Source organism: Anopheles moucheti, chromosome 2, assembly GCF_943734755.1.
Source record: "Anopheles moucheti chromosome 2, idAnoMoucSN_F20_07, whole genome shotgun sequence".
Taxonomy (NCBI): domain Eukaryota; kingdom Metazoa; phylum Arthropoda; class Insecta; order Diptera; family Culicidae; genus Anopheles; species Anopheles moucheti.
The window spans coordinates 44724032-44794879 of NC_069140.1; the positions used below are offsets into that span (position 1 = coordinate 44724032).

The window sequence follows — 70848 nt, forward strand, 5'->3', positions numbered from 1 at the left end:
TCCCGGGCGTCCTCTTTTACGCTTACCAATTGACCAATCGCCCGATACATATAACCGTCCGTCACAATCAAAACCCCAAACCAAAGCCCCGGTGGCCCCGGGAGCGTTAAAAGTTTTCCAATTCAATTTCAACCATTTGCTCACCATTGCCAATCAACCGGACCTAGCCCGCTCCCAAAGGAACACGTTTTCAGTACATTCCGAGAAGAATGTTTGTTTCGTCCATCCGTTCATCCGTTTTGCGAACCGGGCCGGTACCGTTCAGCACACGGCTTCACGTTCGCTTCTCGCACTGTAAAGCTTCCCTAGAAGACGCAACAAATAAAAAGGGAAGCAAACAAAAAAATAAAGACACGATATAAGCAAAAACATGACGTTCGAGCAAAAGGCGATACAAATGGTGCTAAAGTTTGTTCGAAAGCGAAGAAGGCGGCAAGAAAACAACCAGGATCACCACAACTGCTTTTCACAAAATCTTCATCCTATTTGGGAAGTAGGAAGGGAAGTCCAGCGGGAAGACGAAGAACACGACAAGAAAAAAAATCGGGCACGACAAACAATGGTGTCAGCACAAGCACACAAGCAAAATCAAATCAAGCGCGAAAAGCATCATTTATACACCTTCCACCGAAAAACCAGCTTGGTCGAGATTATTGTCCGGACCTGCACGAACGAACGTGTACCACGGATCCATCCGACCCATCTGGACCCATGTGTCTCTTCGGTGCGATTGTGGGCGGTGGCGGTGGTAGGCGAAATTATCATGCAAGCAAGATTCCCCGATACCATGGCAACCTGACGCAACCGATGACTTATCGGTTGCTTCACGGGCTGGAAAGACACGTTCGGTGCCAAATTCTTGGGACGTTTCGTGAAGCCAATGAAGTCCAAAGCTGGTAACGCCGGGTACCGTGTTTGTCAAAACCAGCGCGTCGCTGTGGGCAGACCAACATTGAGGGCAGACCATTCAGGCAAACCTAATTTCGCTTGGCTATGATACCTTATCATAGCACACCGATAATGGAACGGAGGCGAACAAACATCTGGCAACATCCGGCCAAAACGTTTCTGGAATATTCTGGAACGGGTAAATGGCCTGGCGGAAGACGAATGACTTCCCGCCGGAACCGTACCGGGACTCAGCTCATTGCTTTGGTTCTTCGGGTTGGTTTTTGAAATTCGACAGCATGATGAAAGCAATTGCCGCCGATGATGATGCCGAGGCTGTCGCCAACTACCTACAGCCCTTCCACCTGTCCATTGGCGTGCAGGGAGTACACGCAAGACAAAAACAATCCATCGCCTTTGTTAACAAAGGGAGAGGAGAGTATTTTTGGCTTTACAAAATACACAATGAAACTTTGCAGAAATTGTGAAATTCGTGGTATATTTTTAGTACAAAAAATTTGCTTCCAAACAGGCAAGAGTTTTAAATTTAAAATGAGATAAAACAGTGTGACAGATAAGTAAGGTCACTTTGCGTTATATACGCTGTTATATGTAATTTTTATTCATCTTTTTATTAAAATTAGTCAAATTTCTCACAACATAAACTAAAAATACAGTGTGCCACCTCGGTGTTACCTCACACACACACAAACAACTACCGCGTACTTCCCGAAAGGAACGCTTGCAAACCTGTCAACAACTATGAACGTGCCCTGCACCCGGGCACAGTCACTTCGTCATTCGTACGACGTCGGGCACCGCTGTCAATGAAACCGACGACGACGACGGTAAAGTACAAACGAAGTCGACGATGTCGTCCAATTAATTCCAGCCCAGGAAACTTTTTGTTCTCGGCCGTGTGGTGTTGTGCTGCTTCGTAAGACTTCTTCTCAAGTCCTTGGCCACCGCAGCCCCCCACCCAAACAGACACACATCGGGCATCGGCTTCGATGAAAAGCGTGTCGTTGGTGTTGTCCACACGTCGGAAACGTAAGAAACGTTCTCGCATTGCTCAGATGCAAACAGTGGGGTGTGACAAAATGTGACGCCAAAGACAGTGGCGGTGAACAAAAGGGCACAATTAGACGTTAGTTGGCTCATCGGCAGAGAAAACAGGCTGCATCCATCAGGGAAGAATATGCCCTAAGGGGAATATCTAGTCCGATGCTAAGAAGTACACACAGCGAAGCAAAAGTGTATCCCGATCCCGTGTAGGAGGGTCGATCGGTTGGACTTTGCATAAAACCATGGCTTCGCCAACCAACTGCGTGACCGACGAGGAGGTTCTTTTGCTGAGAATCTTGGTTCGTTCCTTTCTGCTGTGTCACAAAGCGAGCAACGTTGGCGAAAGAAGCAGCGGTGACGATGGATAGATAATTTATTTCACAAATCAACACACAAACAGGAAAAGCCGGCCGGACATAGCCAACGGCATTCGGCTACAGTACCGAATCCAATGACGGGCAGTGATTCATACACCAAGTAACGCTGGTAACGCTGTTCATGGCTGGATGAAATCGCTGTTCATTATAAATCCAAAATTTAAACCCCGCTTTCTTGATTTATACCCAACGAACCCATCGAACCATCAGCTACTAAGAAAGCACTATGTGAACTGTGTGAAAGCACTACAAACGTCATCGAGCATGGGCATCGTATTTTCAACTGTCGAAATATGAGCTTTCGGATGTTTTTAGCTTCAACGGTCAAGTTTATTTTTTTGAAAACATTTTAAAACATGTTATCCAATATATTATAATGTACTTTGGACCGTACTTTTCTTAATTCCGGGGGAAAGTAAATAAATGTTTTATCGCGATCTATCGAAAATAGCTTAATTGTACTTATTAATTTACTTATTTATTTATTTTTATTATAAAACACTGAAGAGTTAAAATTTGTTATTTAGAGAAACATGTGCTTTAAATGGTTTATAACCTTTACAAAGTACTCTTCACAAAATCATATTTAAACTATGGTTCAAACTGTAATAAAAAATGGTTACGCAACGGCACAAAAATAAATTAAAGCTCACAATAATTCTCTCATCATTAGCTACCTATCAGTGGTTTTGACTCGCCCATTTCTCGCTTCCCGAGTTCGCATGAAGGCTCGGCACATTTCTTCGGCTTTATCACTTCCTGAAGTGTAGGAATTGATGGACAACGAACCCATTGTCTACCTCACGCAGTGTTAGAGACCTCGAATTTAAAAAGTCCTGAATTTCATTCGTTTAAAAACATTTCGAAAATATTTTCCGGCAATTTTTGCATAGTATTTTGGACTGTGTTTCAAGTGAAAGTAACTTCAAGTTTTGTCAAGATTCTCTGGGAAATGCCTTCACAATTAATGCCCTCACAATCAATGCAAATACTGCTCTCCACAACTTAAAGGCTTCCAATTTATTACTAACAAACACACGTTTAAGCAAAATGTTTTATGAACATTGCAAAGTTTACTTGTCAATGTTATGACTAAACTTTGGCTCTAAGTCCCAGTGGAGGATCAATCCCCTTGGAGGCCCAGAGCGGAATTATTAAAGCGGGGCCTTTAATTTTGCTACGGCATTATCGGTGTTAGGGAGATGTACTTCAAACATGATTTAACAACACCAGCAAAGTCTCGGAAAGAAAGCTCCCTTGCGTACATCTCAGAGTTCTGTTGCGTAGCCCTGTAAACGGGCCTAGTAAGCTACTCTATATATATAAACGTTTGTATGCGCTAAGGAGAACCATAACGCCACTACTTGGATCACATTTTCTACGATTTACGTACATTTACGATTCCTGATTAGTCCAGCGCCTGCTACGATTTTTCGCCTAAGGTACAGTTTTCAATCGGTTTACTTTACGGAAACAATCAGAGAAATTTCTTAAAAACCTGTTTCGCTCATGTTGAAGATTTAGGCGATGAACAACACAATTGTTTTCAGATTTGCGAAATCAGGAAAGCATGCTTTTCAAGAGGTGACACCTGCAGTGTGGAATAAATTTGCCAATCACTATTGCTATTGCATACTACCAAACCCGTGAGAGCGATCGCTAGTGTACGGAAGATGGATGAAACGGAAAGCATCTTTCATCTCGCTCAAACTTTCCATTAGCTGGTATGAAATTCCATACAAAACCAGCTGTTTTCAGATTGCCGATACCAGGAGAGCATCCACGGAAGAGGTAGCACATAGTACAGCAATTTTGCTTGAAAACCGCCGAAAGGTATGCAATGTTTAAACACTAACTTTCCCGTTTTTCGTGAAAAATTTCTTCGAAAACTACCAGTTTCCGAATTTAAAGTACCAGGAGAGCATGCACGGAAGAGGTAGCTCCTGGTACTGCGCCGTAAGGTATGCAATGTTTATACACTAACTTTGCAACCAACTTGCAACGCAATGCGCCGTAAGGTATGCAATGTTTATACACTAACCTTGCAACCAACTTGCAATGCAAGTTTGGTGCATGCAAGAAACTTGCAGCAAGATGGCGCGCAAGATGGCGTCCAACTTCGTACTTGCATGCAACAAACTTGCATGCAAGCTTGCATGCAAACTTGCATGCAAGTTCTTGCAAGCAAATTCTTGCATGCGCCGCTGCTCCAAGTCCAATATAAAATAGCTAACGTCCAAAAATATGAACTTTTCAAATAATATATTTCATTAATTAACAGTTTACATTTTCCCTCGATTTGTTCATCTTGCTATTAAATCGTTTATACGAAACAAAAAACCACCATTTACTCACATTATTCCGATGAACACCAAATCGTTCGATCGGTGCTCAAGAACGGACGACGAAATGCTCTAATTTCCTTCCGAACCCACCATCAATCCCACATCCAAAACATTTCTTTGTAATGCTCATGGCCATGTTGCCTGTTGAACGACGTAAACCTTCACCGTTCGTTCAATGCAACGGTAAGCATCAACGCTGCGACGGTGGGCCATGTTTCTTCCGGAAGTTATTGCACATTTTCAACCATAAACTGAAGCTTCGGGTGGAGCGGTGAAACTGGTACGGGGACACACAAAATACGTACCGTTCGGCCCATGTTAGGTTATGGTGGATTTGTGGACAATTTTTGCTTTGCGTTTTACTCCTCGCTTGGTACGATGACGATATATTGCCTGTGGGCGCATTGGGGCAGGCTAAAGAGTTCTTTGGCTGACGCAGAAAGCTTCCTGCTGACCTATCCCAATACAATCCTCCAGCGGGCGGATGTCAGTTTAGATGCCCGCCTCCCCCCCCACATATATGCCTGTGTATTTGTGCGACCAGGTCGATATCGGTTTACTAAATGAAAACACGGTTCCAGCGTTGGGAACGGTTTCGGGTGATAACCATAAAGAACAAGTCCCATCACAACTGTCCCAATGTGCCCGAATCCAGTTCAGCAAAAGAGTTTCGCACTGGCAAACTTGAAGCTCGATCGTGCACAGGGCACCCGGATGGCTTTGTGGTAGGGAAAATATGGATCCAAAAATCGAACAACCTACCGAAAACCTGGCGGCACACGATATTCGTGTACCAATCTTTCACCCATCCTGCCACCAAGCAACACGCTGCAAAACCCTTCCAAAACGTGAAGTTGACAAACGGAACAGTACACGACTTCACCTCGATGGTAAACCACAGCCCACATAATCCCGAAACCCGAAGCGGAGTGGAAAGAGCATTTCCGTGGACAAGAAGAAATGATTCCCATATTTATCGACGCACCAATTCCGGCCCTTTTCCACCCGGTACCGCACATCCCGCAACGCCACTCTCGTGTTGATTGTGTCGGGCAACGGAAATAAATTGGTTATTGAATAAACATAAATAATGTGGCCTATCCTGCAAAACAAAGCGTAAGCATGGGACGGTGGTTTGTCCGACAGGCTTTTGAGGTTATCGATGTGGACCCGGCGGCTATGTGCAAGCAGCAGTTCCGGCGTGTCAGGTTTGATTCGTAGACAACCGTACAGTTCGAAGGAGAAACAGCAATTCAGCAATGTCTCGAATCTGTACTCCCTTTCTCTCTCTCTATTTCCGCACAAGTGGCAAGCGGGAAATATGCACATGCAGCTACCTACATTTCGTGCACAAGGATGGCCACAGTCGACCACAAACTTGGCTAGCAAACCACACGTACAGTTGCTTGCAGCAGAGCAGGCAGCAATTCAACAACGTGTCGCTTCCCGAGTTCGCATGAAGGCGTTCCTTCTGCTTGGTCACTTCTGGTAGGTGTAGGAAATTATGGACATCGAAACCCGTCGACTCCCGCACACACCGTTGGTGCTCTCGGGTTTCCGAAAAGCCCTTTATCAAACGCTCATCCATCCCGCAGCTAAGGGGAACTAATGCAAATAAACAGAGTGAGAGCTTTACGAGCGCCGTTCGGGCGGCGCAGGTATTTCCGACAGTGGATCAACAATAATTATTGATTCCCGTTTTCCACAGGCACTGCGAATTCCTTTCCCACCGGGTTTCGGATTTTGACCCAGTCGGAACATATTGTTTTCGTGCAAAGTCTCATCTTCAACTGCATTAACCTGACCAAACGCTGCCCAGGTGGACTGGATGCATTTTGGGGTAATTTACGGAAGCGACACATGCACGTGGTGCGCTCCAAAAAAGTGACTTCCAAAGGAACGATTGGTCCCTCTAACAACTGTCGGATTAAATTATAAGCAGCTCTATTCCCCTGAAGTCTTAGACTGCCAGTTCTGTGTTTCGATATCGTACCGTTTGTTTCTTGCAAAACCAAGATGCACTTAAATTAGATAACACAAAACCGTTTCGCTGCATCGAATCGTTCACAGGCACAATTTTGGGATGGAATAGTATCGTACTGCAACACTAATATCATTTGCTCCTACCTACACCCAACAGAACGCAAGGGCATGGGGACTCCCTGTTCCTAGACATCGATTCAGAGAAGCGGCTATTGAGCAGCAATAATTCCACAGAGACAAAACAACTCGAGAAGTTTGCTTCTTACGATCCTGTTTGCGAACGATCCCACTAGCAGGAGCATACATAAATGGATTTATTTTTAATTATCTTTCTGTCCACATCCCACCTGTCCCACATGCTCTGGTTGGCCTTTACCGGCGCAAGTGTGACGATTTGTCTCGGGTGTTGTTAGTGTATCAAAATCAATTAAAAATTGTATGATCAATGCAATTAAACTGCGACGATTCGATACCACAGCCTGAAGCACTGCTATAGGCAAGTGTTTTGCAGAAACGCAGAATGGTTTCAATTAGTTGCACAATTTATTAGTGCATCGTCTTGTATCATCGACAGCCACAGTGGGGGATAATACCAAATACGGTGTAGCTCAAGACTGTTAAGTATTTCTATATCATTTTCACGTCTAAAGTTATCATTATCGTTCTAAAGTTTTTACCTAACTTTTTCGAATTCGATGGTTTAATAATAAATTTTAAAAAAAACACGCTACTGCCATACAAATTTTTCAACTAATAGGAGTGTTTTGTTTTGCGGATTGCATACTTTCAGAGAAATGTGTAAATAACCAATCTTAAGGCTAGTAGGTAAAAACAAATTTTATGGAAAATTTATGGCAATTAGGACTAATTATGAATACTTTTTCTTAGATATTCTTTCACCCTTTCACTAAATGCTTAAAATTTCCCCAAACAACCTTTACTTGCGTTATGTTTATATAACTTTCTATATGTTGTTACAAATTATTTCAAATTTCTGGTTTTTGCTTCATAAATGTAGTACAATTTGAGAGCATTTCTTGGTAATTACGGAAACACCGTCTCGCTCGCCTTCAGCATACTAAATACGCTAGGCAAGTACATCATTCATTCGTACCATTCACCTTCCGCACCACTGTTTCACTAGATAAAAGCATCAGAATGTCCTTAGATGAGGAGCGCTACAGCATAAAACCCATCATCATCACTCTCCTTGGTCCAATCGGTCCAATCGACTTTTGCGCCGGTTAAAATATTTATTGAAATTCTCCCACCCACAGCTTGTCAGTGCGTTGTGCTGCCGTTACTGTCGCTGTCCTGTCAGGGAGGGAATGCTAATTTCTGTCCCGTCCCATACGGGCGCCCTCCCGTATACCCTTTTGCCCGCTGTTATGGTTATTTATTTCATCTTGGAAAATCGAACATCAGGCCAACAACGAAGCGTCAATTGCAGCACGAAATGGATTTCTGAACGTCATGCCATACCACCCAACGCTGGCAAAGCGCTCGTCCAGGAACGCTGGCTGCTGCCTTCCGTTACGAGCATTTCAAACGAGCACATTTGGATCGTGTTCCTTTTGCGCAACCGAATGCGAATAGGTTACGAGTGCAAAGGCGCTCCATCCGGACTCCTGAAGGAGTATTAATCTCCCGCTATGTCCGTGTCCTGGCAAGAAGTCACCGGCAGCGACGGCTACACGCCTTACCATTGGGTGAGTTTTCTTGGATAAATTAAATTACATTCCACCGGGGACAAGTTGAAACAGGGACGCACTCGCTACATGTTCCGGATGGTGATAGTCGCCGGAAGAAGTCACCTACCGGCAGCCGTACCAACGGAGCCAACCATTCTGCGTAATAAACTGTGCAGCCGGGACTTGGAGAACATGCCCTAGGAATGTTCGCAATAAGCCGACATCTTCGCCGATGTGGGTTTTTGCGGTTTTTGTCAACCGCCAACTCATCCCGGTCTCACCGAATTGGACCCGCCCTGATGCTGACAGGCGGATTGCGTGGATTACGTTAATTCGATTGCGAACTTTGTCAGCGCCGGCACTTTGACAGCGGTAAACTTGCCTGCCTGCCTGCCTGTGTCAAACGCACCCGAAACCACTGCAGTCGCTCGAAAACTAGAGATCTAAACACCACCGCGCCTAACGAGTTTCGTTGTACTCGGGGATGGGAATAAAAAAGTGACTTCCCCACACCGGGGAACCGGTACCGCGTGGTGCTTCGGAATGGTCGGGAAAGATTGTCAAAGTTACCAATTTACCATTCAATCAGGGCTTCAACGTGTGCTAAAATTTCGCTGCGGTATAATTGAATCCTCACCCTTGCATGGTACATGCTGCCGAACTTCTTGTCAATCATTAATTTGCAGTTACTGCAATCAAACCCTCCGGTACGCAGGGCGAGTATGTGCTGTGTCACATTTACACGAACCACAACCAGCGCTGTATAGATTTCGTGATGAATAATTTAACGAAATATCTCACGAACTTTCCAATCCTTCCAGCGACTGCTGTGTGCGGTAACAGGCAGAGCGATGAATTGATATCACGATGAGTGTAACATCTTCCGAGATACATCATTAGCAGGAGTACTGCGTGCATAACATTAGAGGAATTATACTAAATCGGTTGTACGGTGTGCATGTGAGTGGAATCGTAATGAACGTATCATTAAATAGTTCAGGCGAATCCTCCCAGCACTAACAGACGAATAGCAATAATGTTATGGCACTTCAATCACGAATAAATCATTGATAGTAACACTACGAACAATCACTAATTGCGATGCGAAGTCACACAAATTACTTTTGAATAAATAGAAGATTAAAGACTCGAGTTTTCTTTAAGATATTAATTTACACTCAATCGTCCCAATTGGAATCACGAGATTGCGGTCCTTTCTGCGTGAGTATCCTATTTCTACCAACCCCAGGAGTGACTCTGCCATCTGCTCAAGCAGAAACGAGGAGCCGACCTCGCCTGGCACAATCACAGTCGACAAAGGTCATGTCTGTTTGGCCTGCCATTTCAAACCCGGTTGGCCAGCTCTAGTAAGATCGAAATCTCGGAACATGTTACAGATTTTCGAATAAGGGACAGAGGTATTACTATAATTGTAGAGGCTCCTCAGGAACTCTACTGTACCATAGTTAATAAGTCATGTTGCCGCGAATGCTCGACAAAGCAGTCGCAGGTGGCCATCAGTCAAGAATCGTCACTTCTCAAACACGTTTTTGGACATTCAGAGAGACCCTTCAGGAACTGTACCGTACTGTACATCTTCAATTATCCATTTACCTTCATTACCACTATCAACGTTTTACACATTGGGCAGTTCGTAAGGAAATCGTTGCATTCAACCTCGTAACCGCCATTCTGCCGCGAAAGAGCTTTCACGTTAGCGCCATCTACTGGAAATTGAGCATAACTTGGTAAAGTTGTTTTCCCGGAGATTATCGAAATTTAATGTTCTACTAATATTTTTATTATTTATGTTAACTTTTCTACTCAGTTAAAACGTTGAATCATCAAACTGTCCCGGTATTGAGGGCAAAATTGATTTAGAACTAAATCTTCCATACGAAGCATGTAAAGACTAGTTGATTAGATAGACAAATAAATCGAGATACGGGAACCCTCAATCACCACATGAAGGAATTTATGAAATCATTATTCGCATTAGAAACGTTTGCGATGTCTAATAGTTAAACAGCAATTTTTACAGTTGATTAATCACTGATACCAAGAGTAAACAACCAAATATTGATAACATAGTATACAAAATCAAAGCATTCAGGAATATTTCTTTACCGCTACTTCTTTGTATTCATATTCGTCTCGCCTATAAATGAACATATTTGAACCCCTTGCAAGTTACTCCACACTTTATTCAGTTCCATCATAGGTTTTCTTCACGCTTAGAAACGTATACTGAGCTTCGTAACACTACACCGCCAAAGCCTAAGGGAACGATGCGATGCTTTGCGCCTGTTTAAAAGATTATATCGATACAATACTCAACCCATTGAAGCTGGTTGCGGCATGCCGAATTGCTAAACATTTTCAGTTTGCTAAAACCCAACACTGTTTTATAAAAAGCGTATCTAAACCGATTTCTTTTGTCCTTCAAAAATAAACGATAATTATTATAAAGGATCGTCTCGCTAAGAACAAAATGCAGCCATTAATAAAGCACTGCGTCCGAAGGCGATAGAAAAAGTTCTATGCTGTCTCCTGATAACATAAATACTAGTTTTTATTAGTGTATAGCTTCCGTTACGTGTTGTTCTGCTTTAAGTCGATCTTTACGATTTATTACAATGGAAAGAAAAATGGTACTGTGGCTGCGCAAGATTTGCAGATGTATATTTATTTTTGCTTTCTGCGCGCTGCACCCCACGTGTGCTTTCGGTCAGTGCTGCAATGCACGCAAGAACTGTTTTGCTAACCTTGTTTATTTGAAATGAATATTGTTGTCCCAGCGCTCGGCCCTTGTGTTGCTGACGACCAAGAAACTTTTTGTCACCGCACCGTCAACGATCGTGCGAGCGAGTTTCTGACGTACCATTAATCTGTTTTAAAGTGAGCGCATGTGCAAAATGGATATAATGGTTAACTGTAGAAATGTAAAATAGACAACTTAACTTCGTACGAAACTTAGCAATGCTAGAGTATTTCGATACCAGGAATACAAAAGATTCTTTTCCGGACATGACGCACCATAAAGAACAAATTTAATTATGGAAGAAGGAGTTTTGCCTTCTCGATGATCCTGTTTGCTCGTAACATCTGTAAGCTTCCTCTGCTCACTGACTGGTTTTGTTGTATCAATTCAATTTCGGCCTGTTTTCCTTAAATCGATAGAATTAACACATGCTGAAGACTTGGCCTTCCGATTCCCTGCTTGTGGATGATGTTTTTGTTTTATACTACCGAAAGGCGTGCGCTTAACGCTTCCAACCTCGTCAACAAAACTTCAATGCAAAATACATCCTTCTCTAAGATCCCGGACAAAAACGTTTCAAGGACGAAAAAAATAATTAGACGATAATTATTAGAGGAGTAGCTTTAAATAGGATGATTGGGGTTTTCTTAAAAACACGTGCAGTTTTTGATATCCCAAGAATTGACCCACCAGTTCGCTGATATCTCACTGCTGATTACATTCGGGCGGCTGTTCGCCCTTTTTCGTGCTGCCACCACCCCCACCACCACCCTGCCCGCGACCACCTTTCGCCTTTTTCGCCCGATTGCTACTGGCCGCCGGTGGCTTCGGTGCACTTTCTTCCTCCTCTTCATCCTCGTCCTCCTCCTCCTCAGCCTCTCCTTCATCGTCGATCTCCTCATCCTCCTCTTCTTCCTCTTCCTCATCATCATCATCGTCTTCGTCGTCCATCACTTCGCCAGTATAGTACAGGACGGCTTTCGGAATAATGCGTGCACGTAGGAAGTGCCCAACCTCGAAGTCACGCCCGATCAGGAACTGTGTTTCCGGATCCAGTGTGTCGTCCTCCTGGACGCGCGGTGGCGAGAAAAAGTTAAAGAACGATTCAGTCGGTTGCGTTTTCATGATCATCCGCGTTGCGTTGCGCTGTTTATGCTTCTGCTGCTTTTTTATCGTCTTGACCGTCACGTTCTTGCCCGGGTTCCAATTAATCGGGCAACCGGTACATTTGTAAATTTCCGGACCTTCGAAGCTGAACGGTTCGTCCTTGTCGATCTTGCAGCGCAAGAAGTACTTCTTTGTAAGAACAGTGTCTTTGAAATACGGATTGGTATCGAAATGGAATTCGATCACGTAAGACATAGGATCTTTTTCATAGACAATGTTCAGATTGCGCAAAAATTCCAAAACCGGTTCGTCATGCGGATGGACCAACTCGGCCAGCGCTTCGGTGTTCTTAAACACCATCAGCCAAAAGTTCGGGATGCCCTGTCCGTTCGTAGGTAGCTCCTTGTGATAATTTAGCGCCATCTTCTTCAACCTCTCGTTAATTTCCTCGTCTTCCTCCTCCGTTTCGCCCTCTTCATTCTCGTCCTTGCGCGGTGGATCCACCCAGCTCGATTCCTCCGGCGTGGGATCTACCTTGCCGGCCACGATCTCCTTTCGTCGGTCGACAATTGGTTGATACAGTTGCTGATATTTGCACTCTAGCTGGTACACCTCCTCGAAGAAACTGGCTTCAAGTTTGGTGTACTCAACTTGCAGATGCTTGAGCGCCTTGACGCGCTGTTGAGCCGGTTCCGGCAATGCCGCGACAAACTGCTTCATCATATAGCGGCGCGAAAATGGGTCCAGATAGCCGGGCGCATCGACAAAGTCGGGCACCTCGCACTCGGATTCCGTCTTAGCTCCGGTTGTCATTGTCACTGTTTCTGATTTTTTTATTCCTGCAGCGTGTTATTACTCCGCAACCTGTAAGCAAAAAAGAAAAAATGTAAATTACTGAACGATAAAACAAGTTCGACCTACAGAAATTTTACTCTCGTTCCCGAACTGGTGACGAAATCAATTCGTTAACGTTCATATGAAACACGATCTGAAAAATATGTGTTTCTACACATCACATCAACGACCGTACTGCAACAATAAACCCCATACAAGGAGAATTAATGCACATTCCCGATTATGACGCATTAGATTTTTTCGTCTACAGCCACACACACACGGTAGGCCTTGGAAAACATGAAGCAAGCGAACAAAAACGCTTCGGCCAATCGCATTCTGCACGAAAAGAGAGGTTAGGAACAGCGGAATCATGAGTTTTGCTACGTTTATCCATTGCTCATGTCGCATTCTTATAGAAAAAGGCTACGGAAACAGGGATCGTTGCCATCTTTTCCGAACAATATGCTGAACGCAGTTAATTTGCAACTATCGAAATGACGACTTGAACAAATCTCATCCCAGTGTACTGTCGCCATTTGACTTTATTGCAAAAACCAACACCTTTCTTCGCAAAAAACCATCTGAAGTAAGCACATGGAACGCTAGAGGTGGGTTCGTACGACGTTTCACACTCATCGCCACACTCCACATTCCTTCACTTACCCTACCGAAACCGCTAGAACTAACGCCACTCAACAGGAACCGGAATTAGCCGGGTCGTGTCACAGTCACACGCGGTATCGTGAAACGCACTAAACCTTTTCGAATCTTCGTTCGTTCCTTCGACGGTTGGGTGTTAGCAACGAGCCCACTTTGCTCAGGAAATGAAATTAATGGCTACCAACCAAAATCCTTGCACGCACCTTTTGCCGATTACTGTGGCTACTGGGAAACTGGATACTGCTGCTAGGACGGCGAAACGACACACGGGAAGAGAATTTCGCATGGAAGACAGCTTCCGACGGGAGACGATGGAATACACTGTTCGGTTATCCGTGGTCATGCGTCCAGCAAGGCCCGAATAACCGAGCACAGATTCGTAAATACGGGTGCGTTTAGAGGATGCACTGCAAGGATTGAGTATATATTTATCTATTTTTTCGCGCAAAATTCATCACCACATGGAGAATGTTGATAAGTTTAGCTTGTTTAGCATTTATTAATGATAAATAAACTGCAATAGAAAGCTAAAAGCAAAAATTTCGGATACAAAATTAAAATAACGACAGTATTTTTTCGCTTCCCGCCCAAACATGGCTGTGATTTTGTGGCATTTGACAGCCGGCCGGCATACGTTTGAAATTTTTGGTTTAAAATATAACGAATGTCGTGTTGTTAAGCAGTTTCATGAATAATTTATTGAATCAGGCAACAAACAACTGAACTTCTATTAACATATCCAACTAAAAACCAACTCCAACTACGGGTACGGCCAGTACGCCATCATGCAGATTTGAAAGCCAATACGTCAGTGTGACCACTGATCTCGCTAATGTTGCTGACGCCACTGGATACACTGGGACTAAACCTCCCACAAATAGACATTCCTACAGTGGTCGCGTTTATAAACCGACTTAAACCGACTACTTGCCCTGGCCCAGATGGTGTTCCGGCTATAGTCCTCGTCCGCTGCTGCAATGCTACAACACCTCTCTTCAAACAGGAATATTTCCCAGCTATTGGAAATCAGCTCTAATGGTACCATTAGAATGGCGGAATGGCGGTCAATGGAAGGCGGCTTTTGACTCAGTTTCCCACGCTATTCTAGTGGCTAAATTACAGAAGCTTGGTTTCTCACATGGTATTGGAAAATGGATAAATTCTTACCTCTCAAGAAGACCCTATCGTATTAAGCTAGAGAATAGCGTGTCACGGACCTTCACCACTAATTCCGGGGATCCGCAAGACAGCAATCTCGGACCATTACTGTTCCTTCTGTACATCAATGATGCTGCTTTACTACTAGCTGATTTCAACATTCTGTCATATGCCGATGATGTCAAGCTGTTTGTCGCGGTGAAAGACTGTTCTCGTCTTCAAGTGGCAATTGACACACTCAGTTCTTGGTGCCGTCGAAACTCACTGCTACTGTTCATCGAAAAATGTCAAGCAATGTCCTTCTCAAGATGCAGATCTCTCATTCGTTTTGACTACAACATTGAGAATAGTTTATTGCAACGTGCGGAAAGTGTTAGAGACTTAGGTGTCGTTCTTGACAAGCAACTCAGTTTTAGACCTCATATGACAAATTTAATTAACCGAGGTAATCAGACGCTAGGCCTACTGTTTCGAGTAACTAAAGATTTCCGTGACCCCATGTGCGTAAAAGTCCTATTTTGTTCGTTGGTCCGACCAATCTTGGAGTACGCAAGTATAGTTTGGTGTCCTTCAATACATGCCTGGAGCCAACGCATCGAAGCGATCCAACGGAAGGCAACCCGGTTTGCCATTAGGCTTCTTCCCTGGAGAGCCAACGACACACGCCCAGACTACGCAGCACGACGCCTGCTCTTGGGACTTCAGCCATCGGCGGTACGACGGACAATGGCTCAATGTATGTTTGTTGCTGGCCTCATCGGTAACGATATTGATGCACCCGCTCTTCGTAGCTCCATCAACTTTTTTGCCCCGTCCAGGAGTCTCAGACAACGGGAAATAATTAAAACTACTCGATATAGAACCACTTTCGGTCAAACAGATCCCGTTAATGTATTGGTTACAGTTTTGTGTATGAATTTGGTATTTCCCAACCGGCATTTCGCGAACGTCTCCGTTTCTGTCCATCAATGTCCAACTCGTCTTGTTAGGTCCGTTGTCTCTTTGTCACATTACCAACTAAGTATGCATTAAGACACGTGCATGTCCGATGAAATAAATAATAATAATAATGTGGTGTAAAAAAAAACTTCGTCTTTCAAAGATTGAATGTCCGACCACGTGGAAAATCTAAACCTTCAAACGCATATTAATTAATGAAGCAAACGTGCATACAATAAATTTATTTAGGACCGATTCGCTAGCACTTAAATACATCATTCTGTTTCATCCATTAGCTCAAATATAGCTTCCATTGTATCAGTTTCTCATGCAACAGTGACGTCCTACGGTCCATCGGTTCGCTTTTCACTGTATTGCCCGTTCCGTCTACGGCATCCAACCGTCTGGCCAGCATGGCAGTAACATCCTTCGCCGGGTACAGGTACTTAACCGGTTCACCAACCTTATCCAATTGTTTCGGTGCCGGAATGGCATATTCCATGTAGAAGTTGGACAGATTAACCACACCGTACTTGGACCGCTGCTGGAACCGCTCAACGGTTTCTTTCAGCCGGTTATACATGTTGCGAATATCCGGGGACAGGGCTTTAGTTACTGAAACATTCAAATAAAATATGATACGTTAGTATGAACACAATTTACCCTTCTTGTCGTGTTTCCCCGAGCCTTACATTTCGGACTATACTGCTCCAAATCGAACATATACAGATAGTAGCACAGCTGGTTGTACAGATCCGTCTCGGAGTACTGCAGCACAAGCAATCCGTTGCGGCACAGCAAGCAGTATGGATTGTTCTTGGCCGCCACGTGCGAATACAGTCGCGTGTTGCCATTACATATCGGATTGTCACAAACCATCCATCGCTGGTAGAATCGCCGTATGTCCGCCCGAATGGCCAGCGTTAGCTCGTTCACAATCGCCGGTAAATATTGGGCAGGGTGTGCCGTACAGCCGCCCGTCTCTTCATTAGCGCACCGTTCAAACACCGACCGCTGTCGACCAGCAGCCGATGGGCGGAATCCGCTCGCTACGGGATTTTTGCCCTTACAGGCAACGCACGTAAACTCGAACCGATGACACAATCGATACCGTTCCGTTGCCGTTTTGATAAGGTTCTCGCCGTCTTGATACTGTTGCCCATCGACTCCACCACCGCCACCACCACCACCAACGTTCGCTATCGCGCGATACTTTTTTGGATCAAGCCCTAAACATAGCGCAAGCCGGCAGGCATCGGTGCCCTCGAGCGGTTCACATATGCGAAACACAACCGGATGGATCTGCTGCGCCAGGTAGTACTCAACGTCCACTTTCAACCGTTCGGCATTGGCTGGATCGCGTAGCTCGTCGATGTGGTACGCACGCTTCATGGCCGCTGCCGACGTACCATCCTGGCAGATGATGTAGTTCACCATGTCGCCCCGTTTGTAGTTCCGTTTGCGCTGCTTGTTCATACGTTGGGCTACCTGCACGTGCGGCAGCTGCCCAATATCGCCGTAGTCGTTCAACGATCGCGTTAGCTGCTTGGTAATTTCGAGCAACTGCAACGACAGCGTGCCCGCCAGCAGATCATCTTTCAGCTTCTCCAACCGTACATGGATGTTTTCGATACGTTCGTCCATCGGTGCATCGGACAGTATCTGACCGAGGATCATATTGCCCGCAAGCACCGCAATGCGGGACCAATCGCGCCGCACAATGTCCAACCCTTTCAGCTCCTGGCTGCACACGAACGCACCGTCTGCCTTCTTGCTGATCGACACCGCCGCATACTTTTTCTTCTTCAGCAGCAGCAGATACTTGTAGATACCGTCCACGTCCAGCTCCAGGCACCGGTATGCTTTGTTCACGTGCTGCTTAATGCTTGCCCCGATGCGAAACACCTGCTCGTAGTCGGTAATGTTCGTGCTGATCATGATACTGTCCGTATCGCCGTAGATCACCTGATAGTTCATTCGCTCCACGATCGACTTGGTGTTCATCAGGATCTCACGGCCCTTTTGCGTGATCAGCGAGGCCAGATGCTGCGCGTAGAATCGCGACCGGGAATAACCGAGACACCCGTACAGCGAGTTTGCCGTCAGCTTTAGTGCCATCTGCCGTATGTTGTACTGCATGGCCAGCTCCGGCGACACATCGGGCTCCTTCATAAGCTGCTTTACAGCACGTCGGCTTTCGACCAACTTTCGAATCTGTCTTGGCAGGATTGCAATTTCGTTCGTGGCAAGTATGGTTGGTTCGAGCCCATCTCCATCTGCACCTTCCGGTGCGCCTTCATCCACCATCGGTGGCAGTACGGTCGTGAAGCAGATGTTGTACTCCTGGATGATGCTCGGGTACAGTGAGTTAAAGTCCATGAGCAGCACAAACTTGTCGTAGAATCCCTTGATCGGGTCCAGCACTAATCCACCAGCATATGCGGCCTTATTCTTGGGCTTGCGCTTCTCTGCCGTCTCCTCACCAGGAGCGCCACCTTTGCCATCCTTACGCCCTCCGCCTCCACCAGGCTGAAATGTGACCTTATCCGGCAGGATGTAGTCCTTATCGTAGAAGGCATGCAGCAGCAGAAATTCGTTCCGCTCCGCGCGACCACCGTGCAGGGTGCGGTTCATCAAATTGCCCGCTATCTGCGTGATCTGCAGCGCCAGGGGCAACACGTTCAGCTCGCACATCAACTTCAGCGTGTAAAAGTTGTCTTGCATCGTAAGTCCTACCAGCTGGACGAGCGTTTCCGCCTGCTCGTACATGGCCGGAATCTCATCCAACAGCACGTCCTTCCGCTCGCCCTCTCCAATTTTTAGCACCTCCGTACAGAGAGTATTCAAATCATAGCTGCGCGACCGGATCAGCTCTTCCGCGGACGTCTTCACGTCGCAGATCATACGCCCGACAAAAAAATCGTCCACCCGCCGACTGGCCGGACTCTTCACCTTCAACCGTCCGATACGGTTCCAGAGCGTCATCTTGGTCGTCATAAGTCGCTGACAAATGAGATCCAGCTGGAAGTCCTCCGAATCGAACGTAACCACCAGATCCGGATCGATCACTTGGAACGTGGAAAGGAACCAGCTCAGCAGCGTTCGTTCGCTTTCGCATTTGGTCACCTTCGCCTTGCATTCGGCCGGATTGAAATTAAGCGGCCAAACCGTGTTCGATGGCCGGGTGACGCCACAGTACTGCCGGTTAAACGGAGGGTTCGGTGGTGGTGCACTAAGCGAGAACCGATCGTTCACGAGCATCGTGATCATCGCGATCTCGTTCGTGTTGTTGCGCAGCGTGCTGCGTACATTGATCGAGCAAAAGACGAGCGGTGGTGGCGTACCCATATCGCTGGCAAGTTTAATACTATCAATGTCCGGTACGGTCACTTCCAGCTTGCACCAGCTGGTTTTCGTTTCACGGCGCGTTGCGTTGCTGAGCACCATCCAGCACGGTCCCTTTACCTTGCGCTCGAGCAGAAACTGTTCCACCACGTTCGTGTTGGCGCCGAAAATGTGCGCAATCGTGCGATAGCGCTTGTCGAGCGAGGGCGGTGGCAATTTGGCACTGTACCGCACCTCCAGATAGTCGCACATGACCGGTACCTTCAGCGTGCTGGTGGCACTGGTGTAGGCGAAACTTTTGGTCACCTTTTTCGTGCGATATTTGGTAATGTTCAGCTTGGTGCTGATATCGTTACAGAACTCGTCGTACACGTCCAGCAAGCTCACCGGTTGACCAGTGTCTGCATTTGTCTCGCGAGCCAGTAAATAAATGCATCGTTCGACATTTTGTACGTGTACGCAGATTGACTGGTAATCGCGGTTGGACGATGCAATCCTGCCAAACAGATACAGCTCACCCTGGCACTTGTTTGGATCGTTCCATGCGTCCCAAAACCAAAACTTCATCTCTGTGCTAGAATCCATTTCACCGGTACCGTCCACGACTTCCGTGTCGGCCGTTCCACCCTTCTTGCCATCCTCAAAGTCGCAAAATATACTATCCCATCCGTTTAGTAAATTCTTCGGAATCACTTCGTCCGGTTCGTCCACCTTGTTTTCTTCGATCTTTGATGATCCGACGGTCGGTTCCACTGGTGACATTTCGGCAAAATCATCATCCATATCATCAAGGAAATGGTTCTCAACCGCTATTTCTTGGACGGGCGGTTCCGTTTTCGTTGGAACCTGGTCTGTTGGTGGCACAGACTCTTGCCTCTTGGGAGGTTCTACTCGCACTACTACCGACTTCGGTAGCGGTTGATCGATCTTCATCTGTGACGCTGGAGTCCTTTTGCTCACCGTCTTACCCTCCGATTCGGCCATTACATTTTTCAGCATCTCCTCATCACTGTCCTCCTCGACGACCGCTTTCTTCTCTGAACGTTTCAAATTTTTACTCAGGTTTGCCATGTACCGTTTCATTTCCTCCTCAGCTGTAAGTTCTTTCGGTTTAACTGGTATCGCTTTCGTCACGGCCAACGGGCGAATTTCCTTTGTGCTGGTCGAAGCCGTACCATTTGCATTGCCGCCTTCGGAATTGATTTCTCCCAAAATATCTGCCAACGCATCATCATCTTCCACCTTCGCTTTGGGCGCTTGCTCACGGTTGAAGTATTTTTTAAGCGATTTCCTTCCGCTGACTGGCTCGCTAGTGTTACCGGGACCATCGCGGACACGTTTGTTTCCTTTGCCTTTTTTGTTTGACGCACGGTTCGAAGCGGTTTGCGGTTCCAGTTCATCGTCGTCGAAGATTTCACGCCCATTTTCCACATATCCAAATCCATCTGCAATAAAAGGCCATTGTGAGTTATGTCAACGGGACCAACCTTCCGGCACTTACCGTCATCCTCGACCCAATCGTCGTGCATTCGCTCGTTGACGATCTTAGCGTACTCCTTCTCGTCCACCTCGTCGTACACATTTTCAATTTTATCCACCTCGTACTTGTTCTTGGTGCCGACCTCCTTCTGTTTCTTCAACCGTTCCAGCGCGGCAAACCGGCCATGCTTATCGATGCGCCTTCGCTTCGACCGTTGTTCCGAACCTGCCACGAATGTAAATCAGCAGATTATTCCAATTCACTACTAATTCACAAAATTAACCACATAACAACTTACCAGGTGATTCACTCATTTCTGTTGGCACTAAATAGTGCCTCGTGGCGTTGGATAGCAAATATACACGTTCGTAGGGAAAAATAATGTTCTTTACATCAAAGTTATAGCCAGCACGTTCTTATCCGAGGGCCAATAATTTACTCGAACTGTTTTGCATTGCATGACGATTGTGTTTTGTTTTGGCGCGAAACCATTCGCGTATGATCCGAATCACAGTGGCATAGCGAACAGGATGGCTCGTTTGACAGTTAAAAATTATTTGTTTTGTTCAAATAAATTTTGAAATTTTGAGCGAAAAAAGTTTTTTCCGTATTTAAAATAATTGCGACTCAATTTGTGACCCAAAATACCATTATCATTATCAGACTAAAAGATGGAAAAAGCAAGCTGTACGTTAACTATTTTTCGACTCAGGATTTATGTAGAATAAAGTTGTTGTTTTTTTCTTTTACGCTTTACAGTAACGAGGGTTTATCCAGCAAAGTATCCATTTTTCATTCACAAAGTATTGCAATGTAAGTTATCTTTTCCCTTTTTATCAAAAGTTTCACACAAAAAATGCTGTAATTTGTTCGTTAAACGTGGCGCCCGGTGAAAGGTACATACCTAATCACACATTTCGCCCGGATGACGCCGCAGCATTTTCGACAGCTCGAGAGCGAATGCGCCACTCGCGACAACCCACTTTCGCCCCGCCGAAACGTGCTCGAATCGAGCAGCTTGTACAGTGCAGCTAACCTCGAAAAGGTGAAAAGGGAAAAGCGATGGTCAGCACCATTTAATGTTATTTAGATTTCTAAGAAGTTTAATCTTTTTTAGTTTTCTAATTAGTATTTAAGGCATCTTATTAAGATTAAACCCAGAACGCTAAGCATAATTTTAATCTTTAAAACGTAAAGAAGCCGCTAGAAGTACTAGAAAGTAAGTAAAACGTACGGTGGCCGCCCGGGAAGCGAAAGAAGTGCCAGGTACCCATACGAAGCGTGTACGACAGCACACACCGTCATCCGTCGTGGCGCATCCGGAACATGGTTCCCGCGAGCCGTGAAAGCAAGCGTGAGATTTTATCATTTCTGTTTTTGGTGGTCGTATTAGCCTTGTTCGGTGTGCATAATTGAGTTTCGTCGAACGTGAAGGAAGTGAATTTTCGGTTCGTTCGGATTTTTCTTGGGGAGGCTTCTTCCTGCACCCGTGCAGTATCGTCCTCGTTTGTCACTTCCGTGCATCCGTGCGGCATTAAACTTTTGGTCCAATCTGGTACGTCTTTTGGCTCCCGAATCCGGTTAACGGTCAAGGGAGTACGGTGCAAGAGGTTGGATTACGGCACGTGGAAGCGATGGTGTGGGATGATAGTAAGATGGAACTAAAGTTGGACACGCATTGGCCACGCTGTTTTTTTTTTTCTTTTTGTTTGAAGCATCATCAAAATTATGCTCGATTTTATGTCGCGATTACGTATGTTCTCGGGGGTTTTCCCCCGCAATGGTGTGACGCGGAATTGTGCGGTCTCGGTGGTGTGTTCTTCTTTCCCTTCTTGTGGCGCACCGCTCGCTAGATGCGGTTAATCACCTTCCCCGTCGTATATCCATCTACCGTGCGTACACACGTACACGCACACACATGCATACAACTTCATGCATGCATCAACACATACTTGGATGTGAAGATATTTTATGTTGCTTTTCTTCTTTTTCTTTTCTCTTCCCTCGTGTCTCGCTGTGTATCACGTCCTTCTTTCGGACGTCCATCTTGGTGTGCCCGCCGCCTCCCTGTGGAAAACCGTATTTATGCGGCTGGATGGCAACACGCCGGTTACCGGATCATCGTTGGCCCCTTCATCATATTGCGGCGCAACATCCGGATCACACCGTGTGTTGTGTGTGCAGTAAGTGAATAAACACACATCTTTCTCGCGAACGAGTTCGTAGCGGGAAAACCGGCCCCATATAACCAGAAACACATACACAACAAGGTAGAGTGCACCATCAACAGCCGCTGCAGTAGTTGATCCAAGCATCACGACGCATCCCTCAGGCAGCGACGTGTATCATCACCACCATCCTCATCCGCACCGGGGCGCACGGAATCGCAACAGTGAAGGTAGCACTACCAGTAGCGGCACCGGGGCCAGGAAAATGCATCCATCGAAGAAGATGATGCCGGCGGAACTTGATGATCATGAGAAGGGCAAGCTGTTCGTCGGTGGGCTGTCGTGGGAGACGAGCCACGAGAACCTGCAGCGCTATTTCAGCCGGTACGGCGAGGTCATCGATTGTGTGGTGATGAAGAACAACGAGACGGGACGTTCGCGCGGCTTCGGCTTTGTGACGTTCGCCGATCCGGAGAATGTGGAGCGGGCGCTCGAGAACGGACCGCATACGCTGGACGGTCGTACGATCGATCCGAAACCGTGCAATCCGCGCTCGCAGCATAAGCCGAAGCGGACCGGCGGTTACCCGAAGGTGTTCCTGGGTGGATTGCCGCCCAACATCACCGAGACGGATCTGCGCTCGTTCTTCTGCCGCTATGGTAGCGTGATGGAGGTGGTGATCATGTACGATCAGGAGAAGAAGAAATCGCGCGGCTTCGGGTTCCTGTCGTTCGAGAGCGAGAGTGCGGTCGAGCGGGCCACCGCTGACCACTTTGTGCACATCAGCGGCAAGCAGGTGGAGGTGAAGAAGGCAGAACCGCGCGATGGCAACCAAAATAATAGCAACAGCATGAACGCTGACTCGTACCAGTGGGGTTCACCGCAGGCACCGCCGATGGGCAACGGGCAGATGGGCGGACCGCCGATTAACATGCAGTCGAACATGATCCAGGGCTACCAGAGCTGGGGCTCGTCGCAACCGCAGCAAGGTTACGCTGGGTATGGTGCTGGTGCAGCTGGCGCAGCCAACGCGTACCAAAACTGGGGCGCACCGCCACCGCCGCAGCAGTGGGGCAACTCATATGCAACGCCGCAGCAAACCCAGGGCTACGGTGCGTACGACATGTACAACAACTCGGGCGCCGGAAGTGCCGGCGGGTATGGTTCGGGCAACTGGAACTCATGGAACATGCCACCGAACACGGCCGGTTCGGCTACCGGTTCGACCGCGGACATGTATTCGCGTCCACAGTCGGGACCGACGGCCGGTCCAGGAGCTTCGGCGGGACCTAATAGCGGTGGGCCGTCGAAACCGGGCTCGGAGTACGGTGGCGGTTCCGCCGCGTATGGTGGTGGTGCCGCAGCTGCTGCTGCCGCTGCGACCGGCTACAACTACTACCAGAATGATCAGAACACGTACAACAACCGGCCACGTTCGGTGTACGGTGCCGGCAGTGATGCCACTTCGCAGCCACCCTACCAGGCGTTCTAAGTTGGATCGGCTGTTCGATGTTTTCTCTGATGCTGTGGGTGTTAGTTCGGTGAGGCAACAGCATCAGAAATCGATTGTCGCTAGCGTTCGGTAGCTGCAGCTTGATGATGATGAAATTGGAATACATTTTGAGACACAGTTTTATGATTCGAAGCGAATGGAAATATTAGCAGTTACGTATAGAAAAGAAGCGATAGCAGGAACAACAACAACACAACAAAAGTACACATACATACACAGGCGCGCATTATCTATCAGTGCGATGCACAGTCGATCCCCGGAGTTTCGGAATTCCATCGGAATATAGCAAAAGTAAGAAATTTAAAGGTAGAGAAGTTGACGATGAAGATGGAATTTTGATGGTTTGTTTTATAAACTACTGTTGCATTCAAAGCTCACATACACACATACACACACAACCAACAAAAGGTCTACCATCAGCACCACAATACAGAAAGCGAGCATCGTATTCATTCAATTATAGCGAAGCAAAACAAGAAAAAAAAATCGGGAAGCTACTAAGAACGCGAAGAAGATGGAGTAAAATACAAACTCTATATTATAAATAATTATATATACATATAACAAACTGAACGGTAAACAGCATATATAAACAAGATGAGGGATTCTAATAAGTTGAAACTAAACAAGAAAAAGGAAAACACACAGATGCTTAGCAAAGATTATAAGAGTAACACTAGTACTATACAGAAACAAACACATCCATATATACATATAAATGTTCACTATCCTCCCCATTAAAAAGATACCGTGAAGGAAGGATAATTAGGAATGGGATGAAGCGAAGCTATGCAGAAACAGAGAGAAAGAGAGAATTACTAACTATAATTTTTGCCGACTTTCGAATGGATGAGGAAGCAAACAAAACACAAATTCCTGTTTAAGTAGTTTACAAGAACGAAAGAGGTAAGGAGAGAGCGAAAGCGTGGATGAGAGAAGAGTGGTAAAACTTTAAACACAAAAAAAATATATACACACGACGTATTAGCAGGTAGGGACGAAGTAATGGGAAAGGCAAACACACAAGGCTAGATAGAGTAATGTTTTTTTTTGTGGTGATGTGTGAAATATACTTTAAAAACTTTCGAATGCTAAACATGGAAACACACACACATACAACTTACCGTGATTGAATTAGGGGTTGAAAATCTTTTGTTGCATTGTAGCCTGTTTCCTGTTCTGGAGGAAATAGTAACGGAATGTATTAAAATAACTAGTTCTTCTTTTATTGTTTTAATTTAGATCGAGGATTAGAAAGACGCGGGGCTTTGCGGTAAAAACTCGATCGTTTGATGAGTTCTTCCACACTCGCGACAGAAGAAAGGCACATAAGTTAGTTGGAACTTTTTTTTAAAATAGTTATCTTGCAAACCGTCACCGACGAGCGTCAATCCGTAATTGAGTGTGAAAATTTGTTATTGGATTTAGTTGTGTTGCTTTTTTTAAATTGAAATACTACCACTAATCAAAGAACGAGCTAGGGCAAAGATGAGTAAGTGAAGCGTTGTGTGTGTATAGAACAGTTTTTTTTTTATGGCATTGTGGGCCGAGATGTAGAACAAGTGTATCCATTTTCAATACGCCACATTCGATTTATGTCGATACAAAGCATTGCAAAACATACAAACAAAACAAAACAGCACGTTTTAAAGAGAGAAGAGCAAAAACTGAATCATTTGAAGAAGGGGATGGATGATGAAAGCTTGTTGGAAGAAGTGTAATTGCAAAAACAACTATGTTAGCATCTTGTGTTTTATGGTGAAAAAGGCGAATGAAATTGTACGTGAAATGTTTGCAAACCCTGGTTTCTTTCCGTTCGTTCATAGTTATAGTTTCTTCCTTTTCTATCTTTTTCGCATCGTTCCATGAAAGTTTATTTACTTCAATTTACTGCGGCTCTATATGATATAATACGATAGCTTCTCTTCCTGATTTTGAACCGTTTGTGCAAAACGTGGTCAACTTTCCTCTCTCTCACACACACGCACCACTGTAGCGCGCCCCTATTGTACGTTTCCTAGAGCTAGAGCTTCCACGAGAATTGTATTTTGTATAAAACAAAACAAAAAACACACATACAGTACCACATTTTCTTTATACGTACATGTTAGTTCCTTTTCTTGGCATGTATACGGGCCAGGCGTACGGTACGTCTTATGACCTTTCTTCTTTTCCCTTTCATTAATGTGATGTGTAGTAAGGTTTATTTTTCTACTACGTTTATCGATGGGTAGCACACGCAAGATACGGTTCGGTAAGAAGACAAACAACACTGCTTAGATGCATAGTTTATATAGTTCGCATTATAGAAAGGAGGATACAGAAAACTACATGCGTAACGCGCACTCCACGCATCAAACCTGTGCGCCGCGCGCTCTCTGATATACGAACCTAACACGCGCCGCGGTTCAGTTTGGTACATTTTTTATAGCTGTTTTCGGTTCTCTTTTAAAGCTAGGTTAACCGTTGCAAGTAAAAGGTAGTAATGTTTAAAAAAGAAGAAATAAGCGATAAATGCTAAGCAATCCTCTCTTTCTCCAACTTGCCAATACCCCACACTGTCAGGAAGTGTACGATTAAAAAAAGGTTGAAATTGAGCAGAGGATACATCTAGAGCGTGGACGAGATATATGATAGCCATTAATTTCAAGCATGTAGAGCAAGCACACATACACCGGCAGCGCATTGTTGTTTTGTTTGTTTTTTTTTAAATGGTAGTGAAACATTTGTTTAACCTCTCGAGCATATAAGGATATAGTATTTTTATGTTTTAATTTTTCGTATAGCCTTCGGATAGATACGGAACCACTTACTGTACATTTGCGATAACTCCCCCATCCCACGAAATGCGGTCCCAAATGTGGCCATGCTTGAATGTAATTACAGTGCGGGAAGATGCAGGATTGCTTTCCAGCACCAAACACGTACGCTTTTATTCCCAACTTTCCCTTGTTTTCCCTGTGTTGTATCCTTGCGTGACGCGTTCAGCCCTCCGTTTCCCAACTCCCAAGCCCCTTAACTAATATATAGGTTTGCCTGTCAGGTTTCGAGTAAGCGATTCGTTTTTAAACAAATGTACCAATATAGCTAAAAAAACATTACTACTACAAAAACACAAAACCTTACCATCTAAGCGTGGAAGCGTGGAGGAAAGCGTTTAAAAAATTAAACATCTTTTTTAAAAAGAAATGAAAAGAAGAACACTACCCTACACACGCAAAGAAGAACATATACAAACACTTTATGATAAGGTACACGCGTGCGCCTATCGTGCGTTTTAAGAACAAGAACTGATATTGTGTAACTTTTAGAAAAATCAAACCAAGAGGAAAACACAGCAAAAGAAAAACCTCCCAAAGCGCGAAGGTTCACGATTATTTTTATTAGACTTACGCACGGTTAGTAGCTGGTAAATCGCACACAAGAGGTTTAAAACAACAAAAGCAATGGAGGAGATAAACGCGATAAGCACAGAACAAACAGACAGAACAGAGAGCATCCATCGCGGCGAAGAGGGGGACAGGGTTACCCGCCGGTTGTGCTAGGGTTTTCGGTTTGGATTTAATTCCGCGCCATCTATGGGGAATTGCGGCGAAACTATCCGTTAGTAAGTGGTAGCATACGCTTAAAGACACACAACTCTTGTAGGCAGTAGTAGTGGAAACATGGAAAACCGTAACTGGTATGAATTTATTCTTTTGTAAGTTAACGTAGCCTTGCGTTCATTAAACCCCTCCCCCCCCACCCCACGATCGTGTAAGATTTGTTCCTCCTGCCCTGGTTTTGTGGCCTGGATGGAGGTGGGTGCGTTGAGGCGAGTTGATCATTTTTAACAGAATAGAGAACAAACTAAAAAATCAAACTAAAATAGCGCTAAACTATAAACTAACTGTAGTAGGTGTAGAGTTGTTGAGTGTGTGTTAAGCTAGAGTGTGCAAGACAGGTTGGAACATTACGAATGGGATTCGATTGTGTAAGGTTAGTTCGTTGTGTTAATAATGCTACTGCTAAAAGTCGAAAACACGAAGCACGACAGTAAAAATGACAAGAAAAAACTCTACAAAAAAGCCTTGAAATAGTGACACGGCGACGGTCGGGGGATCTCCACGTAATAAGTGTGTGTGTTTTAGTAGGTAGACGCAGGTAAAGCAGCCAAGATTTAAGTTGAAACGCTAAGGAAACGAGTAGTAAGTACACAAAGGTCAAAGCGAATACGGAAGCCCTGTTTTTGTACGTTTTTGTTTTTGTTTTAGTTAGCAAGCTAAGAGAGAGAGAGTGTGTAGGAACAACCAACAACAAATGCGACAAGTAACTTAAAACAATAATTAAGCCCCCCGAGATCAGATTATTAAGAGCGGACAAGAGAGAAAGAAGGAGAGAATGTGAAGCAAAGGTGTTTGTGGCGTGCGTGCGCGTTTAAAGTCTAAAAAAAGAAGCGTGAATTTTCCCTATTGTTTCCACAACGGCAAAAGGTATCGAATACCATCCTCCCCTCACACCCCGAACACACCTCTCCCCGTTCACACACACACACACACACACACACACACACACACACACACACACACACGGTGCGTCGTGTGAGCTGTGAGTGGGGATGTTAGATATTTGTTGTTTTTCTCTGTTTAAATTTACGTCCTTTTGATGTGTATGTGTGTGTTTTTTTTAAAGTAATTCTATACAAACAGGCACATTCTCCTCCAGAGTCTCCTCTAATGTGCGCAAAAGTTCTTATTTAAGAAGGATAATTGTATTGTTCTTGTTCCCATCTTCTATCCACCGCTCCCCCTACGCACTCCCTGCACTTTCGGTGCCTCCTTTACGTACTCCCACCAAACGATTAATGTACTTGTAAATTCTTTTGCAAAGTCAGTCACAAGACTCTCTTTCTTCCTGTGTGCGCTGTTGCGCTCGGTGGAACTCGTTCCACACTTATGTATGTTTTGTTCGACCATAAGTTCTATCGTATGTTTGTATTCTTTGTTTTCTCTCTTTGTGTAGTGCTTGTTTTTTTTTTAAATGTGTAACAGTGTTGTAAACTGAGCAGAAGAGGTTAGCGAAAAGAAAGGAACTATGTAACAATCGAAGGAAAATGAGAATGAGAGCGTGTGTGTGTGTGTGTGTGCTACCCGAAAGATCCTATGAGGAAAAATCCAGAGTTCGTTATGCTAAGCGCGCTACAGTTGGCGTATAATTTTATGTGTCCCGCTTTATGATTATTTTCTTAATTATTTTTTTGTCCGTCTGTGTAATTTGCTATCTTTTCATTGTCCCATAAATGCATAAATATACATATATATATCATTATAATTCAAGCATATACGTACGTATACAATGCTATGATTTTGTATCATTTTTTTTTCTTCTTTATTTTAAAGTCCTTCGCCAGTCCCTTTGTTGTCCTGATGCAAGATGATGTGAAGATAATTTTCGTTTTGAAATTTTGATTTAAATTTTGTATTTTTCCTTCTTTCGCTTCGTTGATACATAGTATCGAGAACGGCTCTGAAATTCATTTACATCCTGAGAGGAGTGTGCCCTGTTATTGTAATGTGTAACAGCAACATGAAATGTGCGCTACTGAACCACCCCTGGTGCAAGGGTGTTAAAAAACACACACAATTCATTGCAAATCGTGTGAATAAGATAAGGTTTTTAATTAGATAACGATCAGCTCGTGGTCCTAACAGATAGCAAACAAACCGTAACGAAACTTTCAAGAAGGAATATAAGTAACTAATAAGAAATCTACGTTAGCGTTACCTTTTTTCAAACTAATGATACTTTTTGTTTAAATTGTTTGTTAATTAAATATTAACTTACTACAGGTACACTCCCTCTCAAGGTGGACGGTTGCTAGCGCTTATTTTATGATTTGAATGCAAGATAACGAATTAATTCTAAATGTAACAAACTAAGCGCAAAAAGCGGAAAACGATACCGAGCAATGAAGATGATTCAAACGAACAAATGTTTTACAAACGGACGCGCGTGGACAATTCAAAGTGAAAGGTCTTCTTATTTCTTTTATATTAACGAATGCATATTTACGTTACGGTTACAAATCTGGTTACGTTTCTTTCTTTCAATCATTTTTATTTTTCGCTTCTACCGGAAGAACATCATATTTTTTTCTCTTTTGTTTTTGTATTTAAGTGATCAAACTTAATAAATTTACCCATTTAATATTAATTTGCCGTTTCGGCATGTCTCATATCATTTCGTATGTTTTTGTTTTACTGTAGTAATTTTTTCCCCCATTTAATTTGATTTATTTTTTCTATTTTTTTTTTAGATAAATATGACTTTTATCTTTTTTTTGTTTGCTTTTAGGTGGTGGTGGTGCCGCAATTAGTCTTTTTGCATACTCGTGAATCCCAAGGCAGCAAACATAATCAACTCACAACAGAGGGTAGTTCTGGTCCAATGGCTTCTTTCCGGTACACTTATGTAGTAGGATGACGATGGCCAGCTAGGAAGGGAAAGCGAAAGTCCATAGAACAAACATCTGAACAGAGCGGCATGTGAAATATGGTGTGGAGGATAGCGACCAATATTTGGAGTAAGGCCGAAGCATACAACGTAAGAAACGCCACGATTTAAATAACATTTACAGTACTTAAGCAAGCAAATAGAAACAAGTAAACAAAACAAACCAAACAAACAAACAAAAAACCCCTATAATTGAAACGATTCTAGCGATGTGGTAAGAAGAAGAAGAAAAAAACAAAACAAATAGCGACAAAATGGTAAACATGTAAGTTGAAATTGAAAAGACTGGTTAATATCAATTTTGAATTTAAGAAACCGTAATAAGTAAGGAGAATAGGGCAAAACCAAGAGAGCAACAAAAAAAACTAATAATCAATAACACTAAACTAAGACAGAACACGCAACAACGTTGTGTATGCGAAACAGTCAAGCGTGCGCAAGAGAGAAATGTAAAACTTGTTGATGAAACCCCAAGCTAAAATCCCGCAAACAAACGAAACATGTTATGTAAGAGTTAGAGAAACAAGCGAGAAAATCAATACTAAATCTAGTGGTAATATAAATTCTACAACCCTGTTATTGAAGAAGAAATCAAGGCAATGGTTAGAGGTGCTGGTTAAAAGTAACATCGCGATCGATCGAACCAAACATGCCAATACATTACGTTTGGCCCACAATGCAGAACAATACTTAGGAGAGTAAAACATGATACATTGAACCTGTTAAACACTAGCTTTCTGTTTGTCGCTAGTTATGCTCATTGATATAATTAGAACAACATTAACTGTTTGTCATACCCATTGCAGAAAAGGAACTGCGAATGAGAAACAAAGTACCTTTGGAAAAAAAAGAAACGTTGTTTGCGGCTGAAGTTGAAGAACATTTCACATACACCGACCCGATGGTTAATTTCGTGCTAGTTGAGCTTTTTACAACGATTGCTCGAACAAACAAACCTGTAACTGTAGGACACAGAATTGAACACTTTTGGTTATAATTTAGAGACAACTCACTCTGTGTGCAAGGCTGTGGATTAGTTCCGACTAGGTCGTCCCGTAGTAAGCAGTTCCGTTGAGCGTTTATCTCACTTCTCTTTTAATGGGGACGGTTTACAATTACCACAATTTTTCTTCGACCCATTGTCGGAACGGATGTTTAGTGTACTAAGCGGAACGATAGCGCTCCGGAAGGATGATAGGTATCGTTCGGACAGTTGCTACAACTGCTAGATGCTAGAAGTGGTAAGAATGGCCAAGAACGCGTTATAGAGTTATAAGCAGAGATATATTTTTCCAGTGCTACACGTAAATACTACTAACAAACCCTGTCAATAGTTGCTAATGCCGTCGACCTTTACCCGAAAGTCGGGTCGAGTTCGGGCAGAACGAGATCAGTTTTACTACGTTCTAGGAGGTCGACACTCCACCGGGAAGGTGTAGCTGTTTGAGGATGATTTCCTTTACCTATAATCAACCTTTTCCCCGTTAACTCTACTAGCTGTAAGCGATCGTTTTAAACTCTTTATCTGTGCGGTGATTGCTGGTGAGCGTGGAGGGAACTGAGCGCGTACCGTCACGCGGGAGGGGGCGCACTGCAACTGACACAGTAATCTTAGTAAGTTATACATTTATACAATGCTATTGTTTACTACGATAAGTCACTCAGAAAGGCCACTCCAAATGGGAAGGAAAGTATTAGGGACGCTATCCGTAAACACTAGGCAATGTGAAGAAAAATCGCTATAATAAACCCGGAAAGAAGCATTTGGACTTTGCTTGTCGAATGGTGAACATTTTCCATTGATTTGCGAAAGTATGTTTTCTCTGTTCCCTCTGTGTGTTTTACATTACAAACCTCTGCTGCGTACATTCCGAAGAACAACATGCTTAAAAAGAAAAGCGGTACAATGCAAAACAATTGAAAATGTATGCAAAAGAAAAGAGAACGAAAATTGTAAAAACAATGGATAACACCGAATATTGTGACACAGTACCGTACACGCTCATGAAACACACACACGCATCTTTTGAAAAGAAAAAAAAACACACCCTCGATAATATATATAAATATATAATCTAACGTTACTTAAGCATAGAGAAGGAAAACTAAAAAAAAACATACAAACACAACAGCAACTTAAAGAAGAAAAAAAAAACATATACATATTGACACAAAATCTGAAACGAATGAAGCTAAACACAATTTAATGGATTTAGAAAACGAGAGAAAATAATTTTCGTTTCTGACATTGCCTTATTAACTTTAACAAAGTGAAGTGGTGTAATTGAGTGGCGAAGGTACCGAATAATTCACAGAGCAGAATAATAAGCCCAATGTAAGTGGATGAGGTAGTAGTATGGAGTGAATTGATATGATGCCTAGCTTTCGGTAGCGGTAAGTGAGTTGCATAACTGTAAAGCAAGCAGTTGTGCAATAGTCGAGCATTTTAGTGGAAGAAATAATACGAAGGCGATCATATTGCCGACAATACTAACTTCCCTGTTGAAATCCATGTTTTTTCGATCATAGAAGTTGCAAAACGCAGACAAAAAAATTCTCTCCGACGGTTCTAGATCCTTGTTTGCAAGTAGATTACGACACACCCACACACACACATGCTAAACACAACAGATATGGGAAACGCTGGTAAATTGAGTGCGTGTTGCCGATGAACGATTCTAGCAACGGGCGCATATTTTAAGATTGACTAAGATGATATCACTAAAATGACACACACTCACACATCATTTTGCGTATAAAGAGATGATGAGGATGATCTATAATTGTGTATTGGGAGCAATACATTAAACTGCATACGTTTCATCCAAGTATTGACTGGTACTACCACCATTCATCCTACCACCACGTTCATCTAATTCGAGTGTGCGTGCGTGTGTGCTTTTTTTTTTCTCTCCCCCGCCACAAATGATCAATAAAACAAATGAAACAATGAATAGTTGTGTAAACACGGATGATGATGTGCTTTGAAGGTGTTAGGTAGTAGTGTGCTGTCACGAAAACCCAATATTTAGTAGTATTTAATCGCTAACAAGTAAAAATGATGTAAGGTAATAATAATAATAATACAATATCAATGTACTCTTGAAACACCTTTAAACTATGATAACTAGCAGGTAAACGAAGAAATGTTGACGAATGAGATGTGTATTAAAACATGATACTATTTTAGAAAACAAAAAAAAAACAAGAAATCCAGTACACTTAATTAAACTTAAAACAGAAAGGCGAACAACAGATAATAGAACAACAATAAAGCTCTCTCCTGGCGATCCTAAGGCGATTACTTTTGCAGAACGAATGCCGGCCGGTAGCCAGCCGAAACGTTAGTTGAACAATTTTAGACCAGAGAGCCACACACTCATTTCACACTTAGTTTTAGGCGGTCGAACCGGTGGCACCTCAAAGGTAACGCACCACGCGTATGTGTGTAACGTAACCTACAGATCCTACCTTATCTCCTGCGCTATATTTACGACAGATGTAGAAATTAGGCTCAGTTTGCTGGTCCCGTTTCTATTTGCCAGAAAACTGGTGCTGAGTTGCATTAGCTCACTGCCAGCGTGTATTTTTTTTGTTGTTGCAGCACTTAATACACTGAGTGGTGAAAAAACACAATCAACAGAAGTATGAAAGTTTGTAAAAATGAGCCCGGAAACAGAAAACACTACACTTTCCAAAGATGCCGCATTAGTGGACGACAGGTAGAAGTAAAGAAATAAAAATAGCAAAAAAAAACACTGTTAGTACACCCAGATGATTTAGCAAGAGCAACAAACAATAGGAAACGAATGAACATAACAAACACACATGTAAAATGCGGCCATGCATTGCGTTTTTTCGCCATTGTTGGGCCATGTTTGGTGTAGTGAAGGTATAAATTCTACGAGTAAATTGTTTCTCACGATTTTGTCTTTACTTTCCCCTTCCCACACGTGCTCCACTGACATTGTTACCCTTTTCCGTTTTTTGCTTTGCAAAGCGACCGTGCAAAAGCAAGAAGTAACTGAGAAGCGCTAGTAATGTGTTTATTATGAGTAAAACAAAACATAAAAAAGAATAAGGGAAAAAGTATTCGCAAAAAAAAACAACTGGTTGTTTGTATGGAAATTATTTAATGAAGAAAACAAAATGAACAAATTCAATCAAAAGCCTCATCAGCTTGTACTAATCTGTGTGTGTGACGGTTTACGGTGTGTGTTTGTTTCCTGTTGTAGTTGCACCCTGAAAAGATGACATAGGTGAGTGTGTTTGGGAAGCTGTTTCTATCTGTTTGTTGCTTTCTATCTCAGGTTGCTAGTGAGCTCTGGTGAACGATGGTTCGTAGTACGACGGTATTTGTAAGTCTCTTTCTGCTTATGTCGCCAAAAGAAACAGGTAAATATGGAGATTTGTTCGGTTAACACAACGTCACACAAATTCAAAAATTCTTTTCTGAAACTTTTGGATAGAAAAACAGAATTTAGATTGGCGAGATTGCACGCCTTACAGACGGCAATATGGTACTGTTATGGAACACGTTCTTCCCAAGGACTACCGATGGTCTAATGCTACGATACCGTACATATATGATGGAGTTTTCGGTACAAAAACTAAAAAAAAACACACACAGCTAGCAGCAACTGGCCTTAAATGTTTGTGGTTCTTCCCATTTCTAGATGAAATTGAACTATCAAGCATAGCCGGCGCAATGGAGCTATTGGCCGCACAGTCTTGCTTACGATTTAGACAGCGAACCTCAGAAAATCACTACCTCATCGTATCTAACCGGCTGGGAACAGGATGTTGGGCAGATACAGGCCGCCAGCCACGAGGACAAACGGTAATAGGAGATCACTAGAGAGAACGGTTTAATGCTTAATGGTTTTGTTTTTTGCTTTTAGTACATGAACCTCCCAAAACAGTGCACTTCACACCCTGGAACGGTACTGCACGAGCTGATGCACGTGATTGGCTTTCTGCATCAACATACACGACCCGATCGCGATCATTACCTGTGCGTGTTGTACGACAACTTGATGCCGCATCCCGTTGCTCAATACAACTACGAAATCGTTCGACCTTGGACGGAGCTTGCATTCCCGTTGCCTTACGACTTTGAAAGCATTATGCATTATACTCCGGAGATGTATAGTGTCGCACCGGGCCGATTGCCTACCATGCTCCCGAGGCATCCCTGGAATAGCATCGCCCTGGGCCAAAGAGATCGACTTACCGACTATGACGTGCTAGGCATACAGTTCCTTTATTGCCTGTAGTGAATGGATCGCGTTTGATGTTGAGTGGAAGTCGCATGAGTTCAATGTGCAACAACTTTGTTTGATCAGTTTGGCTTGGATGGTAAGAATGCAAACATTATTTGGGAGCTGGGTATCGAGGTTAGCGTGGTTGACTGTGTTAAACACACTGTACGCTACCTCCGAGTTGATTCCGATCGATCTTTCCATTTTCGGCAGCACTCTGTACCGTGTGATCGATACATCCGTAGGTAGGGAACGTGTAGTAGGAGGTTAATTTTCGCCATTAAAGTGAAGTTACGGGAAAACTACCATCATTTGCACTTAATAACAGACTCACTCGTGCGAAACCATGATCCAATGTCGGAACGAGAACCATGGGAGCTTGGGAATCTTGTCGGTGGTGATATGAGGCTTCCAAGGCCACGCTTTCAGAATGCTCTTGCGGGACCACCGGATGCGGCTTATCGTTGGCCAAATGCAACCGTTGTCTATTCGATTGACGGGAGCTTCAGTAAGTACTAATAGCAAGCGCATCAAGCGGGTTTATAACATGGGTTTGCTTTCTTATCGACACAGGTTCAACAGAGCTGGAGTTCATAAATGGAGCCATGCGGGAATTCGAACGACACACCTGCGTACGGTTTCGTAGACGCCGTGCTGGACAGGACGTTGCCTACGTTTCGATTGACAATTCCGACGCTGGGTGTTGGAGTGATGTGGGTCGAGGTGTTGAACGGACCGTACTAAACCTGCAATCAGGCTGTGCCACTTCACTCACAACGCCAGTACACGAGATGATGCACACACTCGGCTTCTATCACGAACATAACCGACACGATCGAGACCGTTACGTTACCATCCTGTACGAGAACATGTTACCTGACAAAGGTATGGGACATTTTAATCCACGAATGCTGTATGCTTCTATAAATGTTTTACCCTTCAGCTTTACAGAGTAACTTCGATCTGGTTAATCCAGCAAATACGACCACTTTCAACGTACCTTACGATCTTGGCAGCATCATGCACTATCGGAGGGATGCATTTTCAAAACAACCGAACACACTGGACACGATGCGTGCCAAGGTTCCTTGGGATGGTGAGCTAGGGCAAAGGAACTCCCTATCCTGGTATGACGCTTTGCTAATCAACATCATGTATTGCGGTGTGCAGGTACCAAAAGAACCATTGCCGATTCCGTCACGCTGGATTCCAGCGAAGGCCCACGGACGTAAGGATCGGTTCCGGTATCGACGTGTAATGCGGGGCAATGGGAATTACTAAATAGGTTTTGGGGGTCAAATGCTTTTCAAGTCAAGATGCGTCATATTTAAATGTTATTATTAAACTGCAATTTAAACAATACATCGGTGGCGGTACTATTTCTTTTGAAAGCATAAAAATATGATGTTGTCATTTGCAGGCATAAGTGGCAACGTTAACCCGAATCGCTTTCCGGTCTGTGCGGGATAAGTTTTTGGCAGAATAATTAACATTCGGTGGGGTGTGAAACCATGGAATGGAGTTATTCATTCGTCCAGATCCTAAGAATTGTTGCAGTGAGCGCGGGGAAGCGATAGGAAAAGCTACGGACCGGAAAAGTTTAGTAAGTTACCCTTTTCACCGGAACCGGGAATGTTCTTCCAGTTGAAGTGATTATTTATTTACCTTTGGTACAACCTTGGTGTGTCCATGCCCGAAGCTCAATTAGCCACAGGTAGGTGAGTTTTTAACAGTTTCTACCAAATTTTACCTTCATCTGCAGTCAAGCGCGTTTTGGACGGGTTGGCGAATTTGCCGTAAAAATAATTGTGGCTTTCTGTAGATGATGTGATGGTTTTATTATAGTTTGATTTCATTTATTAGCGAAGCTATACTTTTTCCAACAACTCAAATAAGTTTGGTAGTTATTATGAAGCGTTAAAATTTTATTTGCACTTGAATGCCTCATTGGCGCTGGCTTCTTGCAAACATTCATCCGAACCGCAAACAATCTCATCGTTTGAGCAACTTTTCCAAACTTTTCACTGGTTGTTATCCCTTCGTTTCCAATAGGCTTTGCCGTACGGAAGACGCGTTAACGAACGCAATGAATTTACGATGATTTCTGAACGGGAGAACACCCCCCGACACAGAATCCCACACGGGCGCAATCTGGGAGTTAATTATCATTTTGGATGTTATGAATTGGAGTTTCATGTCGAATACCCGCCTACGGTCAATCTGAAAGCCTGTAGAAATCTTGCTGCAAATGGCGCCGGCCTACAACTACAACCCAAAGAAAGGGAACTTTTCAAAGTCTTATTAATTTATCTGTTACGTTTTGGTTGGGTCGTTTCACAAATATGGAAAACATGTTCGGTCGCTGTGCTAAGGGAAGGATTGGGAGTGTTGTGAATTGTGTGCTAAATGAAAACTCCACTCACACTGAAAGCATCCTTTTTTTGGATGTCCGGAAGCAGGGACAGAAAGGGTTGGTCGACCAAAGGCTTTTTGGTGTCGCTATGTTTATCCATGTGTATGCTGAAATTAAATCCTTTCTCAATCTAACGGGAACGGGAACCCTTTTTCCAGTGCACAAAGTACCACCAAGGCCGGTGATGGGATTTTCCAGGGGGTTGTTAGTGGGATGATTAACACGTCGTATGCATGAAAAGTCCATTGCCATACGTACAGCTACATATCGGGCGTTGAATTTCCCTTCGGTCAATTCCCAGTGCTCTGGTAGGGAATGGAACGGACTGCTGAGGTACGCCAACAATAGATCAAAATTTGTCATAAATTTTCCGCAACAACAAAGCTACCATCAACACTCGACTCACACCATTGCTAACAATCGTAAACAATCGAATGATGAACAGGCTTTCTGTTGTCTCGTCCTTTTAGGTTGCCTTTCGCAAGGAAGCGAGAATCTGGTCCCGAGGGTTGCAACCAGATCCGGAAATATACACGATATTTGTGCCTTTTGTTTTACCAAACCAAAATTTGTGTGTACTGTTCTTTTGCGGCTAAAATGCACACTTTTGTTTTGAAAGAATCGTTCCCTGCGTATGCATTCGCAAAAAGGTTTGGGTAATCCAAACAAGAGTTGCTTTGTACGTGAGCAATGCACTTCGTGCACTTATATTGAACTTTATTTTAAACTTAAGGAAAGTAGAAAAAAAACTAAAAATAAAAAAGGGATTAAGACAATTTTAAGCATAATTTATTGCGTATGTTCAACGTCTTCATGTAAACACACAGACCAAAAATTCTCAAAAACATGAGATTAAGTAAAGTAATAAAAGAAACAAGTATTCCGAAATAACCATTACCTGTCTACTATGAAAATCGGTATTCATATTTCGAACTAAATTCGAAATCGAAATTCGAATGTGATGCATTTCGAACAATCGCCATCAGCTGACAGTTCAGTTTTGTTTACAATCCGTTGGTGCCGGTACTGTGTTCGCAAAAGTGTTGTGTAGAAATATGAACGAAATTCAAAGGAAATGTGGAAAGCCCTGAACAACTTATTTACCCACCGTAGAAGGTATGTGTTTGCAATGATGTCCACTAGCCTATTATCGTAGGTTTATCGTACGCTAGGTAGGTATCGTAGGCTTCTAACAACTGGTTTTGTGCATACAGTGAAACGTAACTGGTTGTAAATCGTGTATCCAAGCAGAATTTATTCTGTTGTTACAGCTTTATTTGATGAGCAAACCACATGCTCCTACATTTACAAACACCCTTAACATTGCAGTCTTGTAAATAGAGTTGATAAAGTTGCCAGTTTTAGCGAAACAATCGAGAGGGAAATTCCTTGCACTAATAGCGGGGATGGGTTGCGCAGAACAGCAGCTAAATGTTTACTTGAACTTACTTAACCGAATCGAACTGGCATTTCTTACCCTTTGCTCGCCAGTAGCTGCTCCGGACGCGAATGAGTAGTTGTATCCGGAACCGTGTTTCGGAAAACTTTTGCTCGGAAAAGCTACTCCCGGTACAGGCGCACAGTGCTCGTACAGACAGGATGCTGTAGATTTACTCGCTCAACAGCAGTCGGTGTTTATGTTTAGCAAATGGATGATGCCGTTCAACACAGGTTGTTGTTGAATTAAATATCCCAAAGGAGCTTGCTGTTTCATTGGGAGTCTTCAGCAAGTTTAAGAAAGAACCTATTTTGTTGAATTTATTTTACATATCAGCCGTTTAAATTTCTAAACGTATTTAAACGTAAAATATCTAAGAACAAAACTAGAGCAATTACTAGAAATGCCATACTGAATTATTCGTGTACCTACACGTTCGCTCGCGATCGCTTCGGTTAGGATAAGTTTTCTCAGCTGCATCTTGCCTCGCCTATTAAAACAATCCTTCCCGGGCGTTCGGTACACAAGTACAGCCCATTGCACACACTATTGATTTAAGGATTGTGTACGAGGCAGTGGTGGAAGTTAGCGTTAGTATCGTTTTCCTTCCTCCTTCCTTCACTGAACAGTAAAGCTCGCCTAAATCGATAACATTTTCCAGCACTTCTCCACATTGCACTGTCGATCCGGAAAGGGAGGGCAACAGTTGGGAGCGACAGTGGTATCTAACGGAAAGGAAAGTTTCCCATCCGCTGGGACATGGTAGTTGCTATCATTTGCCACTGCCGTAGAGAAAGCTTCCAACAAAACCCCAGAGCAGCATTTGTGACCTTTGTTTTCCTGCGGGATGTGTCGGACTACGTCGTCGACCCTAGGTATGGGTGGAACATCCAGGTTTAAGAAGCTCGTATCACTTATCATGGGACCCAGCTGGCTAGCGAAGAGCGTTCGAGGGAAGCTGTGGTTCCATGGTGGCGTACGAGGCAAACGGATGCCCCGGACCAAAGACAACACAAAAGATCCATTCGGAGAGTGGAATCTTCATTACAGCCCGACGAGTTACCGAATGGTTGTGGGAAGGAAGCGTAGCTTTGGTCTAAAATAAGGCACTGAGGGGAAAAACAGCAGCCATTTCATGCTTTGCCATAGTCTAATCGTACGGATCTGGGGGAAGTTTGTGCAGGGATCGTACGAACCCGGCAAAAGTCGATGAAAATCGATTCAATTACATGCCTGTGCAGTTGTTTGTGACGATTGAAAACTGCAACTATGTTGTGCCGTTGTCTTCATTTGTTGGAGCTGGAATTAGATTGCGTGGAAGCAATACTGTTTGCATACGAAGACAAGCATGATTAGAGTTTTCCATGCATGCTATCGCAACGTTGTTGTTGTTGGAAGCAGCAAGATAGCATTATTCCGGGGAAGCTTTGTGTCGTGATGGTTCGGGATCAACTGCCTTCGAATCTGTGTTGTCTATTTTAATGCTCTTTGTGCCGTGTCGGGTTGATGTAATTTAATTTAACTGGAAATTAATCTGAATGTAACAGAATGTAATTTAAAAATCATTTATAATTTATTTTTTGTTCAAGCAGGAGCCTTACCTCAAGCAGGACGTGTGTGTATGACCGTACGGCAGAGTTTTCGAGTTTTTCAACTGTGCCTTACTTTCCGCGTTGAAATTCACACACCATCGCCACAACCCAACCGAAGATGCTGCTACATGCTTGTGGCGAATTATTCACCGGATGGGAACGTGCTAAACGCTGAAATAAATGCGATTATCGTGTATCCGTGTTGGCATGAAGCGCACATTATGGTCGCAAGGACACGCCATCGTCAACAGTGGGCCAAACCTCTCGTTTAGGCACATTATGAAGGGTGAGAACAGATAAAATCAGAACTACTCATAAAGTACAATTTAATACCGGCATTGATGGCCGGTCCGAGGGTTTGGGACACACTCGGCCAGGATCGTTTCCTGAGAATACGCCAAAAGCACCCACATGGGGGTGATTGCCGGGAGGACATTCCGTCCACACACCGGAATGGGGGCGACAAGGGAACACGAGCAGGCGGTTTGCATGCAAGAGGATTTCATTCGCCCGCCGTATAAAGCGGGCAGCGTTATTTCTCACTTTTGTGTGTGACTTGGTGAATGCAAATTGGTTCAAATTGTACGTTGTGTTTTACCTTGCTCTGGTTTCTTACCTTCCTGTTTCCGTTTCCGGGGTGCTTTATTTCCTTTCTTCATTCGTGGGAGGTTTTTTTTTGTATCAATCGTTCTTATACTTGGGGCATGGTGGGAACAAGTTTTAGAATCGGAAGTGGTTGCATTTCGATCGCAGCATGCGGAAACACTATCATACGTGCTTCAGATTCTCTCTCTTTCTCTCTCTCTGCACCGTGCGAATCGTTTCGGAGATTGGAAATATGTACGATTGGTACAGGGTAGCATGTAGCGTGGATATGAATGCGTCGGTGCATGTGCTTTTGTCCTTCGTTCCGTGCTTGCCATCCGGGTTCGAGTGGGTTCACATTAACTTTATGGATATGGCAAACTTTTGCCTAGATGGTGTGCTGTGGGTAAGGTGCTAGTGCCAGATGCGACAGATGAGCTTTAGGACGGTGTGGTACGAAAGTAAAGACCGTGGTATTTGTGATAAGATTTATATAATAATTTAAGATAAATGTTATCAAGTAAGAGCAATATTGAAGAGAAGAGTTTCATTTACATGTTGCAAAATTGTTTAGTTACAATATTTTTAATTGCTAAGCGATAGCAATGTTATATTGGAAATTTATGTATACTTTCCAAAGTTCGAAAGCTTTATTTCAAAGCAGTTATCTTTCAATTAAAAAATATTTATTTTTTAGGATGGACGATCTGGCATTTTAAACGATCTTCAATTAATTTTAAGTAGCTCCGATAATAATACTCCGAAGGAAGTAGATCGAATCTCTATATTTTCTGGCCAACATGTTCCAATTGATTCTTGGAAAATTCTGGCATAAGTATTGTACAGTACGTATTGAACAAGTTTAATAATGATTTTTCCGAAAAGTTTCCTAAAACTCTACAAAGGCCGGTCTGTCAAAGAACAATAGTTTGGCCATATTGCTTTTAAAACCTTCACCCAAACAAGGTCCAAAATCGAATGGTGCGGCTAAAATTGTGGCACACATAGTACGGTTTACCAAACCCAACCGGGACCTCGCCTCACCGTTTGCACAGTAAGAAAGTGCAACGATATGCATAAAACACTCGTGCAATAATAACATACCCATTCGCCTAGCGAAAAATGATCACGTGCATAAGGTTCCCCACCAGATAGTTTCACCTCCAACCCAACACTGGATGACGCCGGTTGGTGTGGCCATTAGACACCGCTTTGGCTTTTCCCTGCTGGTGGCGCCGAGCGTAACTTTTCCACTTTCCAGCAAAGGAAAATTCCCCCTGAAACCCCGATCGAGGCAACGCTGCTGGAGGCTGCGGAAATAAAGTGCAATAATAGAAAATAAAGCGGAAATATATACGCGCTACGTGCGGTGGACACACCAAGTACGATAAGCTCATCGGGCGGTATCTGGCCGCGCCCGTACAGAAATTGATCTGGGCGAATTAGGCGAACCGGGTCCTCCTCGTACCGGCGCGCCAACCGATCTTTGCAACAATCTCTTGTGCCAACGGCAGAGGTACCAGGTTTGTGATGCAGAATTGTACGGCTAGACGTGATTCGAGCCTGCCTGGGTGCTGCAGAGGTATCGGTTTGCCCAAAAAAAAAGGAACAACCGTTTAGTTAATATCCGCGAAATGGAAATCAGAACGGTTTTCAAATGGTTTCCACTATTATTGCATCCAATTGTGCTTGAGTGCGATCGATTTGAGAGGAGATTGGTTTTCTCTTTCATTCCCTCGTTCTCTCTGGTGTAGCCAAACCTCACCGTTAGGACGAGCAATATGCAGTTTTATGGACGCGTGTCTTTAACGCTTTTAACACCTTCCCGTAGTGGTGTGGTTGTTGAGATTTTAGTCTCCTCTTTCGGTTTCGAGCTGAGCGGGCGACCAACCGGAAAAGGATCAACTTTTATGTTGGTTCAAAAGCAAAAAAAAACAACCTCCGAATCGGGTTTTATTTGGTGGTGCATTTTAAAATGTCTTTCGTCGCGGTGGTTCTGTATCCACCGGTGATAGATATAGTACCAAGTGGTGGTGGCCAGTAATCGAAGTGTCGATAAAAATTTCATTCCACTTGCGCGCTATTGGTGGAACGAATTGCTTTAAAAGAACCGTTCCATAAAACCAATGCCCGTCCAAAGACGGGCGCGGAAGGATTTTCCGTGGTGCTTTTTCCAATTTACTTGCGAGTGGTGACGATAAAAGGGAAAATGATTTACATGGGTACGTCTGTTCTGTGTACGGGTTCGCAGGGTAGTAATATATAGATTTTTTTTTTGTTGCCACTTTTCTGCTCAACTTCCAGATGAGCAGTAATAATAATTCGGAATTAAGGAAGCACACGATCCGCGACCCTGCGAGGGGAAGTTAAGGTTTACGAGTGCTTATAAGTCACAGCCCGCGTGAAAATGGAATGCAATTTTTGTTGGCAATAACTGAAGTTTGATTTCTTGATGGTAATAAAATTAGCTGTCGTGTGATTGTGATTGGCTTTTATGTGTTGCAATGCTCATAAAACTGTTCGGTTCTGTTGTGTTGCAATGTAATGCTTAACTCTAAAAATAAATTCAAAAATAAAATTGCGTTGGAAAATGATTTTCATTAAAAAAGGTTTCTTATTAATTTTCCAATTTCCTAGTGAAGTTTTAGTTATTGCGTTTGGCATACATAGCATATAGGTTAGCAAAGGTTTTTAAATGATTTTTTTTCATGTAATGAATAAATGCACAATCGTTAGCAAACGATCGGTTATCAAACAACCGGTTTCCAAAACAATGTGTCTTATTGAAGAGACAACAAATGGATATTTGCTAGTTGGTTAATAATATTATAAACTGGACTTGACTCTACAAGAAAAGACATTTCTTCTCCATTGAAAACTATTGCGATTTATGAAAGACATCAATTCAGAAAACTATCCGATGTATTGGGAGACTAGCGCGTTAGAATGCTCAAGCAAGAGTACGAAACATAAATTTACTGTATTATTTATCTGTATTTTATTTATTTTATAGCCTTCTTTTATAATATTTGTTTGTGTTTTTTTCCATTATGTCGGCCAAAGTCCGTATGGTCGATAGATTTTGCCGAAATTAAACTTCACTGGATATTTCCTCCCAGTTATAAGCCTTATCTCGGGCTTGTTCGATAGTTTTATAAACTAATTTATAACTACGGATTGCTGTGGCGGGTGGCGTGTGGGCTGGGTTATTAGTTGAATTTTTAGTTGAAGTGAAATCGAAAAATTAGTTGAAAATGCCTTCTTTTGTCATATAAAGGATGCTTTGTAATTTTTGTTTATGCTGTTTTTTTAAACGTTGACTGAATTGCAGAACAAATAAAGAGCATAGAAGCAAGTCGACTCTTTGTAACTTTGAAGCATAAACGATATTACTCCTGGATTCGACATACGCGCATCGTTCCTTGATTAGAGCGCGGTCTAGTAGATTTAACTTTAACAATAAAAGCGTACGACAAGTACTAGTAAATTATATGAACAATAATCGGTAAAATTCGAGTCAATCGGTTCACAGGAATCCAAGAAATTTCAAAATTCCACTCTGCTTACGCGATTGAACTTTAAACATTGAACATGAACGCATCTTGCTTGATTGGAAAATATTAGCCAGATATCTTCACACGGCAGGAGCGGTCCAAAAGCCCATCCGGACCAATCTCCCGTAGGAAGGACTGATTTAAAAAATAAACTATTTAGCCAGAAATGACAGGCATGACCTGGTACTAAGTCGTTACGCCAAGAAGAAAAGAAACAATAGAAGAATACTTGAAACTTTGAATGCTTATGAGTCATGGTTTGGTACATTTGGTATAATCATTTTATCTTAATGTAAATTTAAAACTATTATGTCACGATATCTTCAAAACCAAACTTATAATATAATAATTTAATAATAATCCGTCGTACTAAGCATATCAATAGTGTTCCCAGCGTCTTGTGCCTCTACGTTTGGGCCTCTAGTACACCAAAGTTCGAAATTATAGCATTACCAGTATTGACTTATCGATAGCTTGGTAGACATGGGTATACTATCCCCTAATGCTATGGGCATTAAGCCAGGCAGGGAAGAACTAGTACGCTATCGCAAATTGGAAACAACGATGTTGATCGTCAAGTTAATCATTTCATTCTCAATTTCTTTGGTTAACGAAAACTTTGGTTAACAAAACTCCTGCCGCAGAAACGCAGGTGTGAAATAGCTCTAACTTGTGCTTCCATTTCTTATTTAAACTCTTTGCAATAAAACCCCTTGCGAAAGAAATCCCACCATCCCGATCATTCGACTGCAATGCAGCAACCCACCCCGTAACCCGATGGGTGGCGTGCGCTAGTGATCGGCCAGTTGGAAAAGGGAACGTTAACCTGGCAAAGGAAATTAAACTGTGGAAATGGAGAAAAAACAACAACCAAAACTTTCACATTCATCTGGTATGGTATAGGTATGGAGCACTTCCTACCCCTAGTGCCATTTCCAGTATTTTACTTTAGCAAACTAACATATCTTGTGTGTGTCAGTGTTTTTTTTCTATCATTCTATTTGAGGCTGCTGTTTTTTTCTCTTTGTTAAAATTTCTTTCTTTCCTTTTTTAAAGTCTAGTTGCAAAGTTTAATATGTTAGTTGGATGCTTGTTTTTTGTGTTTTGTTTCTGCACAATGAAGCTGTTTAAGGATAGTTTCTGCCATTGCTGCAGTGTCACCTGGGCTTCGTAAGCATCCGGCGACCAGGAAAGATAATAGTATGAACTCTTTCCATCGTGGAACTTTGCACCGGCAGCAAAAGTTTGCCATTTTTCCATTCCCTTGTCTTATTACACCCGCCTCGTTCGTATTGTAGCCATCGGTCAAATGCAAATGTTGTCCGATCGCTCGACTCATTGTGTGTTTTTGCTCCCCTCCCCCGCATTTTTTTCTTACCCCTTCGCACTGTCGGGAAAATCCAAGATTCTTCCAAGGTTTTCCCGGGTTTTATTCTTTACCAGCTAGTGCTAGCCAACAAATGCCAACCGAAATATCGCTGAATAATCGTTGTAGTTGGTAGTGCAAACGGGTAAAGAGTTTTTCGCCATACGGAAGAGTTTCGTGATGGCTAGATTTGTTGTCCGGAATCCCTTTTTTTCTTTCCATTTTCGGGGCGGAATTATATGGTTTTTTTTTCTCCATTTCATGTTTGCTTCCGACGGACACAACCAAGCTGCTAGAGGGAAGGGGGGCGCTATATTAATGGAAAGGAACGGAGTGCAAAGAAGTTGCCCGAGTTGTCGACCACGATAAAAATACCAAAAAGGAGGAAAACTCTAAATGTCTTTGATGGGTTAAATAGTGCTCAGTTGGTGGTTCCGCGCAAGCTTTTGTTGATTGAAACAGTGCAGAATAACGCATACAAAAAATTCCCACTCACAAAATCCTCATCATGATAAATGGATGGCGAATCTGTCCCTTTTTTTTGTCTGGCAGTTTAATTCCCAACCCCACCGAACTAATGGGCGGGAAAAACTCGCATCAATTTTCCGAAAGCCAAATCATGACTGCTCATTTGGAAACTGCCAAAAACAATGCTTTTGTTTGTGTGTCCGGGTTTCACTTGTCATTTCCATCCTTCGCGAGATGGTTTGCTTTGCTCTGCTGCAAGCTTTTCCTTTGCTCGGATCGAGCTTTTTTCGAACAGTGTTCGGGGAAGGATCTGTAATATTACTTGCCACGGGACTGCATGGAACAGTTTTGTAAGGAGTTTTTAATCGAGTTTTGGGGCTTAATGGTAAAAAGCGGTCCCCCCGACGGTACAAGTGTGTAAATGTTTGTTCTACTGTACCTACTACTACTACTTATACTTTATTTTACTTGTACAGGTTCGGGCTTTTCATCAGAAGCGGAATCATCAGTGGGAGTTGGAATGCATTTTTAACTAGTTTGTCTTCATCTTCGTGCTTATCATTTCACAAGTCCCGAAAGCCTCGTCTTTCGCCCAAATGGAATGGGCCTACAGCAGCAATTACGAAACTTTGATTTCGTGGGTTTATACCCATAAAATGAAGCATAAATAAACAAGCCTTTAGGTTTTCCTACGTCCCGGTGTCTTACCGATGGACAAATGTTTACTTGGGACGGTGACTTTACCATAGCTGACCGACGGAAACAAAGAACCACTCGAACACCGGGTATGGGTATGGGAACGGTTGCTTTTATTTCAATTTCGTAGCAAAACAAAAGAATATTTCAGACTCATGAATCGAATGTCTCAAAGGAGTTTCGGTGCGTCCCTCGGTGCGCCGAGACGAATGCTGCGACTGTCGGTTAACTGCAGCGCGGTCCGGGTTGAGGATGAAGGTGGCGTGAGGTATTGGGCACGTTTGTCCCTTCAGAGCAAAGGCACGCAATCCGTAGATGTTCCCTTGTTCGGCGAAGGAAAATTCGTTGTGACACATTGTCCGCAGTTGAGGGACGCACCATGGGGTTGGGTTTTTGTTTTAAAATTTATGGACCAAATTGTGAGTGTGTTTGTAATGGGGTTGTCGTGGGCGCAATCTACGCAATCCATTCGCTTGACGTTGCGTATTTCGGTATTTCGATGGCCATTAATACATACATGTTTGTCTTTCGCAAATGAAGATGAATGGAATTGAGTGCTTTTGGCGTTACAAACGTACAAAGTATTGTGCACGGTATCGATATAACTATGATTATTTGATGATTGTTTATTATTTATGGGTAGTTTATACAGTATGAAAATGGTGCCGTTGTGTTATGTTATAAAATTGTTACAAACGTTTCTTCTTTCTACTTTCGTTTTATCAGGACTCCAACCACGACAGATCTAGCTTTGCCATTACTGATTTTTTCTGACTATATTTCCTTAAAGCGGGATAGTAGTTGGTCGGTTCTGCGTACGGGGGATTAGAATTTGGACCGGTCCTGTAGTGTGTCCTATCACCACCGGTCCTTTTCGGTATAATATTCAGATTATATTTATAATGGTTGGAAAAACACTTGACATGGTTCATCAAAATCTATTCCTTCTGCGAGACTCAAATAGTGGAGATCGGATATGCACTATTCACCACAATGCCCGGTCTGGGTATAGTTTTTGACTCGTCGTGCTGATATACGCACCAGGACTGTGGCTATTCAGCTATTGATCACAGTAATGTAAGTCCACAGAGGGACTGTATTTGTGCTTAATTAAAAAACATATGGTTAGTGTGTAATTCTGACGAAATGTCATACAAGGGTCATCTATGTCAGCCACCTAATACGGCTTAAGAAAACTTAGCTATACGGCCCTACTGGAGGCTTGTCCAGATGAGATTCGATCCAAGACCTTCGAATGTGGCATTGATGCGACCGCTCGTCGAATCTAATTGAATCTAAAGGTACACAAATCCAAGGTACAAAAGTTGACCTTGCTCTACGGTTTGTGAATAATTCTTCCACATTAGGTGGCTTTTACTTCAAATCGACTGTAATGAACTGGAAAATAGCACACAAGTGCCACCACAGCCGATCCATCAGAAACGCCCTAGCGAAATTTTCACCCAAATTGCGACCCATCAATCGACAATCTCCAAACCTACGCAAGGAACCAAACGCGCCCGGGTATGGATCAATATTTGCCTTGAAAATGTCCCTTTTCGTCATCATCGTGGTGAGAGTGCTTGTAGTGGGATTTGAACCGTATCATACCCCATCCAAGCATTCTCCTTCACCGTTCTCTTCCCGTGAACGGAAGGACGGACGGTATGTATATTAATAAATCGCTTTCGCTTTGGCAAGCAAATATTGGCCGTGTGCTGCGCTGGTTCGTGGCAGTGTTCTTGATTTGCCCATCGCAATGGGCCAGTACTACGCTAGAAATGCGCAACGGTTGATGAATGTGGTAAAAGCAAACATGCACTCCGCCGGTTTCTTCGCAGCTGGGAAATGGAGAAGGTCCTCGAGCGATGGGTAAACAAACCATGCTGACTAGTCCGGCAACGGAGGACGACATCATCGGTTAATGAGTGTGTCAGACAGGCAGGCAGGCAGGCGGATCACTTTTTGGCTGACGCAACTGGTTCCGTTTGGAGTCGCTGTGTGGGAGTCAACGTTGTACTGTTGCTGCTAAATTAAACTCTAAATGTAATATTTTTACACTGAGATTGCAATTTGTTTGACAGCTAGCATGCTGATATGTTGGTAGTAGTAGTAGTAGTTTTCTTTATTGAATAGAGATATCAGTATACATTGAAATTAGTTGATAAGTTTACAATGGGTTCGCCAACGCTTTCCTCATTATATTGGAATTTTGTATTCTACTAAGCTTTGCTGAACAGATTTTATGTTTTCCTTTAGAGGAGACTGGAATTCGGGTGGGAAAATATTGCAAAAACCCACCTCAGGACAAGAAAAAAAAAATTATATATATTATTATTTTTAGAAAGACAAACGCTTACAAAGAAAGAAGAGAAATAAAAAAGATTGAAACCTAGACCTAATCTTAATAATCTATACAGTGATAAAGGTGGGCTTTGGGATATGATAGAAGTTTGTGGGTAGGGTGGGAGAATGTTGGAGAATTAGTAATATCAGAAGAACATATGGGTTGAGGATGTCAAAAATGTGGTTTTTGGGTTGTTATTGGTTTTTGAAATGTATTTGGAGTTCAATTTCAATATAAATGTTTCTAGGACTTCAATATTACAAATTTTATGTATCAGAGTAGTTCTACTCCAGGGTGGGTGGTTTAAAAAAGCTTTTAAGAATTTATTTTGGATTCTTTGCACTTTTATTTTGTGAGATTTAGCACACGAGCTCCAAACTGGTGATCCATAGGTTATTACGGGTCGGATTAGGGAAGTATATAAAAGAAGTTTATTTTTTAGGTTTAATTTTGAATTTCTATTTAAAAAACAGTAGAGGCTTCGGTATAGTTTTTCACATCTTATTATAAGGTTTTCAATATGTGGCTTGAAGGTGAGTCTTTTGTCTATGGTCATACCTAAGTACTTGACTTCGGTGCGCCAGGGTATGTTTATTCCATTTAATTGAAGATTTTTATTGGGTAATTTACGATTACTAGTACAACGAGTGAAAAATATTGCTTCAGACTTGTTTGGGTTGATTTTTAATTTCCATTTGTTGCAATATTTCTGGTAGATAAGTAAGGAATTTTTTAATGAGTTAACTATTGTTTTCGATATTTTGCTACAAGTGCCGATTGCTAAGTCATCTGCATACTGATATTGTGTACATTTTGTCATTTTGGGTATGTCAGATGTGAAAATGTTGAATAGTAAGGGAGAAAGTACACTGCCCTGTGGTACACCAGCCATAGGTGTGTAATTATTGGATATGGAGTTAGTGATGTGTACGGCATTAGTTCTATTTGTTAGGAAACTTTTAATTAAATGGACTATATAGTTTGGATATCCGTGTTTAATTAATTTGTAGGTTAAAGCGTCGTGCCAAATGGTGTCAAAGGCTTTTTCCATGTCTAGTAGTATTAACCCAGTTGATTTTTTGGAATCTCGATTGTGTGTTATATCGTTTTTGAGTCGGTGTAGTTGGTGTGTTGTGGAGAGACCGGGTTGGAAACCAAACTGTGAATTTGGAATGATTTTATGCATTTCTGAGTGTGTTCTTAGTCTCAACGCAATTATTTTTTCAAATATTTTGCTGAGGCAATTTAGCAGGCTAATAGGTCTATAGTTGCAAGCTTGACTCAAATCTTTACCAGATTTTGGAATGGGTACAACCTTAGCGTGTTTCCAGTTTTTTGGAAAATATCCTAGTTTCAAACATGCGTTGAAAATTATGGAGATGTAGACAATAACGGTTCGTGGAAGCTGCTTTATGGTTCTGTAATTTATATTATCTGGTCCTGAAGAGGATTTGTTTTTAGTTGACTTTATAATTTTAATTATGTCTTTAGGTTTAATTAAATCGGTGGGAATTATTCTCGGAGTGGGGTTAGATTGGAAAAACTTTAAAACAGTTGAGTTTATTTTATTTTCTATAGGACTTGTACTATTTGATGTGGTGTTGTGCGCTTCTTGAAAATGTGTTTTAATTGCTTCGCTTTTTTCTTTAGGGGTCAAAAGCGTGTTGTTATTATGTTTCAGAACTGGAATACTTTTGGATTGTTTTTTTATTATTTTCACGAACTTCCATAACTTACTGTTGTTGTTGTGTTGAGGGTTAATAGATTCAAGATTTTTAGACCATGCGGAATTTCTCAGTAAACACAGTCTGGCTTCAATTTCTCGCTTCAGGGAAAAGTAGGTGTTTTTATAATTGTTATTTAGTCTGTGTCTTTGCCATTTTTTCCTGTATATATTTCTTTGTTTAATTAAGGAAATAATTGATTGCGGTATGAAAATATTATAATCACCCGGAGTGGAACGAGGAACGGCTATATCATGAGCTTGTGTTAAATTAGCTGTTAGTGTGTTTATCATGGTATCAATTGTAGATGGATGTGTGATCAGATTAAAGTCAATTCCATTGTGATTTATACTGTTTTTAAGTTGAGATCTGAACAGAGGCCAGTTTGCATTTTTGTAGTCAAAGATTTGTTTTTTCGGAATTTTAGTCAAGTGCGTGTCGTTGATGGTAAACAAGACTGGTAGATGATCTGAGGTTAGATCGGTCTTAGTCTTTGGTTGGGAGAAGTCTTGGTTATTTGTAAGGATCAGATCTAATGTGGAGGGATTATTGTTGGGATTAGATGGAATATAGGTTGGTGAATCAGGATGGTTTATAGAAAATTGACTTATTTGCAATAGATCAAATAGGATTTTTCCTGCTTGGTTATTAGAAGCGCAATTCCACAGTCTATGACGAGCATTAAAGTCTCCACATATGAAGAATTTGTGCTTAAGGTTGGTTAAGGTTTTTATATCGGCTCTGAATTTAGACATATTTTTATTTGCACCTGGATGATAAGATGCCACAAATGAAATTGGGGACCGACTGGTGTGAATTTTGATTCCAATAGCCTCTACGGTTTTGAGGTTAAAGCTGATATGTTGGCAACATGGAGCATTTTGCATAAAAAAAAACTGAACATTTTAACCCTCATTATCTTCGTTCTTTCTTCAGCCAGCACAAGGAATAAGCAATTGAAATTTCAAGTGTACAGCCTGACATCAAAGCTTCCAACACGGGCATCCTTTTGCACTCCGAATCTTCCCGGAACCGCGCTTGATGAGCCACTCAGTTTGCAGTTCTGGAAAGAGAAAAAGAAAACATGGTGCTACACGGGCCGTACTTAAACCACAACACTCTTGATGGCTACTCGCACAACACTTTCTTACATCCATCATCATAATCTCTGGGCACTTCCTCCCGTACAGCAGCACAGCACAAATAGCGAAACGGGAGGACTCTCGACACACTTCCCCGAGAGTCGCGTTGTGCATCGCCGGGATGGTGCATCCCCGGAAATGGGCCACATTAGTGTAACGACGACTAGTGTACACTTACCTCTTTTCAGTTGTTTTTCGCGCTACTAACGTAACGCTGACGTTCCTAATAGCGCAGGAAATGAAACGGGAACGCCCGGGGACGCATGCAGACTGGGAGCCCAGCATTTGTTTCTTTGGTGGTAAAATGATGTTGCCTTTTTCTAGCTTGACCAAGGGGAGTGTGAGGGGGGTAGTGTGTAGCTTGTTGCTGTCGCCATAGCCATACCACATTACGGTTGTGTATGCTTTGTGCTTCACGGTAGGACCCACTGTAGGACACTTCCGGTAATGAGAGACAACTTAAAACTCGGTTCGGTGGCGGTTTCATGAAATAAGGACACGAAGATTTCTCGGATTCTGGTCCGGTTTTTACGGTACTCACGGGAGCTCCTAATGGGTGCTTTCAGTGATGGAACCTAATGGACAGGCGATGACACTTTTCATTCGGTGGGTGGGAAAAACGGAAAAATACCGGAGTAGGGCAAACGGTACCATACCGACCGTGGTTCATGTAACAGTTTTCAAAAATCAACCCCAACCGATAGTCTTACTATATTAACCTGTCAACGGCTTAATGGAGCTCGACTATAACTAAACATACCAAGAACTCAAGCAATGGAGACAGAGACTGTGCCCGGCATCAGTCGAAGGAACAGCTTTTGAAAGACACTGAAAGGAATTGCCGATTAGTTTGTGGGTTTTGTTTCTCAATCCCCAATCCCTTCTATTCGATCGGTAGTAATGACTGAAGCGGTCAGAAAATAAAACTGACATTTGGTTTAGCCGATCTAATCCTTTAATCTTCGAAACCGTCCATCACCGTCTCAGTGGAGATGGTTTACTTTTTCCGTACCTGTACTGTCGCTTGAGACTGATTGATAGGCTTTATCCCTGCCTCCGATAACTGGCCACTACTGATGAGAAAACAAGGCAACGAAATTAAAAACTCATCAGACTCGCTCTCGAGGCATCTCTGGTTGGCACATCTCATGGAAGCAAATCTTGCTTGATTGACGACCTGATGTTGCGATGTCTGCGGAGGAGAGTTAGCAACTGCGGGCTGTGGTGCGATGTCTTCCATTTAATGTTTCACTACAGCACGTTATAATGTGTGGTTTTTCTAAGAACTTTATTTTTTCCTTGGATGGCAGGAGTAATAAAGAAAAGTTCTTCGGCAAAGTCAACGTGAAGTCGTGGTTGCCGTCAAGTACAGATCAGGGCAAATACAGAACCATCTGTCAACAAACTCTCAACACAACAGTGGCCGGCAGTTTGGGATTACTTACTGCGAATGACAATTTTTCTGCTTGAAGCATGAGATGTTACTACAACATTTGTCTAACATTCATGTCGGATATTCATGTCGTGTTTGTGGTAAAGTTTTATCAATTCCACTTCTTCAACAGTTCATATTACAACTAACGACGGGATGTTTTGTCCATAGCCTCCACAGCCGTCTTTCGATGGGAATGTTGAATGTTGATGTTGTTGATGATGATGATGATGATGATGATGATAATGTTATCCCTATCCTATCCCTGAATGGTACTTTTATCTGCTTCAAATGTTGACCAAGTACGCGCGCCTGCTTCCCGGAAGCGGGCTCATTTTCGCGCGTCCCCTTTATTAAATCGATTCATTCCAGCGTCAGCCGGCCGGATGGAAGATTCCGTTGGGTTATTTTGATGCATTTGATTAAAATCAAAGCCTAAAGCCGCTTCGGGAACGAAAATCTGGCTTCTTTGGCTCCTATACCTTCCCCTCCACTAGTGCTACAGCACTTCCGGATTGTGAATCCGGATTCGAGTTCGTCTGCGAAATCTGCTATTGGGGTGCTTTTTTTCTTTGGGGAGTTTGTTCAAATCGTTTCCGGTTGGTGTCGGATTTAGCTACAAGAATGGAAGGATGATGATCGCTGGGTATCGAGCAGAAATGCCAACTCATCAGTTGCAGAGGGTGATTCTCGGTACATTCGGTGACAGTTGAGTTGATAGTGGCGTAGAAAAGCAATGGCATTGTTCCGGCGGGGGGGAAAGAAACAAGATATGGCACATGATGATGGAATGACACAAGGCTTAATGTGGCGGAAGTAATGAGATTTGAAGGCGGCAGAATGCAATGGTCGGAACATGGGCAACCGTACGATAAACAGGGAAAAGGCGGAACAAACCATCGGAAGCGTTGGCACGGAATGTGCGGGCGATAGCGATGAGGACGTAGCTCATGAAGCCTGGAATTTACGCACCAGTGCAGTGTACACGATAAGAGCGCATGATGTGGATGTGGAATTATTTTTCCGGGAGAAAAACACATTTTGCTATTGCTGTTCGTCGAAAAGTCGTACAAGGAAAAGAGCTTTCTTCGCTGCATCCAAACTGATATCGTGAGCCAGCCAGTTGAAACTGCAGAGTTTTATCATTTCTACCGTGCCCTTTGTTGATTTTTCCGATATGGGGGCTATAGAACGCGTGTAATAAATACAGTGTAATAAATTCTAAAACACCCGTCTAACATATACAATATTTTCCATTAAATCATGTGTAGTGTATTACATTTTTCCAAATGATTTTGGGATTTATGTCGTGCAACGCTACTGTATATCACCATTATTGTGCGCTTTTGAGACTCGTCAAGGTGTTTTTTTTGTGAACGAGAACAGCTATTAAATCTTGTGCCATATTTATTTTATAATCCTGTCAACCTAGTACCGAGTAGTTTGGAAGGATACGTTGCTTTTAAAGGAGACTCAGAGTTACTCATTGCCAATTTCATTTCACTTTACTCGTTCGAAAATAATCGCCAACGGAGAGCATCTGGTTTCACCGGCGATCAGATCGCTGGTTGAACCTCTGAACTGGTGACGATCGTTGGAAGATTAAACTTTACGACACCGAAGGAGGTAGGGCACTGGCCATACGGACGACGTCCATTATGAACACATCGACTATCGAGAACTATGAAGTAGGGAGGGTGTTGGTGCATCGTTGGTAACACTTGGCCTTCGCCGTTTGCGAGGACACTTCTGAAGCGTTTGCTGAAATGTTCTTACGATGAACTAAAACCCCGTGAGCGTAAGGCGTCTTTCTGTGCGGATTTGCTACCGCTGATGTCTATCGCATGCCGTGTGCTAAAGTAGCCGGGCTTTTCGACCCATTCCATTGAGAGAACAAAATAAGAAAAAAAAAAGATGACGTGGAATGGAGTGTACTTTCTCATTTATAGGTTCAAGGATTACCTTCTTTTATAGATGCACTCGTAGGATGTACCGTCTGGTGCGCGCTACTACTGGCACTGGTTTTCACAATGAGACATGTGCTACAAAGGGTGTCCAACCCCGGGCACCATACGGCAACAGTAAAACTTCACCGACAGAGCGTCCATTTTCTTCGTCTATTGGAACAGCTCCAAAGTGACCGGAAAACGACCATCTTTCATGAGCTAGTTTTCCCTGGGTGGCGTGCAGCAACGGCCAAGAGTCTGAGCTAAACACACTCTTTAGCGTTACCATCGGCCGTAAAATTGAGTGGAGAGTGAGAAATAATTGCACTTTATTGTATGATGTGTCTGGCTTAGCGTGGGAGTCGGTACGAGATTATTAGTGCAACCAGTGTACGTCTCCAGCGGGAAGGTTGCTGTCAGGTTAAGAATTGGTTGTGATTTATGTTGGTCGAAGCTTGTGAGTTGTTGCTTTTCTGTGCAGCAGTATGATTACGTGCATTGTTAAAACTGATACTGAGCGTTGAACACCAATAACCACCCGTTTTAGAGGAAGAAATAAGGTGCTTTTCCTAGGAAAACCACCCTAAGCACTATTAATTTGTATATATTTTTTGTATGGCATTAGTATACTATACAACCTAATGAAAACCGTTGTTTTTCGTTTCAGATTAAACTGTGCTGAATTGAGAAAAGCGTAATAAAAACCTTCATCGCGAATTAGCTAAAGTTGCGCACGCATTGTTCGCGCTGCCAACGATCTTTTTCAACGAGCATAGTGCCGCTACCATCCACAGCAGGCGATGGCGCTGTCACATGCGCTGTCAACTTTCAAACTGCCATAAATGTCAAAACAGTTCAACATCAAATTGGCGGCCATTCGGCATCACGAAAACGAAGTTTATTGGTTCAGTGGTCGCTTTTGTTTGGCTTGTTTTCGTTTGGTTTATTATCCACCGCTAGCGTAAACGTTTGACCGTAAAGCATGTCCCGAAAGAAGCCGGGCCCGGCCGATGCGGGTGCTGCAAAACGTCCGAAACGTGCCAACAATCTTTACACCAGGCCGGAGAAGATCCCACTCGGGACGATATTAACCGATGCGTTCAACGTACCGTGGAAGGTAGGACCATCGATCGGTACCGGTGGCTTCGGGGAGATCTACTGCGCGTACTGCTTTGCACAAGCTGCACCAAAAACGGTTGCCGAGTATCCCAACGTTGTGAAGATCGTAAGTATCATGTTTGTTTACTGTTTCATTCAAACATCTGTAGACATAACATTCCGTATATCATGCGCGCGCTTTTCATCCTAGGAACCGCACGAAAATGGACCGCTTTTCGTCGAAACACATTTCTACCGCAAGATCTGCAAGGTGGACGACGTCGAACGATATAGGAAGCTGCGCAAGCTAAAACACCTGGGCATGCCGTACTACCTTGCCAGCGGATCACACACATTGAACAATGTGAAGCATCGGTTTTTGGTGATTCCACGCTTTGGCGCTAGTTTGCAGTCGGTTTACATGCAGAACAACAAATGCTTGCCACTGTCTACCGTTTGTCGGGCTGGCATGCAGATGCTGGATGTGCTGGAGTACATCCATTCGAATCAGTATGTACACGCGGACTTGAAGGGTGATAACATTCTGTTTGGGATGGGTGATCGTGGCCGGGAGCGGTTGTATTTGGTGGACTTTGGCATGGCTAGCCGGGTCGTGCTGGAAGATCAGTTTAAGCCAGATCCCCGGAAGAAACACAATGGTACAATCGAGTATACGTCGCGTGACGCCCATCAGGGTGTAATGACGATGCGGGGTGATTTGGAAATATTGGCCTACAACATGATCGAATGGGCCGGTGGGTGTTTGCCTTGGAAGGAAGAAAAATTGTTGAAAGATTGCAACAAGGTGCAGCAGATGAAGGAGGAAGGTATGAGTGATGTGGCTGGTTTGCTGAAGCAAAGTTTCCGGAAGCATGTATCGGTGCCGAAAGTACTGCAACCGTTTTTGGAGTTTGTAAACGGTTTGCGATATAACGAGACGCCCAAGTATACGGTTTGTAGTAAAATATTCGAAAAGGCACTCAAAACGCTTGGCGCCTCAAACACGGGAGTGCTCGAGGTGAGTATTGCCAGTGCATCAAACGTGAACGATTCTTCGGGACCGATGAACAAAACAAAAACAAAGAAACGACGAACGCTGGACACATCCATTTCTAACGGGCTTGCTGACACGGTACCAAACACACCGGACGATGAAGAATACTCGACAAGCGTACGCACTCCCAAGCGAAAACAGAAGACACCCGCCATAAGTCCTTCGTTGATGACGCACACAAAGCAGCGCACTGTGAACAGATCGCACGCTATACCAGATACAGAGCCAAACACACCAGAGGATGACGAAGATTCGCCCGTGCTCTCACAGAGGTCCAAACGTAGATTGGAACGTTCCGATGCATCCGTTGCTGGACAAGCACGAATGAAAAAACCCCTACTGCCTAACCCAAAAACTATGGCTTTGTTGGACACGGTTCCTAACACACCGGATGAGGAAGAGGATCTTTCCCGCGCCCTGTCGAAAACGAGCCGAAAACTTAAATCTGACCCCGATGAGCTAGCGCCAAACCGTGGAAGGTACAATAGAAAGGTAACCTTGGATGAAGAACGAACCACGCGGCGCAAGGAGAAAACGCACACAATCGTGCAGAGTGCGTCATCGCAGGGCATAAACATACGCATCGAAACACCGCGAAAGAAGCGAACGGGAACCGTTCCTACTGAATCTCCCCAGGAAATCACCATCAAGCTAACGCTGAACGCGAATGTGTCGGTCAATACACGAAGCAAGCGGAACGGAACGGTCGTTGTTATGTCGCAGGACTCGAGCAGAAATGACGAATCGCTGGAAGCTTCGCAGGATGTTATCGATATATCTTCCGCTACTGAGGAGAACAACGTGTCCCGGAACTTGTTTGATGATTATTGAACTGACCGGGTAAGCCATCTTCTATTCGCTACGTTGTGTAAGTACGCTTTTACTATAATTGTCCATTTGGTGGTCGAATGCTCTAGGTACAATAAATTAAAATGTTGCTTTTGTATGCGCGATTATAAACAAAACAGCTATTTTGTTTTGTTCCGCAGCTCGCTGGAGGATCTGCAAAAGTAGCGAATTATCAATATCTTTGGACAGGAAGCATGCTTACCTGCAACGGAAAACCATTGCAACATCCTTTCACGTAACAGTTTGCAGACCCGGAAGAATCATTCCCATAGAAATTATGCATCTCCCAGGAAGGTTATCCTGTGAGAAACGTTGGTTCTGTTTAGTATTACGATAGTCCAAACAAATGATTTAAGAAAAGCACTCATCATTCGTTATTGTAGTTCGGTGTGTTATTGTTCGCGAAATTTCTAGCGCTCTTGCAACGTTCAGCATTCTGGTAAATGAAGAATCAGTTAGCCTAGAGTCTACTTAAGTTTTCTGGAACTACTAAATGAGATATTGATGTATTTTTACATGACACTATCAATGTTGAACGATTAACAAAAGCAGACTAAAATGTACACAACTGATCGTCGCTTCATGAAGTAAAATAAACAAATTGTCAAATGCGGCTATCTTCGCTGTAACAGGTACCCCGAAAAAACAATAAGTTCCAAAAGAAAGAAATATAATCACGTACAAAGTAGGAGTATTAATTAAAGTAGGATGATAAATCTAAATAGTTTACGTTCAATAGGCACGTTCTTTTGAGCACGTGTGAAATGTGACGGTCACTGTTTTCTAGCACCACGAACGATTTAATAGCCATTAGAAGCTTCGGAAATGATAAGTTTTTCTTCCTTCCGACATAAGTTTAATTTTAATACCCCCTTAACCTTCCGCTGCCAGGAATGTAGAGTTGGGAGAAAAAAACAATTAAAATAGTAAATCACAACGCGTTCTCCGATCCGGTTGCGGTCCTAGTGCTTTTTTTACTCGGGTTGCCCCCTCTAAACTGTTGCTCCTCGGGCGTGACAAAGGTAAGTTCGCTTCACCACCAAAATCTCCATATCAGTGACCCGGAAATGGGATAATATCCTTATCCTCTGCTGCTGTTTTATGTGTTTGTACGCAAGGAGCAAACAAAATTAATAGTGTGCACCCATTGGGTTAGGATAACGAAAAGGTGACAATGACACGCCAGCATCCCTAGGCCTAGCAACCGGAAATGGACCCGGTGCTGTGGGGTTCAATGCGGCGGACAAAGGACGTTGTTAAACGGGTTATCGTTTGAAGAGGGATAAAATGTAATTTTTAATTTCACTTCCGCCTGCGCAGCAAGTTAATGAGATTACGTGGAAAAATTTAATACCAAACGTCACACTAAGTGAAGCGTTCGTTTATGGGTAAAAAGGGGGGAGAGAATGGTAGAGAAATTGGATTGTTCGTTGTAATTATTTTAAGCCACGACTACAAAGCGGTTAAACAACAATGGAAAAATTAATTCATATTAAGCAAATGGAGGGTTAATAGAAGTGTTTGATCCTTCTGATGAAGAGCTTTTTGTGGGCTTTTTCCAAATTTTAATATAGTTTACAATAAATATTTTTATACTTTCAGTGATGTGGCATCGTACGGTAAAAGTTAAAAAAACTGAGCAAAACTGTAAGTAATTTTCAACCTCTTTATTTACATAAGTATTTATAGGATGTGGTGAAAAAAGGCTTATAAGCATCCGAAGCTTTTAATAGAATCCATTTTTTTTAACACAGGTTGTGTTCTGATGGATTTTGCCAACGCAAAAAAGGAACAACCTGGAATGTCGGGATTAAATACCGGATTGCAAGAAATTGGTGCGTAAAAGTGTAAAACGCGAGTAAATTTGTCCCACCTCGGTTAGCCCGTAATCCCCCAAGGAGAGGGTGAGGGAAGAACCCGTCCCTTCGGTCATACCCGAAACCCATATCACATTATCGTACTACAAACGCAAACTGACACAGCATAATCTCAACAGTATTCGCACTCTACCACCGGCATCGTCGCCCGGAGATTTGTTCCTGTTTCCCCAGCGTTCCAAGCACTTCCGACAGGAAGCCTTTCCCTAAGGAAGCTAAGGAAACGCACCGAAGCGCACAAAAAAAGGGATGAAAGGCGGAAGTATTTAATTTCCTCCGTATAAAATATGCCTCCCGCAGCCCCGGGGGAAGGGTAACCACAGAAACGCGGGGCGAAGAGTTTGTATCCGTAAACAAACCGTAGGGATTGTATCATCCTTGTGAGCCAATGTCGGATCTGCTTCGTGGTCGGAGTGCCTTGAGGGGATATTGCTACTGCTACTGCTGTTTGGTTCGCGTGTGGTTCCTGGCGGAAGTGCGGCCGAGAGATTCTTGAGAGAACGGTAGGGCTTTACGGGGGAGCCGCGAAATATCGTCGTCGGCTCTTGAAGATTGCTGAACTCTGGACTAGATTAAAACTCGTGCACCACCACCATTACCACCGACCGTCTGCCGTCGCTGGATTTACCAAGGGTGGAAACTTTTTACATGACACTAATGGCGGGAGGGACCCGTCAATCCGTTTACACTCTTTGCCGGTGCTTTATCCCGTCAAGCTTGATCGGTGTGTATGCAGACACTAGGTAGGACGGTGGTTTGTCCGGATGTTGTTGGCCGGGGAAGCCGGAGGAAAAAAACCAAGCGAACAATGCTCGTTTCACGTTATCGGCAGCCAGTAGTCGATGTCTCCATGGGGAAGCCAATCAGCTTCTTCAGCAGCCGCGAATGTTGCGATGGTAGGATGGGAACCGATTTGTGCATAAAGCATAATGTATGTCTCTCCGGTGAATAGTACCCGAGCACCCGTTGTAACACGGTTGGCAAAACGCATTGCGTATTTTCGCGCTGTACCAACGATGGTACGGATGGGGCGGCTTCGTTACATCCTACATCCTTATCGTCCTTTTCGTATCGTCAGGCGTACGTTCAGGAACGTTTGCCGGTGATAAGTTTTTGTAATATTAAACATTCTTGCACACCATTCTGGGTAAATCGGGCTGAATTCCACGCGACCCCCCAACCATGGAGGAGAGGTGAAGGAACGCAAGCTCATAAAACGGAACCACGGGAAGCTGTTTTTTGTCGTTTTCCAACGAGGAAAATGACTCCTCGAGGACGTTCAGGGCGCTTCAGGTGAGTTTTGATTATTCGCTTCGCATCTGGAACGAATTGGAGCGCTCGTTTTAAACACGCACTTGGCACAAGAATACAGCCTCCCATTTTGCCATCACGCGCCATTTCTATACCTCATTCTATTTGGCCCCGGGGAGCTTAAAGACACGGCTTGTGGGGTCCGTTTTTTTTTTTGTGTCGATGATCGTAACGCAATGATCGCAATGGTGGCTAAAATCAATGAAAATGGTTGAAAAGGCGCGTACGCGGAACAGTACACCGGAGACCATTTTCCACTGATTGTTTGGGGTTTAAGAAGGAACCTGCGACCCGGCACGACACGGACTCGTTCGTTCGAAAGTGGTCGATGCTACTAATGTGCGGGAAAAGTTGGCCCATGGGCTCATAAACATCACACTTTCCGGGGTGGGATAATTGCCGCGCTTTAAGGGAAGGGCGATAAAAATCGAATGGAAATCGCTAATTGCATGTGTAAATAGTGGATTAGGTAGTAATCGTAGTGAATACAATAGTAAATTTTTCAAATGTTTATGAGCTATGGGTTATAATAGTGAGGATTACTAACGTATATCGATCGACTATTCCTTCGTTTTGGTCACGGCAGTTTACAGAAGTTTCTCAGTTGAATTGCCATTGGAAGCATTAATGGACTTCGGTAAAATGTTTATCTGTACCTAGCAGTCCAGATTCTTCTTCACTACTTCCTTGGAATGATTTATAACGGCACATATCCCGGGAAGATCTCAACCCTTGTTGCGTGATACTTCGGGAAGATCTCGACCCCTTTTGCGTGATACTTCATGATGTAAACGATAATTTCCAGGACAGTTTGAGGTCAACATCATCATATCCAGTACAAATTCTAAGGTACATTTCCTTTCCAAATCGAACATGACCCTCACGCACCTAGTTGCCATTCAGTGAAAAGTAAGTCTCGCCTTAATTGATGTCCATTTCATTGTACTTCGTCGGAATCAAAATTTTATCTTCAGCCGAGAAAAAAAATATCTTCAGACGAGTCTTTGGGATGTCTGACAGCGGCGTAGATGTGGTCAGATTAATCGATTTGGCTAGTTGTTCTCAGGGATAAGGATCTGGTTATTTACGATCATCGATCCGCATCTCTACTTCCTGATACTTTTCATGGTTACGTTCGACATTCTGGCTTTTCCTAAGCATGGAGAAGGTATTTTAAATCGCCTGCTCAATTACATTCAGAGAGCACTAAGTGCGTCACGATCTTTATCTTCTTCGTTCCGGTGTTTCGCCTGCAGTTGGTGAACATTTTTTAAAAATATTCATTGATAACTTCTTGGCCTTGTTGATTAAATTTATTAGTTCTTTTGTCATATGCTACAGTAGTAAGACAGTAGTTTACTAAATTAAGTTTTTATGGCGTAGTTAAGAAAGTCAACTTCGTGCCATGGAAATTCCGTTCCAGTTGAGATTTGATCCTCGACCTTCGGTACGTTAAAACCTTTTTCCAAGGCTCGTGACCATAGAACCACCCCAATGAGGTCTTGTTTCTTGTCTGTGATGTTATAAAAACTTCTTGAAGTGTGATATCCCCATGGCTATGACTGCTTATTCAACCGTAAAATAGAACATCAATTTATTTCATACTAACTTCATTGGCCCGGTTACACGGCTACGCAAGAGAACTATGCAGTGTACTCAAACTCCTTCTTCATTATCCTCAGGATGTTTAAGCCTATCATTTCTGGCTTTTTTGACTTTATTTACCCGTAGGATAGTCAGTGCGGCGTACAGAGGTTTGGTGGTCCAGATGATTTTTTCCCGTGGTCCTGTCTTTTGCAGACCGGATACGCTACCAATACACCTTCTGGCCGCCCCGTGAACCCTTATATTCCCTTTTACTTCAACCTATTCATGTATTCTATTTCTTGAATGGGATTTTCGACCTCAAGATTTTCGTATTTTTTCATCTGTTTGTAAATGATCCTACCGTTAGACGCTAGAATAGAAACCATGCTTGTTTTCACTTCCGTAATATTCGCTAGCGTAGGAGTAATATATGAAATCGTAAATGTACGTAAATCGTAAAAAATGTGATCCAAGGTTTTCGTTAGCGCATACGAACGATTATATATAGAGGATAATCATTCCATTCCGAAATCGATTGTCGAACTGAAATGTCACTAACGACGGTGGTAGAATCAATTTTTCGTTCGAATTATTAAACAATCAATTTTGACCGTCACAGCTAAGCGCGTCTAAAGCAAACTCTAACCTCTAAAACCCCTATTGAAATCATCCGCTTGATCGAGCTGTTACCGCAAACGATTGATTTATTGATTGCAGGCGTTGCAATAAACAATTAAAATGTACCATTTCACTCCCATCCCACATTTATCGTTGAACCGGAAGAGCCATAAACACGAGACCCAAGTTTTTGGTGAAGCCATTTGGCCATCCGTCAGTGCCATTTACAGTTCCATCGTCGATAGATCATAAAACAAACGATGGAACCGTTGCGCTGCGAAACGATTTAGCAATCAAACCCGGCAACCTTGCGGCTTCGAGCGAAAACCGCAAAGTAAGTCCTGGACGTGAGCAAGTAAGCTGTGCGAGGGTTGAAATCTTGCAAGAACCCAACCACCAAAGATTTGATTCGTTCTTCATCGATCACAACAACAGGGCCGACACGCGGGGGGTATCCAGCAGACACACGAGCGATTTGGGCCCGAGAAAATGGGAATTGCAAATCCTCCCCATGGGACGGCATAAATCGCCTTTTCATGCCCGTTCATCTTAACTAGCGGGAAACGGAGCGAGCTAGCGAGCAAACCGCAACCAATCAAAGCATGCATCGGTTTCGGTGGTTGACGGCGGTGGTGGTGATGGTTGCTTTCATCCTCGCCAAGGGTTACTAGATTCGGGCGACAATCGAGCGCGGTTCTTCCGATGTCTATAAATTTCCCAACCAAGAACAAGAAACATTGCCCTTTTTTTTGGGTCGAAATAGCATTGCGAGGCTGGCCAACATAGCCGTACACGGTAAGTGTGAGTTACAAAACTTCCCGTACATATTTGCGAGCTTTTGCGGAACCAAACGCTGTGGTAGTGTCTGGATAGTCGCTGAAATATTCACGCCTCGCTAGAGGTTGAAGGTTCATTTTCGAGTGGGAGAAAGTGCAACTTTCCATAACCACAGGAATTTTCTAATTTCCCCCGTAGACTTCTCGAAGCGCTATCGTGATCAGCATCATTATCGATGTACTATATACACTCACGCTCAGATGGGTTTCCCGAGTTTTTCTCGTAACAGTCTGCATGCTCGACGGTTTAGTTGAAGCCAGGAAGCCATTTGGTTGGCGTCGCGTCTGACCATGAAGCCGCCGCCATAAATTAGATAAAGCGGCAACACTTTCTCGAGGACATTCATCTTGTTTCTGGCCCGGTCCTGCGGTTCTCCAATTGGTGGCAAGTGGCCGTTCTGAGCATTGGTTAAGTGTGGGGAGGATTGTTTGATAAACCTGGAAACCCGCGCCCCGACAGTGAGGCGATTTGATTGAAGAAGATTTTCCGGCCAACTTGGAACCTGTACCCTGGCCCTGTGGCGTGTCGGAAAATGACAAACAAATTGATATAAATTGAGTCATAATCACCGACACCACTGAAAAGGATGTTTAGAAGATGAGTTAGTTCCCTTTGGTGTAAGAAAAGCGGTAGTTTTTATCCTCCCCATAGGGTGAAATCTGCTGGAAAACCGGGAAAGATAATAAAACAAGCTATAGAACCGGGTGGGAAATTTCTCCCACGGGATATAACAATCCCGTGCGATGGCTAAATCAAAGGGGATGAGGGCAAAATCCGGAAATGGCTATACCGAGGGGTGGTTGAGCCGGAAAGTGATAGTTTTAATGCACTTGCTCAATTTGCTGCCTAAGGTACATAAGAACTGGCTGCAAAACACCAACACACAACAGGTTTCCATCGGTAGCGAGTGTTTATTGAATATTTTATGGATGATTACCGTTTACAGGGAGGTACCGATTTTCGCTACAGCTTGCATTTGTTTTCTTTTATTTCAAATATACTATAATAAACAATAATCTCTAATAATTATTATTTGGGGTGACCCGGAACGGTTCCAACCGAACCAATCTCCCGTAGGAAGGATTGACTATCGAGCTATGTGGTAGAATAAGACTAGTATGCCAGAAATGGCAGGCATGACATAGTAGGTCGTTACGCCAGGAAGAGAGAGCGAGAGAGAATAAATAATAATATGTTATTTGCCATATAAAGCATATCAAGTGTATAGTTCATATAAATTGTTATAATATAAATAATATAGATTGTTTCCTTTATATTCATTATTTTATAAATCAAATTTCTGTCCGTCTTGCAGAACAGACCTGAGTGAAATGTTGCCCCATTATGGGAAGAAAGCTTAGATGTCATGCATGATACTTCATCGTTGGACATTTATTTATATCGTTTCATCATGTTATTTATGCTTTTTTTGATTTTGATTATTTTTTCTTCTAAAATAAGGGCCAATTTACCAATTTAAAAGTGTCATCGTATTAAGGGTAGTGCAGTTGTGGCACTTTAGTTTGCTGCCGTAAACTTTTACGGCATTGAATCATAGTTTCCAATGGGCAATAATTTGAATTCCACTAATTTAGAACATCCACAGTTCAAAGATTTTGAGAATCAAACGTTGTAAGCTTTTCTTATATAGTATAAATCAAGAAAAAATAATTAAAACAAGAAAAACAAATAGTGATGAAAATTCTAATAGCAGCAAAAACTGCATTAAATTAATAAATAAAGCTAGAAAAAGAAAATAAAAATTAGGTTATTAAAAATTATGATAAAAATACACAAAACAATAACAGGTCATTCGAATAGCATAAAACCAAATAAATAAAACTACAATTTAAAAAAATGTTCAAAAAACAAAAGCAAGCATTGTCACAAAAATAAAATAAGCCACCTTTCGGTACAAGTTTGTGCCGAACTGTTGAAGCAAACATTTATGCGATGCAGACCATACTAAAACGCGAACCATTCAAAACGCAAGTGCTATGCCGTTCGGCCCTGCCGCATCATGCTTTTATCATAATTGAGCGTATTCATCATTATCACTCCATATCCGTCTTGATGAAAAATACATAAATTTAATGTCATTCGCCTCGCTCACCATTTCCCTACCACCCGAACCCACGCAGGCAGATCCAACATAACCTGTGGGGCGCATAACCGGTATACGTGTATATGTGTAAAAGAATGAAAACCTAGCCTACTGTGTGAGAAAAGAAAAACGGCATTGGCAATAGCAGCAAAGTCCTTTACGCGTTCGGTTAATGTACAACGCAAGCGGACGCATCGTCAGCTCGGTGATATTCTTCGGAGATTCTTTTAACCGTACGGCCACACTTTCGTATTCATCGTTCCCGTACGATTCGCTTCCGGGAGAGTAGGGTATGGGTGACTTTCCTTGCTGCTGTACCCTTTTCCACGTGCCCACCGTATGCTCCTTAGATTCGCTTCCAACCGAGGGGGTGTGCTTTCACGCAGCTTCCTTTACGGGGCTTGTGATTGTTATTACCATTTCAAAGGTGGAAAAATGTGTGCAGCGGTGATTGTTAGGCAGGGCCACTTTAGCCACTTTGGTCTTTAGACTTTTTTGGGTGTGCGCGATACCTTACCTGTTAATGAATAATTTAGCAAAGTGCTATCATGCAAGCAACACGGGTGACGGAGTGGCCCACGAAATCGGGCATGAAAAAAGTATCAGCAACACTATGGTGGCCATCGTTAGGCGGCCCGTTTTCCTGTGTCCGTTTTCAGCGTCTTTTGATTTCGCAATTTTATTACCCACACGGAACACAACAGGGGTTCGGAAAAGTGAAAAGGTTCGAAGGGAGGAAAGGATTGTCCGGAAGATTATGGACATTTTTTGAGCATATAAAAGAAATAATATTGAGGTGGCCTTGAGGGGTGATGTAAAATTTATGTGAAAGATTTGCAAACATTTCCATCGTAATCTTGCTGAATAATGTATTCATGGTTTGTCGGGTGGAACATGTCGCAACATACGGGAAGGATCAAAGGTACTGGTTATGGTGGTACCATAACTATAACGCAAGCTACTTATGATGCTTGATCATCGATTGATGCGTATCGACCGTGTGTAGTGTGCGCAATATTTCCTCTTCATGTTATCATTTATATTAATTTTACGGAATAATACCACGTAGATAATGAGTTCAAAATATTATTGAAATAAATTGATTTCCTCCGCTTTTTTTGGATCCGTTCCCGTACGTGCAATTACGTGGAAGCATTACTTGACCATTCCATAAATGGATCCTTTTGCTGGGAGAAAAATATGATCCCGTGCCTTTTGCAAGTAAGACATTACCGACGGTTGCTGCTATCCTTGCCAGAGGATCCATCAACATCCTCAAGTCTAATGTGGGTTCGATCCGTAATCGTTTTTCTCAATGACCACCCTCATTTCGTTGGCGGAATCGATCCAGCATAATCCTTCCTTCTTAACCGTATCGTGATGCGATTGATTTCACAATGGGAGCGAATATTATAATTCGATGCTTTTAGGTTTCTTTATGAAAATTTCTACTACACTACACAGGATGCTTAAGGTGTTACGTTGATTGAGTTGTGATGGTTTTTGTTCTATTTTATGGAAAAATGTTCATTTCTTATGTTGCTAAAAAAGCTACAATTTTAAAGCTTTTTCTTAAACTTTTTTTATAAACAATTGTTTTGTGAAAAGTTTGACCATTTGCTTCTACTTTCTTAGCTGCATTGTGCTTATTTTTCTCCACTTAATTGGTTGTTTAGTGCTTTACCTTTTTCCCGGTGGTCTTATTTGCTGGGTAGATCATTTTGCAAAGCCCACTTTTCCCACTTCCCGATAGGCCAAATATTGTTTCCTTTATCGTCCTTTTTGCAATCCCTTTTTCATCTTGACATTCACCTTCTATGTCCTTCATTATAGGTAAAGTGGAAATTAGGGAACCCTTTTTCGCGAATCCACCAAATAAAAATCTATTGTGTTTAGGTTCGGTTAAATCAGAACCCCAACTCCGGCAGGATGTTTTTTTTTTGTTCCTTCACTACGTTCTTTGTGCACTAGAACGATAATTTCCTTTTCTTTTCCTATCAATATCAATTAACATCGTAAAAAGGAATGAGGAAGACGATGGGAATCGAACACTTTGATCCCGTCATCTGTTAAGAGATCGTTGAAGGATGATATCTTTCCCCGTTTTTGATGCCCATTGGAAGTGGGCCATCGAAGCAGCAAACTGACCGTCGCGCTTGTATTGGATATGCATTTGGATTGAAATTTTATCTTGAATGAAATAAATTTTTTGTAAATACCGTCACGCTGCGGAAAAGAAGGGCTTACGGGTACAGGTCGAATGGGACAAAAAATCGAACAGGATAGAAGTGGTGTGTTCATTGTTGGATGAAAATTGTATTGATATTAGTGTTGGCATCACGTGGCCATAAAATGCACAAAGGGGTTGAAGGTGTTGTAGGGCTCCTCCCAAAAAGAAAAAGGTTCACAGTCATATTTATTCTTATCATCACCCGCAGCACCCACAGCACGAAGCACAAAACTAACTGAACCGGATGGAACATCGCTGCGAGGATGAGTTAAGCGATTTTATAACTCAAATGCCAAAAAGGATTTGTTCAATGTTTGAGCATCTCATCCACCCGGTACGCCTCCACCACCTCCCCCCCCCTCTCCCCCCCCCCCCCCCTTAGTTTGGTGAAGGTGATATTGCATAAATTTGCTCACCACGATGGAGAACGATTGAATAAACGTAGCGCCCGTTTTTGCGTAATAGAAAACGGACCAACGGTGCGTAACGAATCCATTATCGATTACACGT

The 70848-nt window shown here is 43.1% G+C and overlaps 6 protein-coding genes across 8 annotated transcripts; 4 read left to right on the forward strand and 2 right to left on the reverse strand.

The window, feature by feature from the left end:
- Positions 1 to 10897: 10897 nt before the first annotated feature.
- LOC128310778 (nucleosome assembly protein 1-like 4) lies at positions 10898 to 14027 on the reverse strand. Of its 2 annotated transcripts, none has more exons than XM_053047496.1 (2): positions 13918 to 14027; positions 10898 to 13081 (listed from the first exon to the last, which is right to left on the reverse strand). In XM_053047496.1, exon 2 carries the CDS (start codon positions 13028 to 13030, stop codon positions 11816 to 11818), a length of 1215 nt encoding a protein of 404 aa, XP_052903456.1. In that variant the 5' UTR covers positions 13031 to 13081; positions 13918 to 14027; the 3' UTR covers positions 10898 to 11815. The 2 variants fall into 2 exon arrangements, with proteins under 2 accessions (XP_052903456.1, XP_052903457.1); XM_053047497.1 differs by lacking the exon at positions 13918 to 14027 and adding an exon at positions 13718 to 13904.
- A 2016-nt stretch (positions 14028 to 16043) lies between these two features.
- On the reverse strand, positions 16044 to 20950 carry LOC128310424 (DNA polymerase alpha catalytic subunit). The gene is made up of 4 exons (XM_053047066.1): positions 20935 to 20950; positions 20658 to 20861; positions 16504 to 20601; positions 16044 to 16426 (listed from the first exon to the last, which is right to left on the reverse strand). The coding sequence occupies exons 1-4, from the start codon at positions 20948 to 20950 to the stop codon at positions 16104 to 16106; spliced, it is 4641 nt and encodes a 1546-aa protein (XP_052903026.1). The 3' UTR covers positions 16044 to 16103.
- Positions 20951 to 21688: 738 nt separating this feature from the next.
- LOC128299040 (heterogeneous nuclear ribonucleoprotein 27C) lies at positions 21689 to 26110 on the forward strand. Of its 2 annotated transcripts, XM_053034879.1 has the most exons (3): positions 21689 to 21855; positions 22821 to 22906; positions 22969 to 26110. In XM_053034879.1, exon 3 carries the CDS (start codon positions 23070 to 23072, stop codon positions 24294 to 24296), a length of 1227 nt encoding a protein of 408 aa, XP_052890839.1. In that variant the 5' UTR covers positions 21689 to 21855; positions 22821 to 22906; positions 22969 to 23069; the 3' UTR covers positions 24297 to 26110. The 2 variants fall into 2 exon arrangements, with proteins under 2 accessions (XP_052890839.1, XP_052890838.1); XM_053034878.1 differs by lacking the exon at positions 21689 to 21855 and adding an exon at positions 21951 to 21990 and having other exon boundaries at positions 22821 to 26110.
- A 9033-nt stretch (positions 26111 to 35143) lies between these two features.
- LOC128309865 (astacin-like) lies at positions 35144 to 36085 on the forward strand. Its single transcript, XM_053046352.1, has 4 exons — positions 35144 to 35204; positions 35279 to 35410; positions 35486 to 35649; positions 35711 to 36085. Exons 1-4 carry the CDS (start codon positions 35144 to 35146, stop codon positions 36083 to 36085), a joined length of 732 nt encoding a protein of 243 aa, XP_052902312.1.
- An 88-nt stretch (positions 36086 to 36173) lies between these two features.
- On the forward strand, positions 36174 to 37351 carry LOC128298585 (hatching enzyme 1.2-like). Its single transcript, XM_053034354.1, has 4 exons — positions 36174 to 36315; positions 36399 to 36578; positions 36644 to 36955; positions 37014 to 37351. The coding sequence occupies exons 1-4, from the start codon at positions 36174 to 36176 to the stop codon at positions 37349 to 37351; spliced, it is 972 nt and encodes a 323-aa protein (XP_052890314.1).
- Positions 37352 to 57445: 20094 nt separating this feature from the next.
- LOC128308404 (serine/threonine-protein kinase VRK1) lies at positions 57446 to 60192 on the forward strand. The gene is made up of 2 exons (XM_053045487.1): positions 57446 to 57998; positions 58083 to 60192. Exons 1-2 carry the CDS (start codon positions 57756 to 57758, stop codon positions 59754 to 59756), a joined length of 1917 nt encoding a protein of 638 aa, XP_052901447.1. The 5' UTR covers positions 57446 to 57755; the 3' UTR covers positions 59757 to 60192.
- The last annotated feature ends 10656 nt before the right edge of the window (positions 60193 to 70848 follow it).

What these genes read in the sequence shown, in the direction of transcription:
- LOC128310778 (XM_053047496.1), bottom strand. Translation starts at nt 13,030, where the DNA reads ATGACAACCGGAGCTAAGACGGAATCCGAGTGCGAGGTGCCCGACTTT.
- LOC128310424 (XM_053047066.1), bottom strand. An exon ending in CGATTGGGTCGAGGATGACG is followed by an intron (nt 20,602 to 20,657) that starts GTAAGTGCCGGA and finishes CTTTTATTGCAG; the next exon opens with ATGGATTTGGATATGTGGAA. An exon ending in GGAGCAGTATAGTCCGAAAT is followed by an intron (nt 16,427 to 16,503) that starts GTAAGGCTCGGG and finishes TGAATGTTTCAG; the next exon opens with TAACTAAAGCCCTGTCCCCG.
- LOC128299040 (XM_053034879.1), top strand. Translation starts at nt 23,070, where the DNA reads ATGCATCCATCGAAGAAGATGATGCCGGCGGAACTTGATGATCATGAG.
- LOC128309865 (XM_053046352.1), top strand. Translation starts at nt 35,144, where the DNA reads ATGGTTCGTAGTACGACGGTATTTGTAAGTCTCTTTCTGCTTATGTCG. An exon ending in TATGTCGCCAAAAGAAACAG is followed by an intron (nt 35,205 to 35,278) that starts GTAAATATGGAG and finishes ACTTTTGGATAG; the next exon opens with AAAAACAGAATTTAGATTGG. An exon ending in GCCAGCCACGAGGACAAACG is followed by an intron (nt 35,650 to 35,710) that starts GTAATAGGAGAT and finishes TTTTGCTTTTAG; the next exon opens with TACATGAACCTCCCAAAACA.
- LOC128298585 (XM_053034354.1), top strand. Translation starts at nt 36,174, where the DNA reads ATGCAAACATTATTTGGGAGCTGGGTATCGAGGTTAGCGTGGTTGACT. An exon ending in TGTGATCGATACATCCGTAG is followed by an intron (nt 36,316 to 36,398) that starts GTAGGGAACGTG and finishes ACTTAATAACAG; the next exon opens with ACTCACTCGTGCGAAACCAT. An exon ending in TTCGATTGACGGGAGCTTCA is followed by an intron (nt 36,579 to 36,643) that starts GTAAGTACTAAT and finishes TTATCGACACAG; the next exon opens with GTTCAACAGAGCTGGAGTTC.
- LOC128308404 (XM_053045487.1), top strand. Translation starts at nt 57,756, where the DNA reads ATGTCCCGAAAGAAGCCGGGCCCGGCCGATGCGGGTGCTGCAAAACGT. An exon ending in ATCCCAACGTTGTGAAGATC is followed by an intron (nt 57,999 to 58,082) that starts GTAAGTATCATG and finishes TTTTCATCCTAG; the next exon opens with GAACCGCACGAAAATGGACC.